Raw genomic sequence first — 69,855 nt, 5'->3', positions numbered from 1 at the left:
GTTTGAATGTTTGTCCCCTCCAAAACTTATGTTGAAACTTAATACCCATTGTAACAGTATTAAGAGGGTGAGAAATCTGACTCTGTTACTTGAAATGTGACCTCACAATTGGGTCATGAGGACTCTGCCCTTGTGAATGGATTAGACCATTTATGGATTAATGGATTAATGTGCTAATGGGTTATCATAGGAGAGGGATTGGTGGCTTTATAAGAAGAGGAATGGAGACCTGAGCTAGCACACTCAGCCCCCACCCCATGTGATGCCCTGTGCCACCTTGCAATTCTGCAGAGTTCCCACCAGCAAGAAGGTCTTCACCAGATATGGTCCCTTGACCTTGCACTTCCCAGCCTCCAGAACTGTAAGAAATAAATATTATTTCTTTATAAACTACTCAGTTTCAAGTATTCTTTTATAAGCAACAGAAAATGGACTAAGGCAAATAGTATCTTTTCAAAGAGCAACTTTTGATTAGATCAATTTTTTTATGATTTATCCTTTTTGTATTTTAACTGAAAAATATTTGCTATCCTAAGGTTGCAAAAATTTTCTTGTATGTTTTCTTTTAGAAGTTTTAACATTTAGGTCTATAATACCTTTTCAGCTAATTTTTGCCTAAAATGTAAGGAATGGGTCATGGTACATCGTGTGTGTGTATGTGTGTATAGATGTTCAATTGTTCCAGCATCATTTGTTTAAAAAACTATCTTCTATTTAGTTGCCTTAGCACCTTTGTAAAAAATCAGTTGACCATATGTATATAGATCTATTTCTGGATTCTCTATTTCTTCTTTTATTTATGGGTGGGCCTTTCCTTTTGCCAGTACCATACTGTCTTGATTACTCTCTATTTATAATAAGTCTTAAAATCAAGTAGTGGGAATATTTCAACTTTGATCTTTTTCAGAAGGATCTTCTAGTATTTTTGCCTTTCTATATAAATTTTAGAATCAGGTTGTAGATTTTTACAAAAATAGCATGTGGGGTTTTGTTTGGAGTTGAATTGAGTCTGTAACTCAATGTTGTGATAAAATTCATCTTAACAAAATTATCTTCCAATCCATGAACACAGTCTATCTCTCCATTTATGTAGGTCTTTTAAAAAATTTCTCTCATCAGAGTTTGTAATTTTCAGCATGCATTTTGTTGGATTTGTACATAGGCATTTCATGTTTGTTGGTTCTATTGTAAATATTTTTAAATTTTTCTGTATTTATAGTATATTTGCATTTCTGTATTTTATGTATTGAATAATCCTTTAATACATGTCACTAATATTTTTGCCCAGTTTTCATTTACATTAATGTTGTTTATAGTCAAATACTTAAGTCTTTTAATCTATGCTTCCTCCTTTGGTGTGAACTTTCATATTTCATATTAATTCAATTACTTTTTNTCTAGTTAAATAACCATTCCCAAAGCGTACTAGTTAATAGATCTATGTCAATTCATTCATTTAGTCTTCAATTATAAACTCTTATTAAGCAGCAAGTATTTGCCAGGCATTACACGAAGACTTACGGATACTAAGACCAAACTGTGGTCTCACAATCTATTAGGGAAAAGCAGTGTTATCACAAATCACTGTGAAAAACTGTTAGGTAACTATGAGAACAATAATCTATATTAAACTGGGAATGTCTTTAGTGAGAAGAAAAGACACTCAAAGGGTTCTTCCCAAGCCTAATCTTATTCCACATTTTTACCTATAATGTGGCTAATGCCAGAAATGATTTGCTTATTATTTTTTTCAGATATCATAAAACTTGTTGCTATATATTGGTAGATAAAAATAAGTACAAAAAAAATCTCAATATGCTGGAATGATGGCCTAAAACCAGTAAGATAAATTACATATAAATAAATGCAGTGATCTGTATTTAGGTTAAAAAAACACAACCACATGAATGCAGGACCTGGAAGATGTAGCTTGACAACAACTAATATAAAAAGAACCTGACTCTTGGCCAAACACAAACTCGACATAGCTTAGCAGTGAAATGTAATGGATAAATACACCAGTGTGACTTGTGGCTGAATTATCAAAGCAGTATATCCAGGCCAAGAACTGTTATGATACAATGATATTCTGTACTGGTAAGAATAATTCTTCAGTGTAGGGTCCAGTTCTGGGACACACTTCAAGGCAGTGTTTGACATATTAGAGAGGATCCAGCAGGAGGTAACTAGTTTTTGTATGAAACCCTTCCATTTTATATTTTTTTAAAATTATAAGCAGCTAGCCAGTTAGTTCAGTTGGTTAGAGCATGGTGCTGATGATACCAAGGTCCAAGAATCCATCCCTATACCAGTCAGCTGCCAAGAAATAAATAATATTATAAGGAAAAAAGGCACTTTAGCCCGAAGTAAAGAAGGTGTACAAAGACATGCCATTCTTCTCTTTAACAAAGGGTGAAATAGGAACAAGTAGCTTTTCTATTGAGATTTATTCTTTGCAAAGAACTGTCTTATGAACTATTCCATTTGGTCCTCATATGACCTTGAGAATTAGGCAGTGCAGGCACTACCATTTCCACCATTCTGTAGGTGGAGAAACTAAGGTTCAGAAAGTTTGGGGCTTGCCCAAAGTGGAAGAGTTGGTGTCCAAATCCTGATTTTTCTGAGACCAGACCTATGCTTTTCCCACAATACCATGCCATTCTTCTACCTACAAGCAGATTTTATCTCAGTATCAAGAAAACCTTCTAATAATAAGGAGCACATGAGAATGAAACAGAGCGCCTCACAAATTAATGGTCTTTTTCTAGGAAAAAAGTAAACAAGGACTGGAGGGCTTCGTGTCTGGGAAATTTTGGAGGAGACTCCTACTTATGAAGGAGGTTGAATCAGGTGATCCCCAAATCCATTAGAACAAACATTTACTTTGGAGAAAAGAGAAATAAGTGAAAAAGAAAGAGAAGACTGAGAGATTCAGGTTGGTNTAACTCAATGTTGTGATAAAATTCATCTTAACAAAATTATCTTCCAATCCATGAACACAGTCTATCTCTCCATTTATGTAGGTCTTTTAAAAAATTTCTCTCATCAGAGTTTGTAATTTTAAGCATGCATTTTGTTGGATTTGTACATAGGCATTTCATGTTTGTTGGTTCTATTGTAAATATTTTTAAATTTTTCTGTATTTATAGTATATTTGCATTTCTGTATTTTATGTATTGAATAATCCTTTAATACATGTCACTAATATTTTTGCCCAGTTTTCATTTACATTAATGTTGTTTATAGTCAAATACTTAAGTCTTTTAATCTATGCTTCCTCCTTTGGTGTGAACTTTCATATTTCATATTAATTCAATTACTTTTTTCTATATTATTTTATCTTAATGATAATTACAAAAAAGGATACTATTATTCCTCTTTTATAACTTATTACACTGATATCAAAGGATTAACTTTCCAAGGATACCCAAATTACAAGATTACATTAATTTTCCAAAGTTAGAGGCATTGTTTAGGCTAGACTCTTAGATACTCTGATTCTCTTATAAATACTTTTCACAGACCCTGCACTCAAGGAATACACAGTCTAATAGAAAACACAAATAAATAAATAAACTTCGTAAGCTTTAGAGGCAGCCCAGAGGAAGTACAGCACTGATCATCTATCTGAGGTGTGTCAGGTCAGTACTAGCTGAGATCCTAAGTGTGTGCCTAGGAGTAGACACAGTCACATGTTAATTTAGTTCCTTACTGAGGTAGAACTTGCAGGTCTGCAATTTAAACTTTCCTTTACATTTATTTCTGGATTTTATGATTTATTTTTTCTATTAATTGAAGACTCAGAGATTTCATCTTGTCCTAATGCAAACATCAGATGTGGTAAGCCAGTTTTCTAAGTGTAAATGCATAAATTTCTTAACTGGAAAAAAAAATGCAGCATCCCAAGTGTAAAGGACAAGATTATGGATGAACTTTTGAAAAAGCTGGCATACAAATCAAAATGTTACATACTATTAATGGTACCCCTGGACTGGTAGACTTATGGTAAAGCTTATGAAAACATATGAAGAAATGCAGCTACTAATTACTTTCAGATTAAGATCACATTAAGACTTTGTATTAGCTCAGGTGCCATAATAAAATAACCAAAGACTGGGTGGTTTAAACAACAAATTTATTTTCTCACAGTTTTGCAGGCAGGAAGTCTGAAATCAGGGTGCTAGTATAGTATGGTCTGGTTCTGGTGAGGGCCCTCTTCCTGGTTAGCAGACGGCTGCATTCTTGCTGTGTCATCACATGGTGGGGAGTGCGTTGATGACTCTTCCTCTTCTTACAAGGGCACCAGTTCTATGGGATCAAAGCTCCGACCCTAGGCCCTATCTCCAATATAGTCACATGGGGGGTTAGAGCTTTAACATAAGAATTTTGCAGGAACACAATTCAGTTCATTGCATCCTTTAAAACAGTGACACATACTCATATTTTCCACCCCAGAAAATATTACTGGTTAACAAAAGACAGGAAATAGCACAGGATTGTGTATATGGTTTCAGCAAACAAGAGGATGAAGTTTTCTTAAGCCAAACATAAACGCTGATCAATGGCCTCATTTAACTCTATTCCCAGAAAACTAGCATAAGCCAAATCTGCCCTCTCTTATGACAAAACCTAACCTGTGACTCAAGAGCTAAATTCTGATGGTAAATAAGACAGAGTTAGCAATGATTTAATAGAATATTCTCCTAAGCCTTCTGAGGGAAATAGAACCTGTCTTATAAAATATTACAAATTATTATTCAGAAAGGTTCCTGCTTGGATCCTTTTTGATTACCCAAATTACAATAAATCCTCTAGAAGGAAAAGACTCTGCATTTGAGGATCACTGACACACCCATTTACCAATGAATTTTTTTTTTTTTATTGAACTCTGGACCTTGGTGTTATCAACACCACACTCTAACCACTGAAAAGCTGGCCAGAGCTGTCAATGAAATTTAAATAAAAATGTAATTTTATTGGTTGGAGAAATTTTGTGTTGTTCAGGTAGAGAAAATATGTTTCTTTCAGCTATTATTTGAAATAGGGTCTTGAAGCACAAAATTGTATTCAACACACTTTGAAATATATTTTTGTTCAACTTGGGTTCAGAAGGGAAGAGGCCAGATAAGAAAGGAAAGGAATAAGAATAGGAGAAGTAAAGATAAAGAGGAGTCTATTGTCAATAATGCATCTAAAAAAAAAAAACCTGTTTACCTTGAAAAGATTGATTGATTGAGCAGGGAAAGGAGCAAACATGCGGAGCAAACAAGGAAGAAAAAGATGGTGGAGGAGAAAGTACATTTGTAAATCCCATGGGGAAGGACACATAGGATATCATGAAGCAACAGTGCAGAGGAAGTAGTTAAACGAAAGTGATTAAACCGTGAATGCTCCGGAAATAAATAGGTGTTAAATATAAATAATTGTGGGTGAGTTCCCTAAAAACAAGTCATCTTAGCGGATCTATTTTCCTCCTACAACAGAGTTATTAAATCGGTAGATCAAAGGAATGTTTCCATGGATTTAGGCTGTATCTGAAAAAATCTCTGTTAATATCCTTATGATGTTAGTTAAGTTATGACATATATCTAGTTAAATAACCATTCCCAAAGCGTACTAGTTAATAGATCTATGTCAATTCATTCATTCAGTCTTCAATTATAAACTCTTATTAAGCAGCAAGTATTTGCCAGGCATTACACGAAGACTTAGGGATACTAAGACCAAACTGTGGTCTCACAATCTATTAGGGAAAAGCAGTGTTATCACAAATCATTCATGAGTCATCCATGGAGTTCATTCATTCCTTGGGCAAAGAATCACTGACAACTTACCATGTGGTACTAAGTCCTGGAATATTGAGAAGCATACCAGTTGTGAAAATAGAAATCCTGGTATTGAGTACTGGTTCACTCAGTTATCATCTGTATGATTTTCTGAGTTTAAATTTTACAACATGTAAACTGAGATTTATAAAAATTCATCTCAAATTATAAGGATTGCATATCTTTAAAGTACTAAGTATATAACAGGGGTTAAGGAATATTGGTTCCTTTCTCCCCCTTTAATTGTAAGAGTTGTCATGAAGTTCCTAGGAGACCATTTGCATGAACTGAATATGACAATAAGACAGTATCTGGATATAAAGAAAGTGGAATTGTGAGCAGAACATCTCCTGGTGATCACATCACTTGGACTTAACTTTGCAAGAAGAGGATAATGTATTAATTCACAAGCTCAGGGCACAGAATGTTCTGGAGCTTTATTTGGGCTTAAATTCTCAATCTAAGATTTACTTCTTTTCATTGATCTTTGTACACTGTTGAGCAAATTGTACTAGTTTCTTATTCTCAGACAGAACTGGAGAAAAGAAAATATTTGTCTGTTGAATACTGTTATGAATGACAAGGGCACAAGAACCTTGTTTTATAGTGCAATATTCATGTAAGCGTTAGTCACGAATATGCATTAGTCAGAGAGAAAAAATAATCATTTGCCTAAAAATAAGAAATATTTTATTCAGTAGATTTAACAGCTACATATTTGTTTCAAAAATCTTGACTATAACTAGAATGGTTTAAGGATGTGGTATTTTGGATAATTTTGCCAACTTCATGTTCTGCCAGAAATAAGAAAACATCAGAAGACAATGGCTTACTTAGCAGGTTAAGAAAGATTGTGGGTTGGTATGTAAGCTCACCAAGCTGTGGGAGCCAGGTTTGTAAGCAACTGAGCCATTCTTCCAGAAATAACACCAGGTGAAGGGTTTTTTTTTTTTTTTTCTGTTTTGCTTTAAAATAGAAATTAAGTAGTAGCTCAGCTCTCACCTCAAACTATTAACAAAAACTGTGAATTCCTATTAAATATGGAACTGGTTTACTCACAGTTATCTCCTCCCAGAAGGGTAAAAGATAGCAAAGAAATATAAGACAAACCTATGCTTAGTTTTTTTTCCCCCATGTTCAGAATATACATTTAATACACATGAGGTGGTTTAATAGCAATATAAAATGTATTTGATGTTCATAACAGCAAACATTTACTGTGTACCTAACCTATTATTTGGCATGTACACCCATCCTTGAGAAACATAACCTGGGGGAGATGGAGTGTGTCAGATATAGGAAAACTTGTAATAACAGTATAATTTACTGTGTACCTAACCTATTATTTGGCATGTACACCCATCCTTGACAAACATAACCTGGGGGAGATGGAGTGTGTCAGATATAGGAAAACTTGTAATAACAGTATAATGTAAGATGGGTTTCATTAGAGCTTAGGACCATGGAACTATCAGGAAGCTATGACAAGATAAGATTATATGTCTGTGTACACAGGGAAAGAAAAAGAGAGATGGTTCTATCTCTCAAGAAAAAATTTGTCTTATTGAGCTAAGCAATATCCTACCCAGATAGCTTGAAAATTACATAATGCAAAATTTAACAAGGAATGCAGAACAGGAACTCTCTTTCCAGCATATTAAGAACCAATTACCATCTCTCAAGTATCTAAGAATTACCTGGAAGCATGCTAAAATACAGAGTTCCAGTTTCACACCAAGATATTCTGGTTCTGTAGGTCTGAGATGAGGTATTAAACTTTTCAGTTTAAATAAACAACCCAGATGATTATTCTGTGATGCAGATGTTACACAGATCTCATTTTGAAATACTACCAAAAGAATAAAAATTAGAATAGGATACAGCTTTTTCAATCACAGACTCCAAAGACTTAAACCCTCTTGAACAAAAACATATACATTCCTCAAAAAAGAACTCTAGGAAAGAAATAACTGTTTTGAAAATCAAAGTAATTAATCATGATCATTATCATATTTCTTCCTTTCATCCAGATGGTAATATCAACAGCAAAAGGAATGATTTAGGATCATCTCTAAGAGAAACCTTCTGACAGAGTATCATTTAGATGGTGGAATGAATTATAATAGAGTAGAGAATTCTTTCTCCTGGTATACGTAGGTAATAACTCCATATCAAAACAACCATTTGAATGAGTTAGGATGATTCAACTCATCACATGTTTCCTAAGGAGAATCTATTATGTGTATAGCATTATGTGGATACATCCATTATGTGTATTCTTGATGACCTGGGAAGAGGGGTGGGATTGTTGTCTCGGTGAGTTCTAAGCCCTAGAGGAACCTAGAAACCCACTTAAGAGAAAGTACAAAAGCACATGAAACATACAACCGATTATGTACAGGAAACAATAAATATATGGTATAGAGAGTAAGCATTGTTATTAGTTCAGCAAACATCAGTGTGCTCTGGGCCCATCCAGGAAAAGAGAAAGGATTGGGTCCTGGAGGAGAGAGAGAATTTGGATTGTTAGAGAGAAGAGGAAAGCAGTATTACCAAAAAGCACAGCACACTGTTTTGTCTCCAAGGCTGCTAAACAAGTGGTTAGGTTAAACTGATCAGGTTGAATTTTTGTTTTGGGGTCACCAAACCACAGCCTTAGCTTTTCAATAATAAAACCCAGTAAAGAGTGGCAGGGAGCGCAAGGAGAACAAGATAGAGAAAAATAAAGTAGAAAATAAATCCCAGTGTAGAAAGAAGAAAAAGTTCTGTTCTTAGGCAGGCAACAGATTTCCTCACAGAATACCCCAAGGTTCATTTAAAGTAGTAATCAGAAGAAAATAGGAAACATTGATTGAACATTATCATGTATCAGTCACTAGTCCAAGAACTTCCATCTGTCAATTGCTTTAATTTATCAAGAACACTGTATAAAGTAGGAGCTCTTTCACTAGATCGTCAAGATTCCTAACAGCTGATGACCCTCTAAGTCAAAGATTAATTAGCTTGATGTAATCTTTCTATAACATATACATAGATGTCTTAGTCTGTTTTGTGCTGCTATAACAGAATACCACAGACTGGATAATTTATAATGAACAGAAATTTATTTGGCTCACAGTTTTGGAGCCTGGGAAGTCACCAGCATCTTGCAAGGCCTTTGTGTTGGGTTATCCTACGACAGAGGATGAAAGAGCAAGACAGGCCTAGAGCCAGAGAGGAAGCGGGGGCCCAACTCGCTTTTATAATAAATCCACTCTTCTGATAACGTTATGAGCCCTCATGACCTAATCACCTCTTATTAGACCCCACATCTCAACGCTGGTGCATTGGAGATTAAGTTACCTGACAGAGGATGAAAGAGCAAGACAGGCCTAGAGCCAGAGAGGAAGCGGGGGCCCAACTCGCTTTTATAATAAACCCACTCTTCTGATAACGTTATGAGCCCTCCCGACCTAATCACCTCTTATTAGACCCCACATCTCAACGCTGGTGCATTGGAGATTAAGTTACCAACACAAGAACTTTGGGGGACATATTCAAACCATACCAATAGATCAAAACATAACATTGTACCCCATAAATACAAGAGGTCTTCAAAAAGTTAATGGAAAGATTTGTATTATCTTTCAATTCTATTTTTCCATGTACCCTCATATACACAATTATTTATCAATTAATAAATTTTTTTAAAAGAAAGATTTATTTGGTCACTTTCAATACTTCTTATTTTTATGTATCTAAAAAGTCTGCTTTAGAAAGTATCCTTTATTTTCCATGAACAGTATATTCGATCAGTTAAAATGTTAATTTAAGAGTTACAATCAGTAAATTCCCATTGAACGCTTAATAGAAACTCTACATATATTTGCCTTATGTATACATTTAAAATTATTAGTATTAAAGAGAAATAAAGTATATAAAGTTATACTTCAATCTAGGAGAATGAGAAGTCAATTAACATGGAGCAGAGGAAGCATGGAGGAAAATATTAGTAAGAGAGCCACTTAAGAGTTTAATAAGCAAGCCCAAACAGGAAACTAGTGGCTTAATGGAAAATTGTATCTACTGTATTCTTGCATTTGTGGGATAGCTCAGTTCTATCAGTAACAAGTCAGGTGGGTTTAAGAATTACAGCTTCTATTGCCTAAACTTCCCAGCAGTTCAGAAAAGTCAACAATTTTTATTAAATTTTTTTGCAACTGGGATTTTTAGGGTGACTCTTTGGGATAATGTTTACAATTTCAAACAACTCTGATCTTCTCCCAAGTTTACTGGGCAAAAATTAATAACCTAAATGCAAATTCCATTCCTGTTCAGTAATTACAAGTTTCCCTCTAAAATAAGCAAGAATGCCTTCCTGGAAAATTGTTTTCTCTACATATACCAAAGCAGCTGTCTTTTCGTTGACAGAATAGGTGTGAAACCACTAAGTGGCTTTAAATGTTAAATGGTCAGTGATGTGTTAATTATAGTTGCAAGAAATTTTAAGGTGACATGTTTATTGGACTAGTTTCCAATCACATCTATCAATAATTTTGTAATTCTATAAATTCATAGTTAGTTATATTCATTTTACATAGTTAATCATTGTGGTATTCGATGTTGTTAATACCATCTGAAATTACCAAATAGCACTTTGGATTCTATAACACACTTTGCCATGCCTTATATTATTGAACCTTGACAGCCCTGGAAATCATCTTCTAATTCAGAACTTTTTTTACTGCTAATAAACAGGGGTTATGAAAAGGCAAAGAACACAGAGAACTGTTATTAAGGAGCACATTTTTAACCTATAGTCAGCTAGTTTTCTCCAGCTTGACTTTTGGAACGGTCAGACCAAACCTACAAAGTGGATGTACAAATTCCCCTAATATATTTATCTCATCCACCATAAAAACACAGGACATTCTCCCTGAATGTGTGCAGAGTTTTATATGTAAAAGAAGTAGTTACTGAGTAAAATATTGATTCTACTGAGGTCTTATTTACTTTAAGATATTACTGGAATTGTTCTTGACCATTTCTATTTTTAAAGTAATTGAGTAATTTTCTAAATCCACATGTTAAGTAGTTGAAGGCTGTGTCATGACTAGAATCTGGTTCATCATGACTTCCTCTTCCTAGTTGTCATTTTTTCCATTTAATTACTCTGCACTTGGCTTGTGGCGAATACACAATTTTCCAGTAAAGTAACACAAGTATTTGTTTACACTTCTGAAGTACTTCCTGTTTTGTTTTGTTTTTCTTCTGTCTATATACATACAGATATAAGAAGTCTGAACAATTTTCTTGTTTTCCGTTAACCCTGGTGGCTTTTTTTCTTGACTTTTTCCAATCAAAGAAATGAGGTGGACAACTTGTGGCACTTGTAGCAGTACTGTCACTTCCCTCTGTCTTTCTCCATCACTTCCACACACAAACCCATTCTAAGTAGTCAGGGCAAAGTCTATATAATTTATGCAATTACATATATATCCATACTGGGAACTGCATTAAACCATAGCATTTATTTTTAAGGAGGCTTAGATACTTTAAGATAAAACAGAAGGTTTCCATATAATCAGTTTTCTTCAAATCTTACAGTTAACTTTTATGTTAAGAAAAAATGTTTCACTAATGTTAGCACGATCTTTAAATATTTATATACAATATCTATTTATAATATACATAATAACATAATAATACATATTTATAATATATGTAATAAACAGATATTATATATATAAATATTTATATTATATATAAACACAAAAGAGGAAAGCATATTTTACATAGACCAGCATAAAAGACACAAGGAAACATGAAAGTGAAAGAGAAGAGCAAGAATGCCTTGAAAGCTGAGTGGTGCCAGAAGGCAAAAGCTCAGAATAAACTTCAGGATGTGGAAAAGGCTGAGGTCTTCTTTAGCTGTGTCCAGGACAGGAGAATGGAGAAGGCATGGTTCTACTGCTGGGGAATGTCACACTGAATATAGAGAGAAAACAGAATTACTCAGGTCTTAGTTTAGTTTTTGTCTTCTCTTAATGTGAATGTAATCTGAAATTAAAATAATTTCAAAAATGTGTAAGACCCTCTACACCCTGTACTGGTTGTATCACATTTAGAGTTTTATGTTTGGTTCTAGGTTCAACATTTTAAGAGGATTCTAAGTATCCTGAAGAACAGTCATGTGCTGCATAATGACGTTTGGGGTCAAGGAAAGACCACATGTACAACAGTCGTCCCGTAAGATTTTAACGGGGCTGAAAAATTCCCATTGCTTAGTGACGTCGTAGCCATCTTAACATGGTAGCAGAATGCACATTACTCACGTGTTTGTGATGATGCTGGCTAGCAGTAATAGTCTACACCATCTAGGTTTGTGTAAGTACACTCTATGATGTTTGCACAACAACAAAATCATTTAATTATGCATTTCTCAGAACATATCCCCATTGTTAAGCGACACATGACTATACTTCAAAACAATGCTGTATTCATTTGTTCATCCACGAATTCATTTATTCTTCAGTAAATACTCTTGAGCACCTACTATATGCCAGGCTTCATATTATATGCTAGGAAATAGAATCATTCATTCATTTACTCATTCATTCATTCATTCATTCATTTACTCATGCAAGTCTATTATGTTCCAGGCACTATGAGCAAGTCAGTTAAGGTTCTTGCTATCACAGAGTACTCAGATACATTTTTTAAAAAATCTTAAAATATAGTATAAAATATTGTAAAAAGTATATAAACCCTAGTAAAGCACTTACGAAGCACAAAGGACAAAATAACTCATTTGGCTGGAAGAAAGAAGGGTTCAAATTGGGTTTTGACGAATGAGTAATTCAGTGTATGAAGAAAGAAAGGTATTCCAGGCAGAGGAATGGCATGTGCAAAGTCACTGAGGTGCAAACATACCAGCAGGCTGCATCAGGAATAAAGAGCAATTTGGTCATATGAGAAAGCATTAAAGAAACCAGAATTTTTAAACCTGGAGAATAAAAGACTTATGGCTGGGAATTATTGTTGTCTGCAAATATCTGGAAGTCTGCCATGTGGAAAAGAGGATTTCCACTCCATAGGGCAAAATCAGAATCAATCCATGGAAGTTACAGAGAAACATATCTGGAGTTGGTGTCAAGAAAAACTTACAATGAAGATTGTTTTAAACAGATGGGATGCCTTTTGTGGAAGTAACATCAAGTACTGAAAATATTCAAGCAGAGCCTGAATAAGTCAGAAGTTTACAGAGGTAACTTCTACACTGGGTTGAGCGCTGACCTTTAAAATCCAATTCTTCGGGTTCTTTGAAAGCTGAGAGTTGGCTGCAGTATTCTAAGAGAGCACACTAGGATTTGAGATTATATTGGAGAAGAAAGGGACCTTGGAGATTATTGAATCCAATGTTTTCACTTCATAGATGAGAAATTGAAGCCATGGAAAGATAAATAGCTAGCTTAAGGTCACCCAGCAAGTCAGTGCTCCATCTGGAGAAGAATCATCTTCGATTTTCTGTATGGTGGTCATTCATTCCACTATATCACAGTGCTGCTCTGAAATGAATCCAAATATCTAAACCCAAAATTCTCAGTGAATGTACAGATATGATAACCTAAGTACAATCTGTAATGTTAAAGGGAAAAAAAAAATCAAGAACAAGAAGCACAGCTACTAGAGAACTGAAGATGGGCACATGTTTTTCCCTGATTTTTCCAAAATAAAGATGACAGCTTCTTCAAGCTACCGCTCAATGATTTTTACATCAATCCAGGAAAATACAGACCAGATTAATGAATAATAATAAATAAGAAGAAGAGATGATGACAAGGCACCAGCACAAAAGAGCAATTCATTCCAAACTAACCTTTATTTTTTAACAAGGTAATAAAATTATTTATTCCATCATTCATTTCTTCATCTTATCAACCAACAGATATTTAACGCCTGTTATGGGTTTCACACTGAGCTAAGCACATCGGGAAGATAAAAGACCAAGTCTCTGGTTTCAAGGAGCTCAGAATAATACCATGCAACATGTCCAATGCTATAAAAGGTAAGAGAGGATGTTGTGAAGTGGATGTAGGTGAGAAAAGTCTTCGCAGAAGAGGTGGTATCTATGCTGGGATTAAGAATATTGAAGGATGAGTGAGAATTAGCCAGGTGAGGTTTTTCAAGGTGGAGGAAGTAGCATATAAATAACATGTAAAGGAATAGCTCATTTGGTAAATTGGAGGTAACGTAGTGTTGTGCTGTAATTATACTGTATTTTTATTTCAGCAGTTGACAAAACCTAAATAACAAATAACCTTTATGCATCACACAAATAAATATACCAGATAGATGGATTACTGACTGGCTGTGTAGTTTCTCCCAAAGAGTAAAGAGCAACAGGTTGATGTAAATGGAGGAAAGGTTTTAAGTGGCTTTGTCCAATTTTATTTATGAGGTTAAAAATAAAGCGTGATGACAAGGCACCAGCACAAAAGAGCAATTCATTCCAAACTAACCTTTATTTTTTAACAAGGTAAAAAAATTATTTATTCCATCATTCATTTCTTCATCTTATCAACCAAGAGATATTTAACGCCTGTTATGGGTTTCACACTGAGCTAAGCACATCGGGAAGATAAAAGACCAAGTCTCTGGTTTCAAGGAGCTCAGAATAATACCATGCAACATGTCCAATGCTATAAAAGGTAAGAGAGGATGTTGTGAAGTGGATGTAGGTGAGAAAAGTCTTCGCAGAAGAGGTGGTATCTATGCTGGGATTAAGAATATTGAAGGATGAGTGAGAATTAGCCAGGTGAGGTTTTTCAAGGTGGAGGAAGTAGCATATAAATAACATGTAAAGGAATAGCTCATTTGGTAAATTGGAGGTAACGTAGTGTTGTGCTGTAATTATACTGTATTTTTATTTCAGCAGTTGACAAAACCAAGGTTTTTCAAGGTGGAGGAAGTAGCATATAAATAGCATGTAAAGGAATAGCTCATTTGGTAAATCGGAGGTAACGTAGTGTTGTGCTGTAATTATACTGTATTTTTATTTCAGCAGTTGACAAAACCTAAATAACAAATAACCTTTATGCATCACACAAATAAATATACCAGATAGATGGATTACTGACTGGCTGTGTAGTTTCTCCCAAAGAGTAAAGAGCAACAGGTTGATGTAAATGGAGGAAAGGTTTTAAGTGGCTTTGTCCAATTTTATTTATGAGGTTAAAAATAAAGCAAAAGTATAACTTGAGGGAGAAATAGTTTAACAATGATTAATACAGAAAATTTGTTAATATGAAGCTTTAATTAACCACAAATTCTATGAGACAAAGTGAAGCAAATTAAAGCTACTAATCAAAGATATCGTAGAACAAATACAAGCATTAAGCACAAAATTTCTTCTTTTAGAATCTATCATCATACAGATGAGGGTTTTACAAAATGATAGGCCCAGTCACTAGAAAGAACAGTGGACTAGAAAGGGAATTTGTGCATTCAAGTCTAGGACGTGCCATTTACTATCCATTCAATCTTGGGCAAATCTCCCTGGGATCCATTTTCCCTGTCTCCAAAAACAGGATTGGACTTTATTAAAAGTTTCTATTTTAAAAATAAATTTCAAAATACAATTAGCCTTCAAGAACTTGACACTTGTTTTTATATCCCAAGTTCCTAGACCACAGCAGGCCCACAACAAATATTTCTTCAATTAATCAGTCAGTCAATGCTACTTCTGTATAGGCCTCCACTGTATGCTATGGCCACCGTGAGCAACAGGGATGGAACAGGTAGGTAAAATGGTCTGCTACACCAGATCCAAGTGAAAATTCGTATTTTAATGTTGGTTCTTCTTCTTTCACTGGGAAGATAAGTACAAATTAGCAAAAGAGAAACTATGTATTCTTTATATAACCTTTATTGACTTTTTATGTTACAAAAGTAATACACACTCATATTACAGAATACAGAGAATGAAGTAAAATAAAAACTGGTAATTCTGTCACCAAGAAGTTACCATTTTTCATATTTCGGTGTATAGCCTTTCAGTATTTTTCCTATACATACACATTTTTACAACATTGTATTATATTGTTCATACTACTTTAAAACCAGTTTTTCCCCTTTTGATAATATAGCATGAATTTTTCAAGGCAGCACAGTACTACTTCATTGTATAAATATGCTATGATTTAACAAGTTTCCTGTGGTTAAGAATTTAGGTCATATCCTTTTTTTCTAACTATGTTATGATAAAAAGCTTTTGCAATTTTTAACTTATGCTGTAGGATAAATTTCTAGGCATAGAATTGCCAGATAAGCGAATATAAACCTTATTAAGGCTTTTGAATATATTTTCCTAAATGCCTTCCAGAAAAGGCTACACCAATTTATATTACTTTCAGCAAAGTATAATAATTCCTGTCTCCCATGCCCTTATCAACAATGGGTATTATCAATTTTAAAAATCTGTGCCTATTTGGGAGGCAAAAATGTCATAATTGGTTTAATATGCATCTTTGTTTTGATTTAAATTTACTTTAATAGAAGATCAGCATTTAAAATAGGACTGTACTATTTATATTAGACACTATAGACTGTCTTCCATACAGTGAACAAGAAATAATACACAAAAGATCATTAGACATCTTATACAAACAAAATCCATTTATTTATCTGTTCATTTTCATTTATTCGTTTGTTTGATTTATTGAGTGCTTTTTCTATATGGTGGATAGTTCTGAGCACTGGAGAAATAAAAGTTCACAGTTTAGTTAAACAAAAAAACAGTTTATAAGTATGCCATTATAAGCAGCATTAGGAACACTCTAATAAAAGCATATACAAAGTTAGTAGTGGCTCAAAGATGAGCAGAAAGGAAAGGACATTTCTTTAAAAATAATCAGACCCAGAATAAGGGATGGCAGAGGGACCCTCAATGAGTATAGGAGGCAGCTGAGATACAGGTTATACCAGAGACAAATAAAGGTTCTGCAACTTCTGGACATAAGGGGGAAGTTTTAATAAATCCAATCTTACATCATAAAGGCCAAGGTTATTATTACTCATTCATACATCCTAAGTTCAAGAAGAATCAGATTTTCCCTTATTCAGCTAGTGGCCCATCAACTTTTTTTCAATTATTTTGTAACATTAGACTAGTCAATGTAACAATCTTATGACCAAACTTAAAACAAATTACCATTTAAAGAAAAAAAAAATTGATTCATTAGTAAGTAAAGTGGCAAACAGTTAAAACAAATGAAGCATCCATCCTTCAGGAAGCTTTTTAAAAAAGATTTTTTGCATGGTTTGTCTTGTGGTTTGCCTCCTTCAACAAGGCAGCAACCTTAGAAAGAACGTCAGCATGCAAAGCTCATGACTTATTCACATCTGACACAACTTTAGAGTCTCACAGAAACTTCCAACTGATCCGAAAAGTCTTTCTTCTGATCATGAGATTTGGTGGCTTCATTTATTTTCTTTCCATAACTGTTAATAGGTTTACTGGCAGAGGCAAGAGCTGACATTCCTGTGGCTCTATCATTTCATTAGTCAATATCATTTATTCTTTGTCATTCAACAAATATTTGGAACCCACTGCATTCAAAGCATAGCATTAGGTTTTACTTAGCATGTTATAAACACTTTTAAGTACAATATCAATATGCACATCAATCTTACCTCCAGAAGAGGAAAGGGAGCTGACGTAATCTTCTCAAGGTCACAAAGCCACTAGGAAACAAAACAAGGACTCTGAATACTGATCTATGAACTCCAAGCCCAGGGCTCTTTCCATGTTATGCCTTCCTTACTTACAGACGTTCCTAGGCTTCCTTCTCCAACTGTCTAAGTAATGTTCTTAAAACAACAAAGAACCCCCACCCTCATCAAGTCTCATCGGCTCTGAGAAGCCTTCTTCACCATTTCAGTCCACAGAACTCATCCTCCTCTGAACTCTCCTATGGCTTGTTGCTCATACCATTCAACTGGCACTAACTCAGAAACACGTTTGACATGCCAAGGTGCAAATGTGTAAGCAGTAGTTCAGAATTGTCAGTCAGAGAGCTGGAGGTTCCTCTGAGGTTTCTCAGAAGCGATACTGAAGTGGGATGGTGAGTAGGGAGGACAGGAAGCTTTCCACTTCAACCAGAGCATTTTAGTTTTCTGTTTTACGTATTTTGCTTCTAGGTAAAACTTCTTTTAGAAAAGGGTACTGCTAAATATTTTTTAAAAATGGTTTTAGAGAATCAAACAACGTAATAAGACATTATAGTATTTTTGGCTTTGTAATTTTTAATATTTCTTTAAGAAAATAGAGTCCTTCCTATAAAGTCAAATTGGTCCACTTTTAAATACAGCAATAGCAGCTGTTGTACTAAGAACTGACTACGTGGTGCCTAGTGAACTCCAAATTAATCATCTCATTTAGTCACATCCAACATCCCTTTGAGGAACCATTTCACTACACTGCCCACATTAATAGATCAAATAATACATGTTAGTTTGTATACTGACATTATAGAGATTCATTTCCTAAGAGATTTGCATTTCTAAATGTATCTATCTTTTAGTGGATTGTTTTTCCCATTTGACTTTACTTTATAACTATTAACACCTATCGACACAAATCCATCCTACAAAGTCCAATTGATCTGTTTTCCACACAGCAGAGTAGCTAATATTAACTGCATGATGTCATTTCATCATCAAAAAAGTTATATTAGGTTAGGACTATTATCATTCTCATGTTACAGACAAAGAAATCAAGGACCTAGCATGTAGAAGTAGGGACCCAAAAAAGACCAGGAGAGCAAGAGGGCCATATGTGGGAAAACTTTGCAGGTAAAAAGTGGGTGTCTTAATTCCAGAAGGTTGTTTCACCTCAAACTTCTCAAACTGATACAAGTCAGATAGAAAGAGCCAACCATCTTCCACATCTATAGCTGCCAATAGGTTATTTCTATTAACGGCTCTTGATCATGGGAACAGATAAAGACTATTAGAAACAGGGGTGGGAGCAAAGAGGGAGTTAGAATCATCTCCATAACCATCTTTAGATATGTATTAACATGTATTAACTTACAGAGAGGAAAGCCTCTCTGTAAGGGAGAAAGTGAAAGTGTGAAAAGAAAATAGGATTTTGCAAAGGCCACAATTCCCTGACTCTGTTCTTTCTTTTTTCCCTGTCTCTTCATTCATTTATTCAAACACTAAGAACTAACCTAAATCAGGCACTGTAATGGGCATTTGGAGGTAACAGAGATAAATGAGTCAGGATTTCTATTATTAAAAGGAGAAAAAGACATTTAAATAGATGCAGCACAGGTATTAAGTGCCGTATGATGCCACACTAAAGCTTATTTAGGCAAGGACCATATTTTACTCATCTTTGTAGCCCCAAATCTTATCACAATGCCCAGCAGGTAATAGCCCAATATATTTCCTGAATAAATGTCTGCACGTCCAAGATTTCTTCTGACTGGCTTCCAATTCTCTTATGTTCACGTATGTGTGAGGTGGATTCTCTGTATCAGACCTGAATATAATTGTAGGAAGCTACACTTGAGTTTCCCACATCCAATCCATCAGTATATTCTGTTGGTGTTACCATCAAAATGCATTCAGAATCTGACCACTTATTATTTCCATTGCTGTCGATCTCAAACTTCACCATCTCTCACCTGGATTACTATATTATTCTCCTAATACTACCCACTGTCATCTTTGCTTTGATCAAAACTCTACCTGCTTCCTATCTCACTCAAAATTGTAAGTTTTCAGAAAGGGCTATAATGCCCTATACATTACCAACAATCAGGCACAATCATTACTCCCAATCTCTCTAACTTCACTTTATATGCAAATGTATATTAGTACTTATTAAAGTCCTAGGTATACTAAAATCAACCATTAGCCCTATTTTTGCTTTCCCAGCAATAGAAAAAATATAGTAGATGGTAAACCTGTCACTTGAGAAACAAGCACATTCATTAAAATTGGGTTTGAATGTAGGTGCTATGTTTGGTTAAATTAATTCACTTACACTCTTCACAATCAAGAAGCAAGCCTGCCCTCTAGTGCTACCACTGTCAAATTGAATCAGAAAACATTCATTAAAATTGGGTTTGAATGTAGGTGCTATGTTTGGTTAAATTAATTCACTTACTCTTCACAATCAAGAAGCAAGCCTGCCCTCTAGTGCTACCACTGTCAAATTGAATCAGAACAGCTATTTCCAACTACCAGAAAAAGGAATTAGCAGTAAACAAAAAGCTTCATTCTGAGAATAAAAAAAGACATTCCCTCTTCGATTTAATTTGCCATTTGTTAATGTATTTGGTTAATCTTGCTTTTTAAATCTGAGTGTTTCTATAAAATTATAGAAAGTAATGGTGTGTGTGTGTGTGTGTGTGTGCTTACGCGTGCATGGTAGAAAATGTTCACATTACATTTCCACTTCAAATGAATCATGAAAGTTGGCCCTAAATTTCACTAACCATGTTTTCAATTCAGTTCTATTCTCTGGTTACACTTACTGTCTACATGATTTCACCCATGTCCTGACTTAAAATAGGGTTACACACTGATGACTTCCAAATATATTTCTTGCCAGCCCGGACCTCTCCTTTGAATTCTATTCAAATATTCAACTGCCTAGTACATTTCACTTTGGGCACCTAACAGGCATGTCTACCATAACACATCCAAAACTAAACTCTCAATCTTCCCTCCCCAAACCTGCTCCTCTGAATCTTCATGTCCAAGACTTTAGTAATGGCCACTTGATTCTTAGGGCTCTTCAAGCCAAAAACCTTGGAGTCATTTTTTCGCATACCCCACATCCAATCCATCAGCACATCCTATTGATGTTATTGTCAAAATGCATTCAGAATCTGACCACTTACTTTTTCCATTGCTGCCGACCTTAAATTACACCATTTCTCACCCGGATTACTTTATTATCCTCCTACTACTACTCACTCCCATCCTTGCTTTGATCAAAAATCCTAATTGCTTTCCACCTCATTCAAAAGAATTCTAAGTCTTTAGAAAGTGTTATAATGACCTATTCAATTACCTACAATCAGAATCGATTACCATTCCCAATCTCTCTAACCTCACTTTCTAAACCTTGCTAATACTCTACTCTGGCTCATTACAGTCACGCTGAACTCCTTGCTGTTTCTTGAAAACACCAAGCACACTGTACTAGCTTAGGGCCTTAGCATATAATATTCTACCTGGAATTCTTTGCTCCCAGATATCCATATTGCTCAATGGTTCACTTCCTCAGGTCTCTGTTCAATGTCACTTATCAGTGTACAGTCTATTTAAAAGAGCAACCTTATATTCACCCACTCTCCAGACCTCTTCCTCAACTTATTTTCTGCAATAACCTTGTCACCATATAATAAACAATATGTTTTACCTACTGATTAAAATGAAAACCCTGTAAGGGTCAGATATAATTGTCTATTCTGTACCCTGCTGAACACTCAGGCCTAGAACACTTCTTGGCATATAGTAGATGCTTGAGATTTGTTGAATTGATCATTTAGTCTAAGAGGAATATGAATAAATTTATTTTCTTATAAAAATAAATGGTAGAATAAAACAGGAAATCCTGGCTGTTTATATAGGATGGTAAAATTTGTTAGGAAAAAAATGAACTATTTTAACTAATTGGTTTTTGTTCAAGTGCCAAAGTGTACTCACTTAACATCTACAAAGGGTGTAGATAGGGTCCCATTTGAACTTAATATTGGTAGGTATTATTATTATTATTGCTATTTTACAGAAGAAACTGAAGATGACAGAGGTCAAATTACTTGTCTAAAAGTGACATTACAAGGATGTGGCAAAGAGGAAACCAAACTCAGGTTTCTCAGATATTATTTCTATAAACTCTCTCTCCATATTCAAAGTAGTTTCATCCAAAGCAGACGAGGTTTCTACATTTGTAGATAAAAGTAATGTGTATGAACATACTATAAGCCATTTCATTTGCACAATAGAATAGTACAGGTAAAGTAATGAACTCTATGTAAATTAACTTCACCTAATTCAATGCTCACAAAAATTAATTCTGCTAAGTTTGGTAAGTCTCAAATGACAAGTTGTTCAAACAAAAGTATTAGTCTTCTCTCATGGTTCAAACTCAATTTGATAGCAATCATATGAAAGCAAATTTTCTTTTGACCTTCAAAATATGTGAGGAACTTTTTATCCATGATCTATTTTTTACATAAAATAAATTATGACACACTCAATTCTACACACCCCCACCCCTACTCCCCAAGCCCCAGTTTTGGGAAAATCTGGCTTTATACATGCTCATTTTGAGTATTTATTAGCTATCAAAAATCTACAATTTTAACTTAATACTTAAAACCAAATTCATGATGTGGAAAAACCCACTAATACCTTAAAACTGAGAAAGCCAAAAAGCAGAAGAATAAACTTTCTCAAAATAACGTAAGTATGAAAAGCTAATACATTTTTAATAACCTTGTTTTGCTATAACTCCCATTTATGGATCGCATTATAGATCCATAAAATAAATACAACAAAGCTGTAATGAAACTGTCAATTTAAGACAAGATTCAATACTCACATTAAAGTCTAACCTTAAGAGAGTATTACTGAATATTAACTAATATTCAACACATGGTAAAATCAGAACCAATGTAAAAATGTGCCATATTATAAAAGGTTCTAATACATTATGACGTACACACAGCAAAATGTCTCATCCATCTTAAAAAGAAAATAGTCACCTCAATAACAACTGGTTGGGCAAAGGAAACACTATCTGTACTTAAGAGATACAAGGGATTGTAAGATGGACACAGCAAAATGTATAAACAGTTTTATTAAGACTGGTGTTTGGGAAAAGGCAAATAAATTGTGCTTTAGAAGACTGAAAGAAATGCTACAGAGAAGTAAAAGTTCAATAGAAAAATCTCTGCAGTTAAATATTAGTGAAAATTCACCTAAGGTTTGGGGCAGAAATTCATCTTTCCATAATCTATAAAAGTTTAACATAAAAGTCAGAATGCTTTTGGGGTTTCCACAGTGCTACTCATAGGTGACTAAAATAAAAAGACCGAGTCTTAGGCAATCTGTTTGTTGTTACCAAATAATCATGAAAGTAATAAAACTACATTCGTTAAGAAATCAAATGATCCAGAATACTTAATAATTCAGACTGGCCTTTCCTACTGAGGAAATAAATAAAATTTTGCTATTTCTCTTTCCTCCTGCAGAGAAAACGATCCCTTCTTTGAAATATTTCCTTGCAATGTTTGCCAGTATCACTCAAGAAGTGATACTTCATCAAAAGGGAGAATTCCCCTCTAAGAATAAGATTAAGAAGAATTTTTTTTTTTTTGCCTTTACTCTGACTTTAACAAAGAAATGCATTTATATTATGTATCAAAAGACCTTATTTTATTTGATTCTTTAGACATTTGGGAAGCACGTGAGAGATATGCTATAAAACTATAGGCTATAGGAGCCTTGAAAGTCAAAACAAAGTTTTATCAGATGATGAATTATCATGACAGTTTTAAGTACACTTCTTCAAGGAAGCAGTAAGACAAATTAGGTCAGCACTCCTACTTGCTCCTCAAACTGAGCACATAATGTATTTAACACATCCTTTCATAATTTCACATTAGCAAGTAGGCAGAAGGGACATGTTTTATTGAAAAAATACTTAGCTCAAAGTGAAATGTTCCATTAGCAACATAATTCATGTGTTCTGAATCTGAGCTACTCCACATACCTTGTATGTCTTAAAAACTCTAGAATTATCTCAAAATTCTACTCACTGCCCTCTGCACCCCCAACACACAAAGTGATAGCATTCAATATTGTTAAGATAAATTTTTGGCTTGCTAGATGAAAAGGCATTTGTATTTAAGAGAAATACTCCTCAAAGTCAATCTAATATCCCCATAGAAGGCCCTCAAATTCCAGTTCAAGAAACACTAGAGTACTTCAGAGCAAAAACCAAATCAAGACAACCTATACATTATACATAAAAATACTACTACCACCACAAATGTCAAGAATTTTATCAGCAGCATTTAAAAAACAAGAAATCATTAGGCAATAAAAGACAAATATAGTAACACAGACTCAGATCAGAACACAATACACCGTTTTCTTTTTAATCACACTATGTTACCTGAATCCCTGGCAATTTCCTACAGATATCATACTTTGTTAAAAATTACTGATCCTGAGGGATTGTGGGGGACAACCTCTCCATCCTTTCACAGTTGAGAATCAGCACCTATCTACTTTTCTCCAGTGGTATTACATTTTTATACTATTCTATAAGAAACAAGTCATCTACACGTTATAAAGCAATATAGAGTATTTCATCCCATACAAAGAAAATAATTCTGAAAATTTTACAAAGGATTCCTAAGAAGGCACTTACAGCTAGTCAAAAAGGAGCAACAATAGTTAGACTTTTTTTTTGTACTGCAGACTCTTTAATACTGTCCTCTTTGCTCATATCACTTAACATCTTCATCATAAGTTTCCCAATAAATTAAATGCTGTTCAAATATATATTAAGAAAGTAAAGGGCCGGCCCAGTGGCGCACTGCTACAGTGTGCCGCTTGGGAGCGCGGTGGCGCTCCTGCTGAGGGTTCGGATCCCACATACAGACCGGTTCCCGCTCACTGGCTGAGCGAGGGGCAGGCGCAGCACCGAGGGTTGCGAACCCGTTGCCGGTCCCGGTCCGGTACGGGCGTGACACTGAGGGTTGCGGTCCGTTGCCGGACACGAAAAAAGACAAAAAGGAAAAAAAAAAAGAAAGTAAAGTCAAGGGACACAGCCCACACCCTGACTGATGAATTAGAGTAAATCTGCCTCCAAAGTAGGCAGATGTTATGACTTTAATAAAGTAAGAGAAATCGAGCAAGAGTAAAAAAACACGGCCAGGGTGGGATTAGAATGCTTACTTTAAGGAAAAAAAAGAAAGTAAATTTTCATTTTCAGACTTGAAGTCTTAAAGGTATCTTTGGATATGTAAGCAAAGTAAATATTTTCATATGTTTGATGTTTTTAAAGTTCATCTATAAGTTCTCAGTGTTCCTTATTTTACTCAAATAATGAAGATGACAAAGATATTTTGTTCAAGTTACATACTGACAACTTATAAGATTTCACTTAAATTATGTTTTGGTATTAAACAAAAATGGACAATATTTTTCAAGTTCAGAAGGTGTGCCTTTGAGAGATGAGTCAATTAAGTTATAAATTCAAAGGTCTGAAAATTTAAATTCGTTCCTTATAATAAATTCGATACTAAAACATCATTCATGATATTAAAAATCATTACACTGTTGGTATACTCAGTTCTAATAATTCAGTGACCCTAATACTTAAGAGGAGCATTCCAGGAAAATTATTCTTATCTACAAGACATTTAAAAAAAAAAAACTGGGCTGGCCAGTTGGCTCACTTGATTAGAGCACGGTGTTATAACACCAAGGTCAAGGGTTTGGATCCCCATACTGGCCAGCCGCCAAAAAAACCCCTCAAACCAAAAAGAATAGTTTCCCACTACTGTATCAGTGTTTTACAAAACTGTACAAAGTAATCTTACTAAAAAGTCAAGTAAATCACTGGCAATCATTTTCTACCAGATCATTAACCAAAAAGCAAACAATAAAAAGCTTTAATATGCCATTCTCCCTTAAGTAATCAATACTGAAAAATCACTTATTAAACAAATTCACTATCAAAACTCAACCCTTACCTTAAATCTCAAAAGAAATTTTCTTAATATGGAAAAATAATCTATTCTTCTCTCCATTCATACAATGAAACTAGGAATGTTGTTAAAGTTGTGAGTTGACTGTGAACGTGAATAGTTTTCATCACTGGGACACTGGATTGTTTGAAAAGGAATATACAAACTAACCTTCTGCTAGTCTGAAAGGTGCCTTTTACGTGAATTAGGAAAGGCTGCCATTTCCTCAAGACACTTTATTGGCAACAATCAGAAAATTGTGATAATCTGCAATACTGTGAACTACCAATCTAAACGACTCTGTTGAGTTGTGCATAATTATACCCAGAGTTCTTTCATGATTGCTTATTCTATTATTTTCTTTTCCTATGTGTATCTTAGCTAAATCTATAATATCAGAGCTAAAGTTCTCTTAAGGCAAAAATAGTGCTCTCAAGAAATTCCCTATATCATGACAGTTAAAAAAATAATAATATGACAATAATAATATTGATGATGATACTTCAATATTGGTCCTCTCACAAGACTGATTTTGAGACCATTAATATATTAACCTTGCTCTTTCAAATATAAACAGAACTTTTTAACTAACAGAAATACAGAAACTTAAAATTCACATTAAGAATATACATGCAATGCTCCATTATGCTTATTGGCAATACTATTTAATGACTAGAAAATAAAATAACTGGATATAATCTGTCCAATTCTAAACTCTTCAGATGAGATACATGCATAAGACCTTGGCAGCTATGATAAAAACCCAGAGCTGAAAGTGGGAGTACTTCCAATATCTAGAAATGTTTTTTATTAGCTACATCAGAAAATCATTATCCTAGAAATCAAGGCCAATATTCTTCGTAATATTATGTGCAGACATAAATATAATGAACCATATCATCAGCAGACCACACTGCCAGATATTGATTGTTTTAAAATCCTTAAAATTACACTAATTCATAGTGAATTAGGACTTCAAAAATTCAAGAATTCAAATTTAGAAAAATAAATACCACTCTGACACTCAAGGGACATCTTCACTTTAAGGCCTTTGTCACAAATCTGAATCTTTATTGTTCTGAAATGTTATAAACATAACTCAAAATAAAAACTTCAATATTCAGTCTCAGAAGAGGCGTGGCTCAATGCCCATCACATGTAACAAGAAACCCTCCTTTAAAAAAAAGGAAAAAAAAAATACTATGAGAAGTCTTTCATATGAATGAAAATGCAGCCTTTGGATGTTTTTCCCCTCATCTCATTAGCTTGTATGCACGTGGAAACCAAAAGGTTTGCATTTTCGTGTAACAAGAAACCCTCCTTTAAAAAAAAGGAAAAAAAAATACTATGAGAAGTCTTTCATATGAATGAAAATGCAGCCTTTCGATGTTTTTCCCCTCATCTCATTAGCTTGTATGCACGTGGAAACCAAAAGGTTTGCATTTTCTTCACAATAGTTCTTGCTATGATGTTTGACGGACTTTTTGCCACTCAACAAATTCATCAAGAAGAACAGGCCCTAGAAATAAAGAAACAATTTGTGTTAGAATTCGATGAATTCATATTTCCAGCTATAAAATAAACTCACTACAACCTCTGTAATGATAGGGGCCTGACCCTTCCCTCCTTCACGTGTTTTGCTTCTGACCACCCTCTTCTGTCCATTGGTGCTCTCTTAGCCTTTTCTTTTTCACTCTTAAAGACATAAAGGACTTTTCACAATATCAGGAACAACTTCATTCTCAAGATGTGTTTCATGAACCCTCTAATAACTGAGTCAATACTAATCTCTCCCTTTTTCTAAGTGCCCATAACATTCTGGCATTTAATTATTAAACAATCTGAAAAGTGTTTGAAGTAGTATATCTGTATTACCTCCCCAAGAATTATGTAAGCTTGCTGAGGGAAGCTGGCCATATTACAGACTTATTTTATTCCAGTAACAGGATGTAATACAAAGCTGAATACAAAGCAAGTGCCTAATGCATACCTGACTAATAAACTAAGTACTATGCTTAAAAAGATATTTTTATAACACAAGAGGTCTGAACTCATTTACCTACAGAAGCCAGATAAGCAAGTAAAATAAGTTCAGTGTTTATTCTGTTTAATGTAGGAAAAATCATTGCTACAAAGAAATATGAGGGAACTTCAAAAAATTCATGGATTAAAGGCTTGTATTATCTTTCAATTCTAATTTTCCACAAACTTTTTCAAGTACCCTTGTATGTTTGTCCTATTTTGTAAAAACATACAACCCTCTGGTGGTCTTTTTTTTCTCTTGCTTTCATAGACATATTTTTCTAGTGTGAGAAAAACAGTAGAGCAAGCACAATAATTTCAGTTTATATTTATAAGAATGTACCTTTCCATATAATCCTTCTGAACACTAAAACAACACATGCAACCAAAGTGGTGGTGGGAAATGAAAACCTAATTTATAGTTCTGGAGAATTAATTGGCTTATCTAATTAATTTGTTGTTACTTCAAAATTCTGTTTTATGGCATCCTAGCTTTTCCCCTGAACAGGATAGACAGATACTTTAATTTGAAGGACTGAAAAATTAAAAATATTTCACTACCAGTTTACTCAGAATCAATCTATAATTTTCAGAGGGAAGTTATTTTGACATTATATGTCATTACTGTTAGTGGGGTACTATACTAACTTTAAAACTTTTTCTATTGCAGTGATTGTTTTGCTTTCATATTTCTAAAATTATGACTGCACCTTTCTTCCACAGAAAAATGCAAGGAAAGGCAAGAGGAAAGCAGAAATTTAGCTTCTAAATGCAAAAATTATAATTGAAATTTAGCCACAATCTTTGGTTACTGAGGAATTGAAAGCTTTTCAGTTACCAGCACATATTTTATAACAATGCTCAATCTAAGCTCTCTCCCCTATTCCCCCACATGATTAAATAATAAAAGCTACTGTTAGGAAGTTTAAAACCTTTATGCTAATACTACACAAATGCATACTCTCATTTAATATTTTTAGGAACTTTATTTTCATAGAAACACGTTACATTATACTTACAAGCACCATCTTCATCATAGTTACTAAGATCAGCATGGACTGTTCTGCTGAATTCTAATACATTGTACCACTGATCTTTGTTCATAACACGATACTTTGATTGCTGTGGAAAATAATGTAAATAATTGGATTACAGAACAAACATTATTTATTAGGGCTTGAGTTTAGTAAATGTAGTTTTAAAATTTTGGGGATTTCATTTTTCCAAAAACATTTATTCCTCTTTTAATTAAATTATTTGTGTTTCCAAGAGAATCCTCAAGAGCACTTACATATTTACGTCCTCTTTTTTTTCCCTTTATTATTCTCTCATGTTTGAGGAATAATAAGAGCATCAAGGGTACTATTAGTATGAATAAAACTCAATGAAGTTTTACATACGTACATACTTGTGCAACCACCATGATCGAGATATAGAACATTTCCTACATTCAGTAAGTTCCCTTGTGCTGCTTCCTGGCAAATCATTTCTTTGCATGAGACAGTGCTTAGCCACATATTGAGGCTGGCATCTTTGGGGAGCGTAGAAAGAGTACAGGCTTGGGTTCAAATATCACCTCTGCAGTGATTGGATTGTAGTACCTTGCAGTAGTAAATGGATTAATAATGGTGGTCAGGGGTGTGGTTCTGGGGGCTTTAAAAAGAGAGTGAATGAGGAGGTTATTCTCTGCTCTCTCTCTGCTTCCACCATTTTACAATGTGATACCCTGTATAACTGTTGACACCACTAAGACTCTCACCAGATGTATTCCCTGGACTTTGGACTTCCTAGCCTCCAAAACCATAAGCAATAAATTCTGTTTTCTTTCTAAATTAAAAAAACAAAACAAAACAAATATCACCTCTGCCACTAACTTGAGTGACCTTGGTAAAGTTACTTAAGAACAGAACCCATTTTCTGGCTAAACGGGAATAAAACTTAATTCAAAACGCTGTTAAAGAGATTAAAAAAGGTAACTTATGCCAAATAGTGTGCACATAACAAGTGTTTGAAAATAATTAGTTCTTCTTCTCAGCTCCCCATAGAGGTGAATATTTTTATATTCATTTAAATTTATTTTTACGCAAAACCACTAATGGGAGAAAGGTAGATCCATCCATCAAAGTATGTACTTTATTGGGCTTAAAGATTTAATTGTGCGTAAAATTCATTCGCATAAGACCTTTTTATACCTTTGTCTCTTATCACAAGCTTTAAATAAAACTACCTGTTATGATGAGCAATCGGTTTTATGAGAAATTATTTCAAAAGGAAAGAGTATCTGTATTCAAAAAATGGTGAGAACTATACCAAAAAACCCCCCCTAAAATTAAAAAGGCACAAAAACAGATCTAAAGCTAGACAAAGAAAGCAATGGAAAAAAGGATAACACTTTCTTGGAACCATTGCCTATAGTAGGTGCTATGATAAACCTAAAAGAACAGTCACTTCTCTAATTCAGCATACTTTTTTTAGTAATCAATACATGTATGCATAGGTATTCAAAAAGTTCACAGAAAGGTTCACATTATCTCTTAATTCTATTTTTCCATGAACTTTTTGAAGTGCCCTTGTACGATTATATATAGCCATTCTTATATTTGTAGACAAAAATTTTTAAAGTTTTATTCTATTTCTATACAATCAGCCTAAGTAGAAAGGGCAAGTTTTATTACAGTTGGTTCTCTCATGTGCATTTCAGCCTAAGACTCTGTATAACAGAAGGAAACTAAATTTGTGTGCTAGCATCAATTATCTCTTGCCAAAAGCCCAATAAACTAATTTGCATGAGAATGTCTACGCTAAAATATATTTTTGGATGTTTCTTTTTTTTTTTTTTTGCAGGGAGGGAAATCTTATGTACAGAATATATTAATGAACACGAACTTGTATCTAACAATGACAACAGATACATACACAATACACATTTTAACAGAATTGTTTCACTATGCAGATTTTTTAAAAATGCAGCATTAAAAATCTACTGTCTTTTCTTCAATTAAAAGTACATTTTCATTCAGATTAAGTTTTAAAATAGTATTTTCAAAATAAAAACACATGCATACCTCCAGGTACTGGTAAAATACTGAGAACAGTGGCCATGTCCTCCCAAGCAGAAGAGCTAACATAGACTTAGCAGTATCAATATCGAGGCTTCTCTGATCTTTATCCTAAAACATAAGTGAAAAAATTTTCCTAAGTGTGGCCTCAAGATGAAAAACTATTAAAATAACTAAACGTGAAAAGTGCACCTACCCTTGCAAAATCAAAGGCATATCTGTAGATATTCTTAAACGACGAAATATCATTCAGCTGTGAGCGCAAAAAGTCAAATTTATTCTGTAATTTTTCTGTGCAGTCACACCTTAAATTAAAAAAAATATATCAAACATTATATAATCAAGAAAATAAATAAAAGCATCTTTGAGGGAAGAAGGAATGCATTAAGAAAAAAGTGAGTGCGTTTATGAAGTTAATTCAGGTTTAAAATTCTCTGATTCATAAATTTAGAGAAACAAACTTGTTGCCTTCTATCTACCTATGCAATAAAAGAAGAAAAAAGGGAAAAAAAGAAAAAAATCTGACAATCAGTGAAAATTCAATCCTATAACTTTTCCTAAAAAATAAATTAATTAAAAAACTTAATAAAAAATTCTAATAAAATCACAAATATCTCTTAAAAAGAGATGTATTAAAACATGCTCTTATCACATATAAAGCTAAAAAACAGTGACAGAGCAAATAAAATTAATCAGACCACGGTCACATATTTCTTTGGAAAGTTCATAGGCAACAGTTTGGTGAGAGATTAGCCATGAACGGTTTTTAAAAGTTTAGGCTATAACACAGAGGAAATTAATACATATATTAAGTGGTCCAGTTATAAATCCAGATTCCTACATTTTTAGAGAACAAAAAGTCAAGGTCAATCAATGGATGCACCTAACTTCAAGTAGGGTACATATGCCAAAGCATGCAAACAACGAGTTACACATGTTACTTCTAAAGACAAGACATTAAATATAGGCAACTAAATAGATGGAATGCTCAAAAACCTTTACTGGCTTTCTCACTCTCACTGGGTTAATAAATTCTACTACTTAGCAAGAAGCAAGGCAGAAAAGGCCTTTCACAATTTGGCACAAATCTCCAGTCTCATCTCTTGCTACTTCCTAATATCTTTACCATCCTCTAATTATATTTCACTTACCATTCCCAAATGCCACACATATAAACGCTTTAGCACATGTATTTCCTCTACTTGAAATGCTGTTCTCTTCAATATTCTGACAAAGTATTACTCATCAAGACCTAACACATTTTGCCATCTCTGAAAGACCATCTGACTGCTCTCAATCAAATTAGTTGTGCCATCTACTGTGACCCACACTATTCCATTAAAATTTGAATTTTATTACTCACCATGCACTACAGACACCTGACATTCTCAGATTTAACTAAGACTTCCACTACACCAATCAATGATGTGAGTGTCCATGATGTGTAGTAACTTATTTTATTAAGGTGTAAACATTTTGGATAAATCGCTAATGTTAATTAAACCTTACATTCCTGGAATAAATCAAATTTGGTCATGTTACCTATTTTACACATTGCTAGATTTTTTTTCTTCTATATTCTAAAATGAGACTGGCATGTAAATTTCATTCTCATACACTCTCTTTGCTAATTTTTATAATAAGCTTATGGTATAAGCCTCAGAAAATGAAATAAGGATCATTACCTTTTTTGTGTTATCTGAAAAAGTTTATGTAACCCTGGAATTAGCATTTGCCCAAACTCAGATGAAAAACCATCTGGGATGTTTTACTGAGAGAAAAGGAAGACTTTTAAACACTAGATCAACATTTTTAATAGCTATAGGACCATTTAGATTTTCTATTTCTTTCTGTTCTGTTTTTGATCATTTAAACTTTTCTGGTAGATTGTTTCACATATAACTTTTAAAAATATGTTGATTAGAATTATTTATAATGTTTTCTAATATACATTAACATTATTTTTGTTTTTTTGTTGTTTTTCTTGACCAATCTCGCCAGAATTTAATTCATTTAATATAGAATTTAAGGATATATATTTCCATCTTAAAAAACTTCAGCTATAACCACAACTTTTGACAAGTATACTGCTTTTATTATTCACTTATAAATGACATCTTGACAGGAGGTTGTTTTAGAGGAGTGGTAGAGATAAAAATCTTAATGGAATAGGGTTGAGACAATGAGAAGAGAGGAACTGGGGGAAAAAATAAATACAGATAAACACTTCCAAACAGTCTGGTTCTAAACTGGCACAGAGAAAAGAAGCACTAATTTGGCCGGGGCGGGGGTGGGGTGGGGGGGTGGGTGGTCAGAGAGTTTTTCTTTTTTTTTCCTTTTTAAGTGATAAAAGAAATATCTTCTGCTTCTTGTTAGATGGAGTAAGCATTCTTTCTCTCTGTGTCTCTCTCTCCCGCTAAGTACAGCTAAAATCCCCAGACATCAAATATAAAACAAACATAAGAATACTCTGAAAGGTGGAGATGTGAGGAATGACATGGTGATGAGTTCCCTGGGTTTCTTTTGGTCTCATATATTCCAGACTTGGAGCTGAAGAAACCAGCATACCAGAAACATCAAGAAGGGCAGGCAAAAAAGCCCCAATAGAAAGCCTGCTCTTTTTCTAGCTAAAAGACCAGAAAAGGAGCAGCCTAGTGAGACAGAAAACTTTCAGAAAACGAACACTCTTATCAATCATCAACAAAAATCTGTGGCCCAACTTCCCCCAATGCCAGCAAAGACCGAATGGGGGATCTATAATGTCCACCCTCACCAGGATACAACAAGGTCCCTCTCTCAATTCCTGCAGTGTTGGTGGAAACCACATGGGGAAAATGAAATTCCACTCCCACCAGGTAGCAATGTGCAGCCAATCTCCCTCTGCCCTGGGGTGGTATATGGAGGCCTGGTGAAGAGTCAGGGCTTTCACCATCAATCAGTGATAACAAGGCCACCACCCCAGTGTTGTCTGTGGAGGCTGTGTAAAAAATTAATAACAAGTCACTCCTACCCCTTTCATACAAGAAGCTATCAGTGGAGGCCTAGTGGGGACCCAGAACTCTCACCCCTGCCCAGCAATAAAAAGGAGCATCCCTTCTGGGATATCAGTGGACACAGAATGGAAATTAATTTCTACCTGCACCTGGCAGTAATAAGGCAGCAGTCTGTTTCTCCTGTCATAGTGGCATTAGAGGAAGCTAGGTAAAACAGAAGGCTTAAGTAAGATTCAGAGTTTTCTAATACCCCAAATGTCCAGGTTTCAATTAAAAAAAATCATTTATACCAAGAACCAAACGGAATACAGAAAGACAATCAATAGATGCAAACACCAAAATGATAGAGATGTTTAGAATTATCTGACACTGATTTTAAAGCAGCTATGATAAAAATTCTTCAACAAACAATTTAAGAACACAAAGAACAAATGAAAAAATAAAAAGTATCAGCAAAAAAGAGAGAAAGTCTAAGGAAAGATTATAGTAGTCCCCCCTTATTCATGGGGATAATTTCCAAGACACCCAGTGGACAACTGAAAACTGAGGATAGTCTCAAACCCTAAATATACTATGCACAAATTTCTTTTTCCTTCTTCACAATTTCACAAATAGATAATTCATTCTTACTGCAGATATTAGCAGTCTCAGCACACAATTTTTTACTTCCCTTATTAAGTTGAGAATTATCACCTTTTCACTTGAAGCACTCTTTTCTTTGGCATATCCAAATTGCCAGCATCACTACTATTATGCTTTGGAGCCATTATTAAGTAAAATAAGGGTTATCTGAATACAAGCACTGCAATGCCCTGAAAATCAATCTGATGACCAAGATGCTAATAAATGACTAACGGGTGGATAACATATACAGTGTGGATACACTGGACAATGGGATGATTCACGTCCCGGATGGGACAGGATGAGATTTCATAACACTACTCAGAACGGTGTACAATTTAAAACTTACAAATTGTTTACTTTGGGAATTTTCCATTTAATATTTTTGGACAGCAGTTGACCATGGAAAGTGAAACCATAGATAAGGGAGACTACTGTGTAAGAACCAAGTGAAAACTTCTGAACTGTAAAATACAGAGTAGATTTAAGCCCAAACACATCAATAATTACACAAAATATAAGTGATCTAAATACACCAATTAGAAGACAGAGATGGACAGAGTGGACAAAAACAAAAAAACTTGACCCAACTATATGCTGTCTAGAAGAAACTAACTTCAAATTTAATAATATAGGCAGGTTCAAAGGAAAAGAATGGAAAGTGACATATCACAGGAACATCAATCAAAAGAAAGGAGCTGCCTATTAATATCAGCTAATGTAGGCTTAAGAGCAAAGAAAATGATCAGAACAGTGAGGATCATACCTAAAGATAAAAGGGGAGATTTATCAGGTAAATGTAACAATCCTAAACAATCCTAAGTAATCCTGTGTCTACCAAACAACAGAGCTGAAAAGCATGTAAAACTAGAACTGAAAAGAGAAATAAACAAACCCATAATTATAGTCAAAGATTTACATCCCTCTTCTCAGCAACTGACAGAAAAACCAGACAGAATATCAGCAAACATACAGAATTCAACACCATCAACCAACAGGATCTAGTTGACATTAATGGAATATTCCACTCAATGACAAGAGAATACCCATTCTTTTCAAGTGCCCATGGAAAATAAACTAAAGTGACCATATCCTCAGCCATAAAGCAATCCTCAACAGATTAAAAATAACTGAAATCATACAGACTGTATTCTCTGACCACAGTAGAATCAAACTAGAAATCAAAAACAGAAAGATAAATACAAAATTTCCAAACACTTAGAAACTAAACAGCAAACTCCTAAATAATTCATAGGTGAGAGTCTCAATGGATACCAAAAAATACACTGAACTAAATAAAATGAAAATACAACAAACATATCAAAATTAGTGAGATACAAATAAAGCAGTGCAAAGAAATTTATAGCACTAAATGAAAACATTAGAAAAGAGAATAAGGCTCAAATCAAAAATCTAAGCGCACACTTTTAGACTCTAGGGAAAATAAGAGCAAAATAAACACAAAGCAAGCAGGAGAAAGTAAATAAGAGCAGACATCAGTAAAATAAAAAACAGAATAACAGAGAAAAATCAATGAAACAAAGCACCAGTTCTTTGAATACCAGTTCTCTGTCATTAAACTGACAAGTCTCTAACAAACTGACACAATGAAAAGGAGAGAAGACAAAAATTACCAACATCAGGAATGAAATAGGATATTATTACGGTCTCAAAGACATCAAAAGGATAATAAAGAAATCCACTATGTGCAACTCTACACACACATAAATTTGACAACTTAAATAAAATGGACTACTTCCTCAAAAAACACAAACTACCACAAACACACACAATATGAAGTAGATAATTTGAGTTGTCCTATAACTCCAAAACTTAAAAACTTCCAAAAAAGAAAACACTGGCGTCAGATGGTTTCACTGGACGATGCTACCAAACCTTTAAGATTTACAAAATCTCTTTCAAAATAAAAGATAAGAAAAAACTTTCCAACTCATTTTATAAAGCCAGTATTACCTTGCTGGCAAAGTCAAAGACAATACCAAAAAAAGGAAAACCACATACATAATTATATCTACATTTTTATATTCATAATTATATATATTCATAATATATTATCTACATAATTTTATTCTACATTAATGCAGAAAAAGCATTAAAAAAATTAACATTCATTCATGATAAAACTCAAAGGAAAAAAAATCAAAATAGAGGGTAACACTTGATCTACATCTACAAACAACTTACAGCTAACATACTTAACGGTGAAAGACTAAATGTTTTCCCTCTAAGATGGGGAACAAGGATGTCCACTCTCACCACCCTTATTCAACATAGCAGTAGAGTTCTAGCCAATGAGATAAGTCAAGGAAAGAAAACAAAAAACATACAGATCAGAAACGAAGAAATAAACTCTTCCTATTTCAAGATGACATTATCAGAAGGTTAACACACATCAATGGAATAGAATAGAAAACCCGGAAATAACCCACACAGATATGTCCAACTGATTTTCAGCAAACGTGCAAAAGCAATTCAATAAAGGACAGACTTTCCCACAATTGGTACTGGAGCAAGTAGACATCCATAGGCAAAAAAATAAATCAAGATCTAAGTCTCACACCTTTTACAGAAACTAATTAAAAATGCACCACTAACTTAAATGTAAAATGTAGAAATATAAACTGTCCAGAAAAAAAAAAAAATAGGAAAAAATTCTTAGGATATAGGATCAGGCAAAGAATTCTTAGACCTGACACCAAAAGCACAATTCATTAAAAAAAAAAAAAAAAAAAAGTGATAAACTGGACTTCATCAAAACTAAAAACTTTTGCTCTGCATAAAACCTTTAAAGAGGATGAAAACACAAGTTACAGAACAGGATAAAATATTTGCAAAGGATTCATATCTAGAATATACAGAGAACTCTCAAAACTCAATAACAAAATATTTATCCTCATGTCTGTTACCCTCTTTCCCATTTGCCTTCTGCCTCTCTGCACTAATTTCCTCAGATATTACAGTTCAGTGATTTTTACTTCAACTACCTGTACCTCTTTTCTATCTCATCTACTATGTTTTTAATCTACCAAATTTTGCACTTTTAGAAAGTTAATTACTTGAAATCTAATCATCTGAGACATTCCCTTTTTCTTTAGACATATAGTTATTTTATTTTGAAATTGTGGTAGTTCAAAAAACTAATCTTAAAGGTTCTGAAGTCTGTTTACTAAAATTGATTTCCCAGAATGTTTAGTGATTTCTGATTGTAAATTAATTTTCAAAGAACCTTTTTCTGCAGAAATGGAGGTTTCAGTTTAAAATACATTCCTCTACAGAAGAACTGCTTCCGCTACAAACATGAGAGTCCTATTTTCCTGGGATAACTGTAAAACACATTTTTGTGTTGGGTCATACAAATAGTGAATTCCAGTCCGAAACCTGCATGACAAAGAATATAGGACTAGGAATTCTCCTGGATAGAAGCACTTTACCTCCCGTAATATGCAGAACCAAGCACAGGTAATCAAATCTCCACTTACCAGGTAGGTTTGTCATCGATGGCTTTATAGGAATTTTTTATCTGATTCCCATCCTACTCAGGCCTTCCAATTTGCTCTCAACATGCATGACATGTTAACAGCAGACCGTAACTAGGAGTAGGTAGGTGTTCTCAGGGTAGATGCCAGCTCCTTAGATCCCTAAGGAGTCACCATCTTTCATCATTTCTGGCCTCTGTTATTTTCCTTAAAGGCAAGCCCAAGTAATGGTTTTTAAATATGTTTTTTATATTTTATCCAGCATTTAAGTGTTTTACATGAAAAATGGCTTCTTTGCACATTTAGTCTGTCATACTGCCAGAAATGGAAATCAAAATTTGGATATACTAACCATCTAATTTTTCAGTGGCCCAGTTCATTATATATGAATGAGTGTACAATATGCTTCACAAAGAAACAAGAAAAATTTACTCTTACTAATTATTAGAAATTCATTATTTACTATTTTAGTAAGTGGCTTATATTAGTGCAAAAATTATTAATTATGTGAAAAATAAAACTTTAATGAAAAGTTGAAAATGCAGTTAACTTTTACCATGGAGATATGCAAAAGAAACAAATTCTCAGATTACATGCTACTATAATGCTGTTTCAAAATTTGGAGATGAAGTCTTCAAGATCTTCAGACCGATGATCACTTGAAAATGTTCAAGGGTACTATAAGTGCCTTGATACACATATCCTTTCTCCCCCACGACCTATCTTATGTAGGGGCCTCATCTTTTATATCTGTAGCTTCTGAAAACAATGGCTTTCACATTTTTTTTTTTGCAACGTGAGTCACATTTTTACAGAAAATCTCATGCAGAATCTTAACAGACTTAAGATTCAGGAAGGCAAAGATAAAGGATGCCTCCCTACACAAGAAGATTGTCTTCTCCCTACCACCAGACTGAAAATCATTGTCATAGCATAACGCAACGCCTGGCATATTGAGGCACTCCAAAAATAATTGTTAAATAAAAGTATGAGTATCAAAAATAAACCACAAAGTAGGTGATTTACTTATATGAATATAAAAAGTTACAAAATTCCTGTCTGAGGCAAAGTTAGTGGGAAATTGTAGATCAAATAAAATCATAATGCACATACAAAGGAGATAAGAATCTAAGAAATTACAATCTTTTCCAAATATTTTACATTCCATAGGAACACACAGCAATAATATTGCTTATGATGTGATCTCAATAACTTTAAACAGAGAGATAAAGTGAAGGAAAAAGCAAAGATTCAAGTAAAACAGACCCTGGTTAAAATTCCAACTTCTCCATTTTCAGCCCTGTGGCATGAAGCAAGTTACTTAAACTTTTTCAGCCTGTTACCTCATTTTTAAAATGACAATAACAACAATAAAAATTTCATAAGATAACCATAAGGTAAGTTACTCAACTCTTTTCAGCGTTGGTTTCCTCATTTTTAAAATGACAATAACAATGATGATAAGTTCATAGGATAACCATAAAGATAAAATGAGAACACATGTCTTAATTGCTTAGCACATTTCTTAGCTTAATATACTTCTTTTGAAGCAAATGGATTTAAAATCACCTACACTACACACCTCTGTCCAAACTATTTCACACCATTCATAATGGTCTACAATAAATCTTGAACAGAGAAAGAATCCAACAGAACTGTTTTCTTTTTAGAGAAGAGTGAAAAAAAGAATAAGAGCACAAACTTCCACATTTATTACCAATGTCGTAAAGACTGAACAAACCTAGCAAAACCAATAAACACACCCAAGCAGTCACTAACACCAATGCAATTCTTATATTTAACCTAGCCCCCAAATAAACTTACCAGAGTTAATAACATCAATTATCTCTTAACTTAGGAAGTTTAGAAAGAATATTTCCCCTGAACAACAACAAAAAAATGTATACTTAACAAGCATATCATGGAAAGCAAGAAAAAGGTTTCTCAATAAGTACCAAATAACACTACACAGATTTTAGGGAACACTGGCACAATATACCACTCTCCCAGGCCACTGTGGTCATTAGAATGGGAAGAAATGGCTCTAGATTTCAACATTACAACTTGGGAATTTCTTCAGTATTTCAGTATCTGATTACCAAGGGAGGCTTTCAAATTTCTGCTTCATCAAAGACCTTTAAAATGAGAAGAAATTCCCATTTATATATTAGATCTAAGTGAGGGTCTTCTAATCAGAAAGTTCCAATAAGTGGGCTGTGACACACTGATGTGTAACACAAAGAATTTCAGCACAAAGTTTGGGTTTAGAATTCCCTCTAAATCAGGTTTACCAACCAGAGCAATACAGTCTACCTCAAAGGGTATTTGAAAATGTGGAGAGGTGGCATTTTGAAATTGTCATGATGATTCTAAAAGAGAGCAGAAGGGAGGGATTCTAATGGCAATTAGTTGTTGGAACCCCAAATGCTAAACTGAATGATTGTCACACAGCACACACCACAGCATCCCATCTATCCTATTCTTCCACCCCCATCAAAAAATGGTATAAATTTTACCCATTCTCTCTCTCTTAAAGAAAGTCAAACCAAGCCATTCCTTTTCATTTTCTATGTCCAGGATTCAATAGGGACAGCAGAAGATGTACAACAGAAGATGTAACCTACTGGCAGGCAACTTGGTTACTACTACTGTTGTAGATGCTATCCCTTTCCCTCTTTTTTCATTAGCATAATAAAGCACAGTCCTTTATCAAAAGTTTATGTTCACAGTTTTCTCCACCAGCATGGTATTTTATCCTTGCTCCAACACCAAACTTTCAGGTAGCAGACATGAAAATTCTCCACTCACTCCAGTAACATATGCCAAAACAAAAACTTGCAAATATCCTTGGAACCTTATATCATAGATGAAGGAAGAGAAAGATCTGTAACCTCCTAGCATAAACAAAATTGTGTCTGTAGCAGTAAATGTGCATCTTAATGGGGACAAGGTCCCCAGTTTTCATAAGATTCTCAAGAGTTTATGACCTTAAAACATTAAAAACTGCTCACCAAAAACTATCCCCCAAATCTCTAATGGTTTCCCAATATCTATAAACATATGGTTAAAATCTCTCACCATGTTAGCTAAAGCCTTCCACATTACAGCCATTATCTGAACTATCTAAAATTCTAAACCAATCCTGGCAATTTTCTTTTTGTTATCTCATGATTCTACCAAACCATATTACCTCCTTCAAACATATGCTTTCCTTTCTTGAGGCCCTGCTCACAATTTTTCTCTTCTGAAACAATCATGTTCCCATATCCTCAACCATTAAAATCCTAATTATTCTTCAAGTTCCAGTTCAAATGCCACATCTATAAAGACTTCCCTATCTACTGAGCTGAAATTAACCTTATTAACATCTGTGCTTCCATAGTATTTTGTAGTTCTACTCTAGCACTTGTCATGTTCCACCTGGATTTATGGTTATAGTATTGTAATGTCTTTCCTGTCCTATTAGAATATAATTAAAGGACAAGAACTCTGTCTTATGCCCCACTGTAATCACCAGTAAGTGGCATGGTACATTACATAATATAGGTATTTAATATAAATATCTACAAAATTAAATCTGATTTGCAGGGAAATTGGACTATTACTAAACAAAGATGAAAACTACATGGAGCAAAATATCTGAAAAGAATATGGTAATGTCATCCTGAAACTTAAAAAATGGCCAGTCTCATCCAATTACACACAAACTCTACACATGAATGTAAAATAGAGCATTCTGAAAAATGTAAAGCATTATACATAATACAGATTATAATTAATCATGATTATTATAGTATACTATTCTTCACCACAGTATATGTTTCAACTATCAGACTGCTTCTAATCTTTAGCATAATTCTACTAAAGTTTTCTATGCATTAAAATTTATTAGTGAAACAACTGATAACTATCTGATGATGATTTAAAGACTGTCAGATAAACTATGCCCAGGTTAAATTAAACCCTAAAAATACAAAAAATAAAAGGAATTAAGACTGACGTTTTATATTTTATGATTATATTTATTAAATAAAACCAAGTATACTAAACAAGTATAAATTTTGAAATTAAAACATACAGATTCTTTCACCTCTCTTGGTTTAAATTTCAAAGTATTTTATTCCTAGCAAGTTTTCCACAAGATTCAGGGAGTAATAAGACTTGGCCAAATGAGTGAAGACACTTTGTACTTCATCTAGCAATCTAGATCATGGGTAAAAAAACAACTATTTTCCCAGTCAAGAGTACTTGCTTATTTGAGTAGCTTCAAGGCTTTACAGTATATAGTTCTAGGGTGATGGGCAAGAATAATAAATAAGTGAAAGAGAAACTTCTGAGGCAGTTCTAAGTGCTGAATAATTGCTTTTATTTTGTAAACCCTGCGAACTTTCTATAGGAAAGGTGTGCTAAAAAAAACCATGCTCATGGGCCAGTTAACTTCTGTTCTTGTACCCAAAATCATATGCTGCTAATTATTCAGGAATAAAATATTAGAAATGCTTTGTGTTTACACATTTTTATTATACAAAGACTCTTTATATTATATTAACTTAAGTAATAAAAAAAAAAAAGAAGAAGAAGAAGAAACTTTTCAGTTCAAAAATATACAACCAGGGCCGGCCCGTAGCAGTGCGCCGCTTGGGAAGCGCGGCGGCACTCCCGCCGAGGGTTCGGATCCCACATACAGACCGGTGGCTCACTGGCTGAGTGAGGTGCGGGGGCAGCACCGAGGGTTGCAATCCCGTGGCCGGTCCCGGTCCGGGCGCGACACTGAGGGTTGCGATCCGTTGCCGGTCACGAAAAAGACAAAAAGGAAAAAAAAAGGAAAAAAAAAAAAATACAACCACTTGTTAGCTGGAATACTCCAAAAAAGCAGTATACAAAAAGCTGTAGTAGTAGAAGAAAAAGCACTCATAACACCAATTAATAAGCCATGGTACAACATAAATTTTAATAGAACAGACTGAGTGATATAAAAACTAGCTTATATTCTTTGCATACTTTTTTGTACATTTTATTTAATCTTTCTCTAAAATGCTTATTAAATGGTGGGAAATAGCCCAAAGAATTTCAGAACTAGTATATTTTAACTGGGCATATTATGATACCTAGATGTATGACAGAATTCAGTCAGCTGCAAATACTAAGACTTAAAAAGTTAATAACAGCCCTCCATTTAATAAAGAATGCTAATTTATATATGAAAGAACAATACAATATGAAGTGCAATATTGTCGACTGGTAATCAGAAAACTTAAATTCTAGGTCCTAATTCTGTCACTAAGGGATTGTGCAAACTTTGCCAAATATTTTCTTAACCTCTATGAGTCTCAGACTCCTTATCGGCAAGTAATGGAAATGGGAGGGTAGATTTTATGTTCTATTCTAGAAATTATGATTTGGTTCATATGAGCAAAGGTTTTTACCCAAGGGGAAAAAAATGTATCTATGTGTTAATGCTCATTAAAAAAAAGAATTACACTGAAAATTCAAATATAAAAATTTTAAGTGCCACATGAACAAATATACTTTCTTTAAAAAAAATTTAAGGACAAGCAAACAAAGAATAAAGGAAGTTAACTGTTAATAAAAGCATAATCACAACAGAAAATCACATGGCTAATTAAGGCCCAGTTTTTGCCTCAAAAATATTATAAATTAATGCTTCCTCTATCTTAGCATGTTGATAATTGGTAACATCCTACATGAACAGGCAACATGACAAAACATAAAGTTAACACATAATTACTAATTAATTCTGAAATTAAACACACTTTATTTTTGAAAAGCAAAATCAAATTAATTTTATAAAAGCAATTCTATAGCTTATAAAAATGTTTAAAGGCAGTATCTTAAACTAAAAGTATACAACTACAAAATGGCTAAAGACTGCATGGGAGTCATACACCATTTCTACTTTTGTTCTTTATGAGATTCATTTGACAAAAAAAAAATCGTGAAAGTGTCATGTAATTCTATCATCAATTTTTTAAAAATCAAGTATAAAATTATAGAGGGGAGAAAAGAGGTCCCAGAATTTAAGACTGCCCAACAACAAACTCCTTAGAAAACATGATTCTGTATTCAGAAAGGGAAAGCCTTTGTTACCCAAACAACCTATGAATAAATAACTCTTCGATCATGGACTTCTAATTCACTCAACAAGAGAATCAATTAATTTTAATAGGACTGTACTGAAATTTTTAGAGAACATGAAAAACGGGGTAACTACTCATTTGCCAAGACCACAATATAATTTTGTCATTCTCCAAACTGATTGTTATAGATCAAACCGATTTGATTATTTAAGGTGAAACCTTACTCCTGAAAATTATGAAGCACAAAATATAAATTAAGATCTTCAAACAGCCCATCAAATTTGTTTTTTAAAAAAATGTCTTACTGTAATGAAGTCATTCCCTTTAACCATTCTTCCTTGGTAAAAAATCCCATGCTTTCAGCCTCCAATTTCCACGCTAAAACTAACATAATAATCTGGAAAGAACAGAACATAAAGGATAGGGGAAAAGTCAGCACAGAGATAATCATGTCTATATTTATCATGGAGAGCATTTTTATACAACTGTTTCCATCCTCCAACTATTAAAGAGTACAACCTCTTGAATTATTAACTAAAAAGAAATTGAGATGTGCCAATTTCTTAAAAGTAAAAAGTTCTAATAGTTTCTGAAGGTAGAATCTCTCTTATTCTATTACAAATGACATTTGTATCAAGGATACTTGCCCAACTTAATTAAAAATAACCTAAATGCACGTTTATAATATTAAACATGAAGAAACAAAATCTTCATACAAGATTAAAGTGTCTCAATTTTTAAAAATTTATGAATATGCTATACCCCACTTATATTCCATTCTACTTAGAAATAAAACATACATTTTCAGGTTCAACACCAATGTCTTCACAAAATTTTTCCATTCCTTCTGGCCCTACAACTTCATCAGGACCTTCAAAGACAAAAATAATTTACATATTTTATTGTTATAATTTAATATCCACATAAAACATAAGCCATTTATGCTAAAGGCATCTGTGAATATACCACAATACTCTGCAATAACTGAATTTGAATTTTGGCATAGCTTTGATAAAGTATAAATATTTGTTACAGGATTTAAAATTTATAATTTTAAAGTATTCTTTGAACACCACATTAAAATATAAAATTAAGGAAATAAAAAAGCAGTAAAGACTCCATTAAGTATTAATCACTAATTTGTACAAAAACTGGAACACATCTATTAAAATAACATTTACTGAGAGCCTACTTTGAATAAAACTTTCGGCAATGCAGGAATATAAAGAAGCATAAAAAGGCCAGAGCTTTAATCTATTAGAATGTGTCAGACCCAATGCACAGTTTAATACAGTTATCAGAAGAATATTTGCTTACTTACTAAAATAGAAGGTCATTCATTACCCTTTTGAAATATACTCATACATAATTTAATTCTTGAATAAGATATATATATTATGAAAGTATGACTTATGGTAATTACTACATTCCATTTCCAGAAACAGATATTTTCCTTATCATCTTGGTTCTAAAATAAACAGCAAGGTATTAGTTATGTCACTTTAATGTAGAAACAAAAGTTGAAATCTCTTAATTAGCTTATGTCTATCATTTGTCCAAATATTAATGGTACTTATTCCTTATTTAACTCCCTTAGCAACATTAAAGATAAGCCAATACATCAATTCTCATATTTTGTTTATTATCAAACTCCCAAAATATAGTAATTACACCATCACTAGGTTTCTTTTGTGACTTGATAAGACTACAACAAATTTTGTAACAGTATGAAATATGATAGAAATGTGTTTACCACTATGTGCTTTTGAAAATATGAGTACGGTCTTGAAATATTATTGTTAAAGTAGCCCAGAGAAGCCTCTATTTTTCTTTCTTAAAGGACTAAAAATATTCTAGCTTTATAAACCAGAGTAGACTAAGGCTGCTGAGGTGGATTTCACAGCACCACCATCAGATTACAAGTACAATGCAAAGCCACATCCTTGAGCTTTCCTTAATAGAAGAATGTAACCATCCAGTATGTGACTGATATATTATTGCTGTCTGAGATGAGATCCAGGCTACTAAGCTGACATTAATACATGGTCTAAAACCAAAACCCTTTCTTGTGTGTGTAAAATGGTAAGTGTCATTAGGTTTAAGTAAGTACTAACAATGCAGTGAGGTGTTAAAATGTGAAGTGGATGGTAATTATAGGAAACTTTCACTTCCTAATAGCACATATTTGGAGAATTCTTTAATGAGAATGTGTTAATTTTGTAATTTAAAAAGCATACACATAAAGCTGTTAAAGAGTTAAAAAAAAAAACCTCGTAACTGAGTATGCATCCTTATATATAACTGGAAGAACACAAAAATCAGATAAAAAAAATTTAATGGAGGAAAACAAGAAAGCAGAGGGTTTTTTTAAACCATGATAGGATATTCTAAAATTTTTTAATGGAACAAGAAAGCAGACTTGCCAAAGCTGCCATTAGTGATTAGAAAAGAAAGCTGAAGAGTTATGTCAAGAAATATTGGCTATTGTCATAGAAACTGAGGGATTAGTTGGTGATTAGTGGTTTAAAATTTTACTAGAATCAAGTTAAATTAGGTTATACAGAGATATATAAGATATATATAAGACCTTCTATATATGTTAAGTGACTTTCCCAAAGCAACAAAAATTGTAAAGATCTAAGTGTATACCAATGCTTTTTCCCCAATTGCATAATGTTAATTGTACTTTTCAAACAATACTCTTCCAATAAAATTACTCCCTGGGTAAAACCTCTGGAGCTGAATTTAATTATACCTTTCAGGCAATTAGGTCCCACTCAATTTAAGAAGCTACAGAAATGATTTAGTTCACTTTACTAATTCATTCTACCCATGGGTACTATATTAGGATTATGCAATTATAACTTTATTTTTTGATTCTTTATAAGACTTTAAAAGTGCCCCTTCACTTTCCATATTTTTACCTCAGGACCAATATATTACTGAATCCTTGTTAATTTAAATATCACTCAAGAATGATAGGTCTTGTGAAAGGGCGAAATCATCATGGTTATCAAACATGACCTACAATACTGTAATAACAAAATTAGAGATATTTTCAATACTAAAAGAAAAACAAACACCATCAATTTTCTGTCCCCCCCCCCCTTTTCTGGCGGCTGGCCAATAAAGGGACAGAACCTTAGACCTTGGTGCTATTAGCACCATGCTCTAACCAACTAAGCTAACCAGCCAGCCCCTCTAACTTCTTTGTAACCGTAAAGAAATGATCGCAGCTACATCTGCAGGGCCTAATACCATGCCAACCATAACAGACGCTCAGGAAAAAAAAGAAATGTACTCAGTGACACAGCACCTTCAACATGAGCTATGTAAGAGCAGTTGTTAATTCTGGGACAATATTGTAAAAAACACACAACCAATAAATCTGATGCTGTTACTATTACTGAGCTCTGACTATCTACCAGGTAGTGTACTAAAGGCTTTACAAGTATTATTGTCAGTAGGCACAACAATTATCTCTATTTTAATAAGGGACATCCCCATTTTAAGACATAACAGTTACTGTTTATTCTGGCAAACAACCAGGTTTCTGTCCAAAGTAGTCTCCATGGGGAGGCCTTCCTTTAATCACTCTATCTGAAAGTCCATCCAGCCCTTCGTTTCTCTCTATTCCTAAACCTCACCATATTTATAACCTTTATAACCCTCCACAATCTGTAATTATCTTGCCTACGTACCTGTTTACTGACTGTCACCCTCACTAGAAGGCAAGTCCCCTGAGGGCAGGAATCTCTGACTTATTCACTACTCTATCCTCAGCACTTAGCACAGTGCCTGACTTATAAATATGTGCTCAGTAAATATTTATTCAAACACTGAGTAAACGACAAAATATAGGTTAACGTTGAGTGCAATTACTAATATTTTCTTTGAAAAAGGTGAAAAACAGTTGCCATGTACATAGTCATAAATATTTATTCAAACACTGAGTAAACGACAAAATATAGGTTAACATTGAGTGCAATTACTAATATTTTCTTTGAAAAAGGTGAAAAACAGTTGCCATGTACATAGTCATGTACACACTTAAATAAATATAAACATTATAAGACAGTAGTAGTTAAAAAGCATAGACTCTAGTGTCAGAATGACCTGGATTTGAATCCTGGCTCTTGTCTCTATATGAACGTGGCTAAATTACTTAATGTAAGACTCAGTTTTCTCATCTATAAAATGGGGATAATATCACTTAATTAACAGAATGGTCAGAAGGGCCGGCCTGGTGGCGCACTGCAATAGTGCGCCGCTTGGGAAGTGTGGTGGCGCTCCCGCCAAGGGTTCGGATCCCGCATACAGACCGGTTCCCGCTCACTGGCTGGGCGAGGCGCGGGAGCAACACCGAGGGTTGCGATCCCGTTGCCGGTCCCGGTCCAGTATGGGGGGCGACACTGAGGGTTGCGAACCGTTGCCGGACACGGAAAAAAAAAAAAAAACCAGAATGGTCAGAAGGAAAAATGATATACTTAAAACAATTTCTGGAATAATGATAACAATTATTATTATTAAATTATTATCAAAAATACTAATATACAAAATAAGTGTTTAATTAGAATCTTATGCTGCCCAGAAAATTCTTAGGGGAGGTAAAACAAGTAAACATAAAAGAAAAAAATTTACTAATTATTTTTATGGTATTTAGTAACCTTTATAAGTGAAATAAGATTAGTGACCTTTTGATTCTGTATCATGCATACCAGTAAAACTGGCATTTTGAATAATGGGTCACCATTCTAAATGGAGGTCAGTGAGAAAATGAATTCCCTTCATTTAAAATGGGTTAGGAGTTATCTTGGGATGCCAGTAATAGCATTTTTTTCTGGTCTAGAAATAATCTGTTCTGCTACTAAACAATTTTTGAATTATACTTTTGGGAATCACTCGGCTGATCCCAACAGTGAAGTTACTGCCCCGCTTTCAAACTAGTCTCCCTTTCCATACAATTTGCCTAAACTTATACCTCAAAGTTCAGAGTACACTTTAAAACTTAACATGGGTTAGCACCAAATACAAGAGTACTTCAAAAAGTGCAGGGAAAGACTGGTATTAATCTTCAATTCTATTTTTCCATGAACTTTTTGAAGTACCCTCATGTAAAGCAATAGCTACATATACACTTTTATTTTAAACAGAATTTGAGAATGATAGTGATAAAAAGAGGGAAAAAATATAAACAAAAAGCAGGGAAGCAGGGAAGAAAAAAGAAACAGGAAAAAGGGGGTGGGGGGAAGTAAAACTTTAAAATTATTAATTCCAAATGACCAAAACAATTCTCAGGAAAAAAGTAATAAATGGGAAACAAGTGTTCCTTTTCATATATTTGCTTAAGTCTACAGCCTCGTCCCTGGCTGGCTTTGACTTTTACCTCTAAGCTACAGTCCCATGCTGGGCCTAGAAGCTTTCCATCCACCTCTTAACAAGATTTAGCTGAGGTTAAGTTAGCTCCTCCAGAAAGCCTCCTCTGATACTGTCATAGCTGGGTTACACATTCCTCCTATGAACTCAAGAGTGTTTCTTCCTAATACAGTATTTATCACACTATATTAATATCAGTCTATTTACTTATTACTGTATCTTTAAGTAGAAATGAATAATTAAATAACAATGATTAAAGGGTAAAAGTGTTGTGCAATGATATATCTGAGGTTTAAATCTTTTACTGTCTCCCCAAAAGTTTCAGAAAATGTTAGTTTCTAATTCAGAAAAATTTCAAGAAAAAAATATTGACTAGAAAAATGTTTTATTATGTTCTGTTTTATAGAATACTACTTAGCCAATGGATGTAAATAAATAAGTACATCTGTCTCAGTTTACAAATTTTATTAATAGTAAATGTCTCTCACCTCCCCCACTAAATTTATACTGAATATGTATTTAAAGAAATATCAGCTTGAAATGGCACCAAATTCTTAACCTACCCACAATCCTTAGACTTGACCCTGATCCCAGCACATAGCACTAACACATAAAAGGCCTGCAATAAATAATTTGTTAAATGAATGAACCAAAAAGACTTTTTAAAGCATATGACTGATATCTTCTTATATTAATTTCATTACCTGCATACTCATAAAACCAAGCCAGGCACTTCTTGCTTGAAAAATGTTCCTCTCCACTTATTAGTCTAGCAGGGGGTTGGGATCTGCAATAGCTTAGAAAACACACAAATGCCTAAGATTTTTATAAAGTCTCAACTCTCAGTGAAAAGCTAAGTTCAATATGAATTATTTCAATCCAAATTAAACAAAGTATTTTTTTTACAATTGGCATTATAGGAAAAAAATAAGATTTAAGTATTTGAAATAGTACTCTATACATAAAAATTTCTAGCTAACAAAACCCAAATGCTACTTTGCTCATTATCAAAGTCCAAAAATATCAATAAAATTATTTCCCCACATGTCAAAAAATTACACATAAGTTCAACCTAAGACTCAGTGCAGGATCGGCAGTTGAGTTGAGAAAGTATAAATCTTTATTGTGATTCTGCTGATTTGTGTGGAAATTGTATTTGTGTATGACAGATAGACATTTAAAAACAAAATCTTACAAAGTATATTTTGATACTGAATGAGTCAATATTTCAAAATAAAATGATATATTAAGAGTTGCTTATTTGTCATCTACCAAGCTTAAACAGATTCTTAAAGATAAACGACTTAGGACCTAAGGGTACATTGAATTACACAAATTTAAAATAAAAAAAAAAATACCACAAAAGTACATAATAGTCCAAATAATTGGGCCAATGCTATTTAATTCCAGAATTTTTTTTCATAAAATAATTTTCATCATTTTTTATAAAATCATTAAAAGCTGGGAAATTCAAAATGGCCTCTAGGATTTAATGGACTTCAGAGAATCTTTTCTCAAGGAATTCGAATAATTACACTACCACAATGATACAGAAATGTTAGAACTTCTGCAATTGAGTAACATAATGTAAAAAAAAGGTACCATATTTAAAAATTTAGATTGATGGAGCAAAGTATCATCTGCGTTCTAATAATACCGCCTGCTCAGCTATTTTAATGTGCTTAATTTAAATAATTTTGATATATTATACACTTAAGATGGCCAAAAGTTAAACTAATAAAGAAACTAATTTGCCTGTGTTTCATAAAAATATAAGGTAGTAAAGTAACCATGTCAAATTCTAACGTTAGCTACCAAGAGGTATTGGAAAATTATATCATCTTTCACATTAATAGCCCAAGAAATATTTCTTAGGCTCCTTTGCCAAAACATAGTAATGAAGAAAAAAAATAATCAACCAATTACCAAAAGGAAGATGCAGACTAGATAGGTCACCTACATCACATTTTAAACAGTAGATCTCTCTTATGGAGAGCCCTATATTATTTCTTCCTTACAATGCTAGCCACTGTCTTCTTTTAATGGTAGCATCTAAAGTGGTCACATCAAGTGCCAACCACTGATAGAAAGACACCCAATAAGGGGATTAAAAAAAAAAAATCTCACTTCTCACACCTAAACTGCAACGATATTTTTTGCAGTGTACAGTGTTGTTGTGATGCCTCAATGATATGCTATAACGGGATCAAAGAGCTGTAACCATAGTACTGCTTTGTCTTCTTTTTCTTCAGGAGAATACAGAGTACAATAGCTCCAAAATTATTAATATTTATACTGACAGCGTCCTGAATGCTAGAAAACAAAAAGCATGCAGGGCCATTCCAACTCTACACGTAAGGGCTTGGTACAGGTAGAGACACTATACTTCCAGAAAACGGGGCTCCTTAAATTTAAAAGGACTCCTGCTGGGATCGTCCGGGTAAGGCCACTCCAAATACTAAATCTGGAGGTCAGTTATAACACAGGAGTTCTCCTTTCTACCATTCCCAAGGAAGTTGTCAAGATTCCTTATGTTCTGCTCCTTTCTTCACGCTCTACAAAGAAATTCGAGAAGTGACTATTTCGCGGATCTGTACTCACTTCCAGGTATGGGGAAAAGGCGGGGGAGGGATTAAGGGAGCAGGGAACCAGGAAAGAGCACAATTTACATATGCATATTTCCCCACCCTCCAGGGCACGTAGGCTCTAATGTGGGGCAACTCGTCTAGCTCCTCCAAAAACGCCAGAGCGCACACTCGCGAACACGAGGTCGGGTCCCGCGCGGAGACTCGCGGTGCTCCGCACCTACCGCCTAACTTGATCAGAAGGGCCTCACCTCTCTCAGCCCGAGCCCGGGAGGTCGGGCCCGACTCTTTTTTCCTCTATCTCTCCAGCAAAGGAGGAAAGAGAAAAGCTTGAAGGGTGGGGGGAGGCAGTACCTGGAGATTTTACACTTTTTGAGTCCTCCGTCTTCCGCTACTGCCGCTGCCACCCCAGGGGATTTTCTCTTTTTCTTCACCGGCATCTTCCGCCCTCCCCGGCAGGGTGGGCAGGGGAGCCGGGGAAGGGGGTCGCTGTCTGCTGGGGGCCCCTCAGCGCTAGCACCCGGTTCCCAGAGACAGCAGCAGGCAGAACAGCAGAGTTGCCAGCCTGCACCGGTGCGGCCCAGTCCGGCCGCCGCCCGCTCCCAGGTCTCCTCCTCGTCTTTCTTTGCCCGGGACACTGGTGGCTTCTCGCCGGTGGACACTGCGGCTCGATCTCATCCGGAGGAGACAACGCGGACAGCGCGGCACCTCCACCAGTCAGAGAGAGCAAGCAGCTCAGCATGACCCGGACAAGAATCGCCCAGGTCCGGAAGTGACGCAAACGCAGAGCTGGTCGACGGGAGGGGCGTGGCCCTGGTTGGCCCGGGCTATCCGCCGGCCAGGCGGAGTGACGCTGTCAGGCCGCGGTGAGGGAAGAAATCTTGCTGTGTTGGCCGAGTGAACGCCAGCAAAACTCGGTATCCTGTCCAGGCTATCCTGACCTTTCTCATGAAGCTTCCACCCCGCCCTAACGCTGGTAATCACTGCCAAGAAATGTTTTATGAAACCACTAGTACTCTGCGGTTGGCGTTAAAAATACGTAACCTGGAAAAGTAGACCAAGTTTTATCTGAGGTCTTCCACACGGTAACCTCCCTTTAAGTGTTCCCAACCTTAAATGCATCGTCACCCAGTGTCCTGCATGTTTTCTTTATGAGCCTGCGATCAGCTTCCCATTCCCCCACCCCTGTTTCTCCCTCATCCTCAATGATCTGCTTACCACTTTCTCCCGTATTGAAATTTAGCTCTACCGTTTTTATTTTTACAAAGCTCACTTCTCAGGTAAGAGACAAGTGGTCGCTGACTTAGTAGAGAGGAATTTGGGGGACAATTCTAAAAGGCCTCCCCCCTATAACTTACTACTCAAAACACTATAAACACTCTACCTGCGCTTCGGTGGAAATATTGTTTGTAGGTAAGAGTTATTGTATGTAAAGAGTATATAATAGAATGTCGTTAGTAAATACACTGTGTATGTAAATAAGTTCACCTCTTATACCAACTGTGATGGTAGAGGACTAAAAATCTTTTTAAATTCAATAACAGTTGATGTGGTTTTGGTGAGAGTACCTCCACCTTGGCACCCTAATCTGGCCAGAGTATCATGTTTCCTTGGTGCCATTAATTGGTTCAGGATGGACCAAATAATTAATTAAGTCAGGCCAACGAGTGCCAATGACACGAAATTGAACCATCAGGAAGCAAAATGAAGCCAAAACTCAGAAGAGACCAGAATCAAGCAGAAAAAAAAAAAAAAAAAAAAAAAAAAAAAAAAAAAAAAAAAAAAAAAAAAAATATGTAAATAAGTTCACCTCTTATACCAACTGTGATGGTAGAGGACTAAAAATCTTTTTAAATTCAATAACAGTTGATGTGGTTTTGGTGAGAGTACCTCCACCTTGGCACCCTAATCTGGCCAGAGTATCATGTTTCCTTGGTGCCATTAATTGGTTCAGGATGGACCAAATAATTAATTAAGTCAGGCCAACGAGTGCCAATGACACGAAATTGAACCATCAGGAAGCAAAATGAAGCCAAAACTCAGAAGAGACCAGAATCAAGCAGAAAAAAAAAAAAAAAAAATCGTAACATGGTTATATTGCATGATATGAGCCCTGACTCCATGATATTCCTTGGAATTTTCAGTTATGTGAGCCAATAAATTTCATAAACTGTTAAATTCTCTGTTATTTATGACAAAAAGAATATTAAAGTCTGTAACCCTTAAGCCCAATTAAGTGAAGCCAAAAAGATGGAATCTGAATCAGATCATGTCTGTAAATAGAACTAACATCTACAAAAAGTAGAGGACAGAGGAACATGTTAGACACCCAATGCAATCAGCAAAGTCTAGACTGTCAGAAAATCTTCAGGACAAATGACCCAGATTTTGCAACAAATTATTAAGAAGACAGGAGAGAGAAGGAAATTAAAAGAGATTTAAAGGGTATATCAATCATTTTAAATTATTATTATTTGAACTTTGTTTCAAACAATTTAAGCAATATGACATGTACAGGATAAGTGGAAATTTGAATACTGGCTGGATATTTGATAAAATTCTAGAACATGTAAAACATTTATAGTGACAACATAGCAGTGACACTTGGTGCCTGGGATGGGATAGACTGTGGGGGGAGATTGACTGCCAAGAAGTACATGGGAATTTTGTGGTTAAATGGGCATATTCTATGACTTGATTGAGGTGCTATATATATATACTTGTCAAAATTCATTGAACTGTACACTTAAAAATGGATGCCCTTAATTGTATGAATATTATTTATTAATAAAGCTGATATAAAACATGCAAAGCAAAACAAAAAACACAAAATAAATGATAATGACAGGACACTATTAGAAATAGCTAAGCTTGTTTCTTCAAGGAATTAGCTGTCAAAGCTAAACAGCCCCTTTTCCCAAAAGAGGACAAAGGAAATGAAATAAAACTGAAAGATGGAGACAAAGACCTCAGAGTATGATGTTCAAGGGATGTACTTCAGAGAGTATAATCAGAGCCTAATTATAGGATAAGGAACTTTGTAACGCCTGTCTAGCAGGATACCAGCATTGCTGTAGACCAATGATCATTGCACATATTCCATTCCTTTCTAAATAGGAATTTTTATTGTGGTTATTGTGTCCTTTTTCTACCATTATTTATTGGATGAGACTGGGGAGCAGATCATTGTCTCTTAGTTTGTAAGTCATTGAACCATAAGGAATCACTTTTAGATTTAAGGAAGAACATTCCACCACACCTGGAGAATCTGCACATTGAGCTGAATGCAGTGACTGGATAGGAGTCTATTTGCATCCATATAATTCTCTGCAAAAAAGATAAAAGGCTGGATCTATGTAATGTATTCATTCAGCCAGCCTGTTATTCAAATAATATTTAATAACCGCTTGAAATAAACCAGGAACTGTACTGGGTTTAAAGATATAAAAGTCAGACATGTCTCGTGCATTCATGGAGCTGACAGTCTGGAGGGGAAAATAGATGTAGGATATCTGTATTTAAGAGAACTTTATGAATAAAGAATAAGGTCAATGATCTGTGCTAGTCAATGATATTAAAAGGATGGCAATTTCCAGGGTCATGTAGACCATTTATACCCATCTACCCCTTCATTGCCTTGTCTGGTCAGTACCTACTGCCACCACCATACCTCCATTCTCAAAATTCAGCTGTTCATCATCCGAATTACTCTTACAAAAGGGGCGTATTAATAGCCTCACTACCTGTGAGCAGTAGAGAAATGCCTAGTTATGTGGTTTAATTTTTTCTGCTACTCACCACCACATGGAAAGTGCAGCATTTTCAATCAGAAAAGTACCTGTAATGGAGAGTACTGTGGTTCTTTGTGCAGTAGATTTTTTTTTTTTTTTTTTTTTTTTAAATGATGAGAAGGAAAGGAAGGGATAAAGTATTTACCTTACCAAAGACACTCAGTGACTTTAGGAAAAGCACATAATTTCGTTTATTTTTTATCTTATTCTACTATTATATAGAAGAATGAAAAAAAAATAATATCCATCTATAATGACAATGGACCTAATATTTATGCTGAATAGGGAAGTAGGCAAAATGACTGAGACATAGCTCCATAATCTATTTGGCATCTTGGTCATACACATATCCCTGAGCTTTTGAGGGCTATAGAACAAAGCCATGTAAAAGATTTTTTTAAATACAGGTTGAGTATTCCTTATCTGAAATGCTTGGGACTAGAAGTGTTTTATATTTCAGATGTTTTCATATTTTGTAACATTGGCGGAATACCTACCGGTTGAACATCCCTAATCCAAAAATCCGAAACCTGAAATGCTCCAATGAGAATTTCCTTTGAGCATCAGGTTGGTGCTCAAAAAGTTTTAAATTCTGGAGCATTTTGGATTTCAGATTAGGGATGCTAAACCTATAGTTCTATCTGTATCTAGGTAACCAAAAATAGTGCAGTAAGATATGTTAATTTATATATTCTGTACATAGGTTATTTTTTGATAATATCTCTTTAAAATAGGACTTTTTAACTTGCCAGAGAAATAACCAACAGAGATATTAAATGATCTATGGGATGCCACATGTTATGGTGGTCCTGGATCTATACAAATGTTCTTTTTCCATACATTAATGTTGATTTTCAAAATAACCTTGTAGGTCAAATTTTTGTGGAATATCTCCATACACATAAACTCAGAGAAAGAAACCTAAGAGAACAGTACAAATGGGAGGTCAAAACAGGATTTCATGTTTTGGTGTTTCAGCAAAGCCTACAAGAATTCCTAGTGTTTTAGAGAGGCTCGGAGGTACAGAATATGTAATACACGTCCCTTTACCCCTACATCCTAAAGCAGTGTGCTAGACCACATCAATTGTAACTCGGCTGTGATTGTGGCTTGCTCTGGGACCTGGACTGAGGGAGTAGCCACTGTCCGGAATATTGCTTTTCATTATGACAGAGGGGAAGGAAAATATAGTGAAACCCATGCTGGCTGTTAAAAGTTCTGCCCTGAAATGACACATATTCTTGTTCAAGTCTATATGACTACAACCTGAGGTTACCAGAGCAGGAATGTGTAATTCTACTGCAGAGAGGGCCACCAAATAAAGGTCAATACAGCCTACTACAGTATAGGATTGTATTAAAATTGTATTCAAGGGCCAACCCTGTGGCTCACTCGGGAGAGTGCGGCGGGTCTGGTTCGGATCCTATATAGGGATGGCCGGTGCGCTCACTGGCTGAGTGCGGTGCGGGCGACACCAAGCCAAGGGTTGCAATCCCCTTACTCATCACAAAAAAGACAAAAAAAAAATTGTATTCAAGGGCCAACCCTGTGGCTCACTCGGGAGAGTGCGGCGGGTCTGGTTCGGATCCTATATAGGGATGGCCGGTGCGCTCACTGGCTGAGTGCGGTGCGGGCGACACCAAGCCAAGGGTTGCAATCCCCTTACTCATCACAAAAAAGACAAAAAAAAAATTGTATTCAAGATGCTGGGAAGAATGAGTTCACAGAGCAGTTTGAAAGGGGCAGTAGAGAAAAGCATAAGGTTGGTTTCTGCTTATACCTCATGGTGGCAGATTGTGTTTTCCAAAGATGATCAAAACAATATCTCTTGACCCACATGTTCTTGTAGAAACTTGCCATTCCCTATCAAAAAAGTGAAGAAACCCAAGAAACCCAATTAAAAAATGGGCAAGGGAGCTGAATAGACATTTCTCAAAAGAAGACATATGAATGGCCAACAGGTATATGAAAAAATGCTCGATGTCACTAATCATCAGGGAAATGCAAATCAAAACCACATTGAAATATCATCTCACTCCAGTCAGGCTGGCTATTATTCAAAAACACTAAAAATAAAAAATTCTGGCGAGGAGGCAGAGAAACAGGAACATTTATACATTGTTGGCGGGACTGTAAATTAGTACAGCCAGTACGGAAAACAATATAGATGTTTCTCAAAATACAGATAGAACTACCAGAATGACCCAGCAATCCCACTACTGGGTATATACCCAACGGAATGGAAATCATCATGTAAAAGGGATATCTGTACTCCCATGTTTATTGCAGCTCTATTCACAATAACCAAGACATGGAGCCAACCTAAATGTCCACGAACTGATGATTGGATAAAGAAAAGGTAGTATATATGCACAATGGAATTCTACTCAGTGATAAAAAAGAATGAACTTTTGCCATTCACAGCAGCATGGATGAACTTGGAAAAAATTATGTTAAGTGAAATAAGCCAGGAACAAGAAGAGAAATACCCCAAGTTCTTACTCATATGTGGGAGCTAAAAAAGAAAAAAGAATTTTACTGAATCACTGACTTAAATAGTAATTCATATTGTTTGTTTTTATGAGATGGTATAAACTGTTAAGTTTAAAAAAACCAAGTCTTGTTACTAATAATAAATAAATATTTGTTGGTTGGTTAATTGTGGGAAAGGTACCATACTAATGTAAGATCTTAATAAGAGGGGAAAGGGGGTGTGAGATATATGGGAATTTTTTGTGGTATCATTGCAATTTTTCTGCAAATCTGAAACTCTCCTAAAATAAAAAATATATATTATTTAAAAAGTCACAGTGAACATAAAAAATAAATAAAATTTAGAAAATAGTGAGGTAGAGGAAGAAAGAAAGTAATAACACAAGAGAGCCACCAAGGTTAGGTCAGAATTCATAAAATTCTGGATATGGGATCATAGGTCGAAAGCAATGTCTTGTATATCAGGTGGCCAGGGACACAGCAGTTTCAACTTGAAACCTCATTAGGAAGACTAAGAACACATGTTCAGGAGAGAAATTGTATTAAGCAGCACACCTGATTTGCCTTCCAGTTTGTGAATATGTACCCCAAATGAAGAAAAATAGTTCACAAAACCAAAACTACTGTCACAGAGGACATTATTTTGATGACTTGCTGCAGAGAACTCTTTTTGTTTAGATGAGATAGTAGAGAAAACCAAGAGTGAGTGCAGACAGCTAGCATTAGATATGTTCTTAGAAGTGTTTTCATAATTTTGGTCTCTGCTAGGTGGGTTTCATATTTTTGTCACACTACACACTTCCCAAAATTAATATTGGAAAGCACTTCTTAAAGTAAGAACCACCATTAAAATGGATTTGCCTTTTTAACTTTGCAACCTTGGTAAAACGTTTAATCTTGTTGTGACTCAGTTTTGTCATCTGTAAGTTAAAATAATCATATCTGTTTTGTCTAGACATCACAGCATTGCATTGTTGAAGAAGTAGGAAAATAGATGTGACAGTGTTATCAAAACTGCTGGGGGGGGGCCGACCCCATGGAGCACTTGGGAGAGTGCGGCGCTGGGAGCGCAGCAGTGTTCTCGCCACTGGTTCGGATCCTATATAGGGATGGCTGGTGTGCTCACTGGCTGAGCGCCATGCGGGCGACACCAAGCCAAGGGTTGCGATCCCCTTACCGGTCACAAAAAGGACAAAAAAAAAAAAAAACCTGCTGAGGGGTACACAGTTATATATCAGTTGTGATTGTTAAGGTACACCCAACAAAAATCAAATTCTATTAATCTAGCAAGAGAATTTATTTGAAGTAGTGGACAGAATCAAAGGAAGGAGTTGCAAAAGAGTCACGTGAAAGGAGTGAGTTGTCCTGTTTCCCCTCTCTGCCCAAATTCTGGTATGGATCTTTCCTATCTGTATCATGACTACCTTCTGAATGTCAATGACTCCATCTTTAGTTTCAACAATCTTAAATATGTTTCCAGCCATGAAAAATAGGATTGTCTACCCAGGGCAGTTTAAATGGGATTCAACAAATTCTTGGGCTATGATTATGCATCACGTCCTTGGAAAATCCATAGGTGACATGTGAGCAGTTACTGAAGGCCATAGGTGAGGACCAGTCAACACAGAGAAGATGAGTTCACATGATTCTTCAGCAAAGGCAGCAAAGGAATGATTCTGAGAGGGTCTGTAAATAGTCTGACATTTACTTGGCTCCCACCTTGCTTTGTTCACTGGCAATGACAGTGCTGGTGTCTCTTGATGCTGATCCTGCTCCTCATTATGTGTTCATCAGAGATCTATTTCTTCACCTTTACCCTCACAGAGACCCCTTCCAAGTTCAAGCCCTGTTCAACTCTTGAACCCCATTTCTAGCCAAGGACCTTCAATTGTTATGGCATAAACTTTATGCTCTGCTTCTTTCAGGGTCAGAACTTTTTTTTTTTTTTTTGGTGGCTGGTCAGTAACAGAGATCAAGCCCTGCACCTTGGTGTTATCAACACTGCTCTTTAACCAATTGAGCTAACCAGCCAGCCCACAGGGCTTGAAGTTTTAATTTGTAAGAGCCTTCCTGTGTCTAAAGAAAACATGGCTTATGAAAATCAGAAGTTTTGACTTTTTTTTTTTTTTTTTTTTTTTTTTTGTCTTTTTTGTGAACGGCCGCACCGCGCTCAGCCAGTGAGCGCACCGGGGCCATCCCTATGTAGGATCCGAACCTGTGGCAGGAGCGCTGCTAAGCTCCCAGCGCCGCACTCTCCCGAGTGCGCCACGGGGTCGGCCCAGAAGTTTTGACTTTCAATAGTATTTTAAAAAATATTGTAGGGTTTCAAGAGCATACTTTTAAGGTAGAAAATGAAACCAACTGTACTTATTTTCGTTTCTGATTTCACAGTCATAATTCTCCTTGAGGCTGTGAGAATGATACTGACTGTAATAGTCATGGGCAAGAAAGTACAGAAAAGAAAAACAAAAAATTCTTTCAAGATATTATCTCTCTATAGGCTAAGAAACCAACTGTACTTATTTTCGTTTCTGATTTCACAGTCATAATTCTCCTTGAGGCTGTGAAAATGATACTGACTGTAATAGTCATGGGCAAGAAAGTACAGAAAAGAAAAACAAAAAATTCTTTCAAGATATTATCTCTCTATAGGCTAAACAACCAGAGAATTATTAGGCAATCTTTACTGAACTCTTCCACACTTCTTACACATCTAAGGTTTCCATCTGCACATCCTCCTCGGATAACCTATACTTAGGACTAGCTGGGGGACCCAGAGAAAAATAAAAACGCAAAGCTCCTTGTTCAAAGTTCATTTAATGCTGTGTGAGAACAGAGCATTAAATAAGGGCAGGGCCTTTCTAAGCACAAGGCCCTGCAAGACTGCACAGGTTGAATGTCCATGAAGCCTGCCTTGTGTATACCTTAAAAGCAAGTCAAGGCCTGATTGACCTACAGGTTCATTCAATGGAGTACCAGGTTTGTAAAGCACAGTGTGTCAGAACGTTTTATGTGTTGACTAAAAGTCATTCTGCCTTATTCCAGGGTATGCATTAAGATTACATTTCCTGCCCTCCCATGCAGTCAGGAATTGCCATAAAAATCTCCTGCATGAGACTTTACTCTGTACCTGTCAGTCAGCCAGACTGAAATGACTAAGTAGAAAATTCTATAGTCCTAGTGATATTGGAGCCAGTGTAGTCTAGTTCCCTGAATCATCACATGAAAAACTGCCTACCAAATACCACATTGAACTGTCAAATGAAGGATAAATAAAATTCTTATGTTAAGCAACTGAAATATTGGGTTGTTTATTGTACCATTTTCCATAACTTGACTACATCTGTCAGTGCTAGACTATATTATAACAAATAACACCAAAATATCAATATCTTTTCATTACAAAAGTTTATTTCTTGTTCATGGGAGGTTATGAAGAAGACTAAACTCATCATAGCTGCTCATAGGCTGATAAAAACTTTATCCTTACTTATACTGCCATGATCACCACTGCAGAAAGAAAGAACAATGGTAAATCATATGTTGACTTAAGGTTTCTGTGTGATAGAGTTTGGATGTGTTGTCCCTGCCAAGACTCGTGTGGAAATCTGATCCCCAATGTGGCAGTGTTGGGAGCTGTTTGAGACATGGGGGTGGATCCTTCATGAATTGATTAATGCTCTTCCTGGGAGGAGGGGGACCTGAATGAGATCTCACTCTATTAGTTTCTGCGAGAGCTGGTTGTTTAAAACACCTTGGCACTTCCCCTCTCTCTCTCTTGCTTCCCCTCGCCATGTGATCTGCTTGTACCCACCGCTGGCTGCCGTTTTTTGCGATGAGTAGAAGCAGCCTGAGGCCCGCACCAGATGCAGCTGTCCTAGAATCATAAGCCAAATCTCTGTTTTTTATAAATTACCCAGTCTCAGGTATTCTTTTATGGCAACAAAAACAGACTAATACACTGTGTGCATATGAGATGTAACACTTCTACATATATTCCAAAGGTCAAAGCAAATCATATGGCCATAACTTATTTTTAAAAAGAGCAGAGATGTACAATATTATTACATGCCAAGGAAGAAACCCAGAAATATTTGTTAAATGACAGTAATGACAACCACATGAATACAGATGTTGGTGTTTGGAAGGGAGATGTTACATACAGAAACTTAAAATATGTTGTATAGAATTAGTGGTCATGCAGCAGGTACCAAAGAAACAGATTAGCGTTTGGTTAGCTGGAAAGCCCTTGTGTGCCTTGTTAAAATATTCAGTGAATCTGTCCCCAGTGAGAAGTAGAAGACAGACCATGAACCTAGTTGAGATTCTAACTCTATGGAAAGTAGTTGGAGGCAAAGTGATAATCTGCCTTGGCTAAAGTTGTCTGCCTTTGGCAAGATATTACAAGAAAGAGATGAGCTCAGATGAGAATTGGTTGATTTTCTGGAAAGAATAGGAGGGTATTAAGGATTTCTAGAGATCAAAGACCTTTCAGGGTTAGTGAAGCTGACTGCTCCTAGACCCTAAGTAATGAGATAAGACCAAAAAAGTTTTAAGTGACAAAGCCACTAAAAGATCTCTCAGTTAAAAAAAAAAGTGACACAATCTGAGCAAAGATCATACTAAGGGTTTTAACCTCACCATCCAAACCTATTGTTAGAGGTAGTCTCAAGATAACCATCAAGTTGAGAAGAGAGGGACATGGGTATGAGGAAGCAAAGAAATAGATAATTCTTAAGTATTATATATAGGAAAGAACTAGAATATCCATATTTAGAATATGGAACTAAAAGCAAATACATCAGAGAGCCTATTAAGTTTTTAAGGGAATTATACTGTTAAAGAAACCATTTTACTAAAAAGGAGTTTGTCTGAGCCTTAGAACAACCATCAAGCTACCAGAATTTCCCCAGAAGGAAGTTCAGATAACTTATCTTTTTAGTTTATAGGTTGCTGGACCACGAGGAGCCACATTTAAGCCTGATGGTAAGGACTGTGCATCACATGGAGATCTTAGATCCCTTTCCTTTCTCTGATAAAGGACTTCCCCAAAGTGTCTTAATTCACGTCATAGCCCCATTCCTGTCAAGAACATTAGACAATTGATAGAAATAATTTGCAGTAGTTTCAGTGAATATGTTCCTTAATGCTCTAAAATCTCAAATTTCGTATTTAATTAGATATCTTTAGGGATTAAAGGTGCAAGCCAATGCTTGAAAAGTGGGAATTGTAACTTGGCCTCTTTTCCTTTAAATTTATCCTGAGCTACCTTGCTGAGTGAGTTGACATTGCCAGTTTTTTGATGTTCTATTCTCATAGCAACAGGCTGTGATATCAGGGAGTTATTTTATCACAGAATCTATCCAAAAAAAGATGCTAGGCTGTGAAGCAAAAAGCTCTGATTTAATTGCATGTTATTTAACAATCATTTTATGTAAATAAAAATGGAAATAGAAATAGAAAAAAGACTCAAAACAACCATTATGTGAACATTTTTATTAATAGTTGTCATGATGTAAAAACGGTTTCCCTTCAGCATTTTACATCAGTGGGTATGTATTTTTTTTTAATAACATTAAAGGGCATTCAGTTATAAGTCAAAGCAAGATTGTTTCCTGCAAATTGAAGATAAGCTGGATCAAGCACACAGTAAAGAAAGCACCATCAAATCATCTGAAAGCATAATTAGCATCGTCATAGAGGAAAAGATTACTATTAATATGTTTTGAAATTTTTTATACTAAGGGCCTTAACAGTAGTTTCGCTAGCATACTTCATTATCCAGAAAGGCAATATTAAAAGAAATGTATTTATCAGATGAATGATTATCACATAAATTGGTATAGATGCAACAAATTTTATTAAAACAGCATTATGTAAGGCAGCTTTACAAACTTCCATGCCTACAGGGTAGGTAGGTCATGTAAATTAATGAAATGGACTGGTGTAAGACATGGGGGGGTGGTGGGTACCATGGTTGAACCACATCTGCATGCCCTGTCTGCAGCAGTCTGGATGGTCTTGATAAAGCCAGAGCAACAAAGAAGCCAATAGCTCAGTTGTTTAAGACAACAAAATTTTGTCACACTACATGTCAGGGGTCAGCTGGGGGTTCTGTTCTTTGTCTTTAGAGCAGCCACTATCTGGAATATTACTGGTTATTGTGGCAGAGGAAAAAGAAAGCATGTGGCTGCTTTTGCTTCTTGCAAACAATATTTTTTTTTAATTTGAAAGACGTTAGAAGGTGCGGTAGTCATTAGGACTGTTCTCAACTATTCTACAGCTTTCTCATTTTGCACACAAGGTATGGTTGCTCTTACCCACCCACTTGCAGTTAGATGTGATCATGTGACTTGCTTGGCCAATAAAATGTGAATGAAAGTAATGTGCAAAAACTTTAGGAGCTAGTATGTGCTTTGCCACATGGTCTCTTTTCCTTCAATACCAATAAGAGGTATTGGTTAAAAGAAAAAAAAAAAAAATTAGGGCCGGCCTGTGGCTCACTCGGGAGAGTGTGGTGCTGATAACACCAAGGCCACGGGTTCAGATCCCATATAGGGATGGCTGGTTTGCTCACTGGGTGAGCGTGGTGCTGACAACACCAAGTCAAGGGTTAAGATCCCCTTACCGGTCATCTTTAAAAAAAAAAATAAAAGAAAAAAAAATTCTGACTATTAAAGAGAGCTCTTATATAAGGTAATTATAACCAAAGCTCAAGAAGTAGAAACAATTTCTACCAAGAAGTATATGACATCACAAGGCTACACTTTGTGTGTGTGTGTGTGTGTGTGTATATATTTTTTAAAAAAACAGTTCTAGTGGGCTGGCCGGTTACCTTAGGTGGATAGAGCACAGCCCTGTAACACCAAGTCAAGGGTTCAGTTACCTGTACTGACCAGCGACCCCCCCTAAAAAGATTTTAAAATAGAGTCTCTGCCATATGTCCTGAAATCCTTACCATTAATATTAAAATGTATTTAAAATTAACTTTGATATTTAATTTTTAAAATATAATGAAGCTTTAGCATTCAAATAATGTTTAATATTTGATAGGAGTCAAAACATTTAAATTATTTAATTACAATTATTTAAATTATTCAATACTGTCTGTATATGTTCCTAATGATACACAGAAGTATTATATGCAAGAAATTCCACAACTTGATTTTGTTCTCTTCTAATGTCTATTTCTGGTACCCTTTGTCAGTAGAGATGGGAGAAAATCATACCCATATTATCACATTTCTGGCCTATTTCCCCACCTCTTCAAACATATCCAGGATTAGTTAGAAGAGGGAGGTAGCAGGAGTGCAGATGTAAGAAATGTCTTTAGCTATATGTTACAAACCAATAAATACTAACTCCTTTGCTTACATATCTCCTTCCTCTTTCCCGGTGTATTTTCAGTGCAATTGACTGCAGGAAAAATTGGCTTCCTAAAAGACCCTGAAGTAATGGTCAACAACTATTCACTTACTTAGGAACAGAGTCAGAAGAAGTAGAACTCCTTTTATTCTATGCAGAGATGTAAAAACATGGAGAGATAAATATATTTAAGTATTTGAGTTGAACATTAAATTTCATATTACAGCATTGCCTTAGTACATTTGGGCTGCTATAACAAAATACCTTGGGTAATTTGCAAACTATAGAAATTTATTGCTCACAGTTATGGAGGCTGGGAAGTCCAAGATCAAGGCACCAGCAGATTCAGTGTCTGGTGAGGGCCTGTTACTCACAGATGATGACTTTTATGTGTTCTCACATGATGGAAGGAGTGAACAAGCTCCCTGAGGTCTCTTTTATGAGGACACTAATCCCATTCATAATGGCGGAGCCCTCATGACCTAATCACCTACTGAAGGCCCCACCCTTAATACTATCACACACTGGGGATTAAGTTTCAACATATGAATTTGGGGGCACACAAACTTTCAGATCATGGCAAGTGTATATTTCATTATTCTGGTGATAAATCTGTAAAATCCGTATCCTAGAGTAAGTTCCAGCTTCTGTGAGTCTGAAGAGGTTCTAAAATGACATTTTTTCGTGTGCAGCCCCCAGCACTGTCCACGAATAGTAACAACTGATTAAATCAATAGGATATATATAAATAGATAAGAGGAGATTTATTGTGGGAATTGGCTCATGCAATTATGGAGGCTGAGAAGTTCCATAATATGCCATCTGCAAGCTGGAAAACCAGGAAAACTGGTGGTGTAATTCAGTTGGAGGCTGAAGGCACAAGAAATGGAGTTCTGATATTTGAGAGCAGAAGATGGATGTCCCAACTCCAGAAGAGTGAGTGAATTCGCCCTTTCCCTGCCCTCTTGTTCTATCTGAACCTTTGATGGATTGGATGATGCCTGCCCACATTGGTGAGGGCTATCTTCTTACTCAGTTTACTGATTCAAATGCTAATCTCTTCTGACAATCCACTCACAGACATAACCAGAAATAATGTTTTATCAGGGCCAGCCCATGGCTCACTCAGGAGAGTGCGGTGCTGATAACACCAAGGCCATCGGTTCGGATCCCATATATGGATGGCCGGTTAGCTCACTGAGTGAGCGTGGTGCTGGCAACACCAAGTCAAGGGTTAAGATCCCCTTACCGGTCATCTTTAAATAATATAACCAGAAATAATGTTTTATCAGGGCCAGCCCATGGCTCACTCAGGAGAGTGCGGGGCTGATAACACCAAGGCCATCGGTTCGGATCCCATATATGGATGGCCGGTTAGCTCACTGAGTGAGCGTGGTGCTGGCAACACCAAGTCAAGGGTTAAGATCCCCTTACCGGTCATCTTTAAATAATAATAATAATAATGTTTTATCAGCTATCTGTCTATACCTTAATCCAGTGAAGTTAACTGGTATTTTTTCTTTAAATTGAATAACATTACAAAGAGTTTACTTAATAACTGGGGCAATATTTTATAACCAATATTGTATCTTTAATATAATTTGCTCAATATTTATTAGAAATAATGAATAAAACAAAAAACTTTCTGTTTTTGTAGTCAATTTCATAGAACAGATGCAGATACCTTAGAGATCATCTAGAACAGCAAACCTCTGGAGCAACTTGAGACATTTTCAGGGGATCTGCGAGGTCAGAACTATTTTTTACAAAAATAGTAAAATGTATGTGCCTCTTTCACTGCGTTTGACATTCACACTGATGATGCAAAAGCAATGGTGGCTGTGTAGGTGGAATTCTAAAATGGCCCCAAGTTTCCTGCTCCCTGGTATGTAAACCTTGTAAAACCCCTTAACTGTGGGAGAAATCCGTGAAAATAGTGGGATATCATTCTCATGGTTATTTTACTAATTAGTTGACTTTGAGTTCATCAGAAAGGAGATTATCCATTGGGCCTGATCTAATTAGGTAAACCCTTAAAAGAAACTGTGTCCTTCCTCTTATAAGAGATTTGAAGTACAAGAGAGATTTGATGTGAGAAAGTTCTCCGTTGTTGGCTTTGAAGATGGAGCAGAGAATGTGGGTAGTGTCTAGTTGCTGTAAGTGGCCCCAGCTCTCAGCCACCAAGGAAATGTGGAAGTCAGTCTTACAGCTGCGAGGAACTTAATTCTGCCTTAACCACAAAAGCTTGGAAGAGAGCCCTAAGCTCCAGATAAGAATGCTGCCTGGCCAACATCCTGATTTAAGCCTTGTGAGATCCTTAGCAGAGAACAAAGCCACGTAAGTCTTGGCTCCTTGACCTACCAGACTGTTAGCTAATAAATGGGTGTTCTTTTGAGCCGTAAATTTGTTGTAATTTGTTATGCAGCAATGGAAAACTAATACAGTGGCTGAAACTGCTGGCACCTTGGCACAAATTAAGGCGGGGAACCAAACTGTTCTGGTAGATATCTATTCTTCACTTCCATGCACTCACTTAGAAAAGATTCCAGTTTCATTTAAGCATGTCCTTGTGGAATAAAATTTATTAATTTCATTAAATCTCAAATCTTGAGTACAGGTTATTTCAATATTCTGAATGAGGAAATGAAATACCATCAAGCACTTATGTGGCACTGAGGTATAATGGTTGCCTCAAAGAAAATAACTCGTGATTATTTAAATTGTGATCTAAATAGCTGTTGTTTTTCATGGAAGACCATTTTTACTTAAAAGAATGAAAAACTATGGCTATTCAGAGTTAGGTTTTGGCAGAATTTTTTTTTTTTTTTATGACCGGTAAGGGGATCGCAACCCTTGGCGCCTTGGCGTGGTGTCGCCCGCACCACACTCAGCCAGTAAGCGCACCCGGCCAACCCCCGGCTGGAGCGCTGCTGCACTCCCAGTGCTGCACTCTCTTGAGTGCGCCACAGGGTCGGCCCAGAAATTTTTTTTTTTAAATGAATGAAATGAGCCTATTGCTTCAAGGAAAACAACTGGCACTATTGCCAATGATAAAATTCAAGCTTTTATGCAAAAATTAGAATTTTGGAAAACTTAAATTCTCTACATAACCTTGACAACTTTCCAATACATAAAGACTTTTTCTTATAAGTGGTACATTAATGTGATTTTTTTGATATTGTGTAATAAAATGTATCAGTGTTTAGAAGATCTTCATAGCTTAGTGAACCAATATTTTGTAAATGACCAGAATGCATGATGTTATAAAATTATATGTGGGTAAAAGATCCATTTAAAGTGCAAGATAAACAACCAATTTTCATGTAACTAATATGAAATATTCATTGATATGATTCCAGATTCTAAATTTCAACTATCCATTAAGAAGCTACCAATTGTGAAGTTTTAGTTTGGTATCAAAGAATATTTGCAGTTATTCAAAAAGACTATTACAATTCTTCACTTCCTAACTACACATATGTCTGAGGCTACATTTTCTCCATATACTTGAAAACAGCAGACAGTTGTCCCTCAGTATCTGCTCCTGTGTGGATTCGTCTTGGGACACCCCACAGATACCAAAATCTGGGGATATGCAAGTCCTTTGTATAAAATGGTGTAGCATTTAACCTATGCATATCATCCTGTATACTTATTTTATTTTATTTTATTTTGTCGATATACAATGTGGTTGATTATTGTGGCCCATTACTGAAACCTCCCTCCCTCCTCACTCTCCCGCTTCCCACCCAGCAATGTCCTTTCTGTATGCTTGTCGTGTCAACTTCAAGGAATAGTAATCGTTATGTCTTCTTCTCCCCCCTGCCCCCTCGTTTTTTTTTTTTTTTTGTGTGTGTGTGTGTGTGTGTGTGAATTTATTTATTTATTTTTATCTCCCACGATAAGTGAGAACATGTGGTATTTCTCTTTCTGTGCCTGACTTGTTTCACTTAATATAATTCTCTCAAGGTCCATCCATGTTGTTGCAAATGGCAGTATTTCATTCTTTTTTAAAGCTGAGTAGTATTCCATTGTGTAGATATACCACATTTTCCATATCCCCTCATCTGATGATGGACATTTGGGCTGGTCCCAACTATTGCCTATTGTAAAGAATGCTGCGATGAACATTGGGGAACAGGTCTACCTTTGACTTGATGATTTCCATTCCTCTGGGTATATTCCCAGCAGTGGGATAGCTGGGTCATATGGTAGATCTATCTGCAATTGTTTGAGGAACCTCCATACAATTTTCCATAGAGGCTGCACCATTTTGCAGTCCCACCAACAATGTATGAGGGTTCCTTTTTCTCCGCAACCTCGCAGCAGACCTCATTCAGAGTCTTTTGGATTTTAGCCATCCT

At 35.2% G+C, this 69,855-nt stretch overlaps 1 protein-coding gene across 1 annotated transcript; it reads right to left on the bottom strand.

Moving 5' to 3' along the window:
• Positions 1-26,898: 26,898 nt before the first annotated feature.
• DCUN1D5 (DCN1, defective in cullin neddylation 1, domain containing 5) lies at positions 26,899-52,552 on the bottom strand. Its single transcript, XM_008584637.1, has 8 exons — positions 52,197-52,552; positions 49,962-50,053; positions 44,682-44,752; positions 44,187-44,278; positions 30,869-30,977; positions 30,679-30,783; positions 28,633-28,735; positions 26,899-27,110 (listed from the first exon to the last, which is right to left on the bottom strand). The coding sequence occupies exons 1-8, from the start codon at positions 52,280-52,282 to the stop codon at positions 27,055-27,057; spliced, it is 714 nt and encodes a 237-aa protein (XP_008582859.1). The 5' UTR covers positions 52,283-52,552; the 3' UTR covers positions 26,899-27,054.
• Positions 52,553-69,855: the final 17,303 nt, after the last annotated feature.

This window comes from Galeopterus variegatus, unplaced genomic scaffold (genome assembly GCF_000696425.1).
Source record: "Galeopterus variegatus unplaced genomic scaffold, G_variegatus-3.0.2 Scaffold3326, whole genome shotgun sequence".
NCBI classification, from domain to species: domain Eukaryota; kingdom Metazoa; phylum Chordata; class Mammalia; order Dermoptera; family Cynocephalidae; genus Galeopterus; species Galeopterus variegatus.
This window is presented reverse-complemented; position numbering and strand designations above follow the sequence as displayed.

Bases quoted from the DNA above. Each gene is read 5' to 3' on its own strand.
- DCUN1D5 (XM_008584637.1), bottom strand. From the start codon at position 52,282: ATGCCGGTGAAGAAAAAGAGAAAATCCCCTGGGGTGGCAGCGGCAGTA. The intron at 30,978-44,186 runs GTAAGACATTTT...TTTTAATTTAAG, and splicing joins AAGGGAATGACTTCATTACA to GTGTGACTGCACAGAAAAAT. The intron at 27,111-28,632 runs GTAAGTATAATG...CTTTATTTCTAG, and splicing joins CTATGATGAAGATGGTGCTT to GGCCTGTTCTTCTTGATGAA.